We start from the raw sequence: 51,649 nt of genomic DNA, 5'->3' as shown, positions 1-51,649 counted from the left end.
AATGATCGTAAGAGTGTAAATTCGAAACGTCGACGAGGCTACAGGTATCGAAAAAGACACTGTGACGTACAATTCGAGAAGGGATCGAGAGAGAGAGGGGGTGAGAGCGAGAGAGCACGAACCGCGCAGGCGGCATCCACTGCCAGGGTCACACGGCGCTCCTCCACGAACGCTCTTGTACTCGGATGATTCTCTTCTTTGTAGCAGTCAGTGCGCTGCAAGCGCTCCGAGGACGCGCGTCGACTTTACGCTTTTCGAGGGGGAAACAATCCAGATAGATCGTCCGCGGGATGCGTAACCGTTACCTGAGACGCGTGTGGAGAACATTCGTCCGCGGTTAGACGTTTTTACCACGCGATTGGAGGTGCACCGTACGGAGGAATCGGGTACGAGCGAATTCGCGACGCGCGAGCCAAGGAAACGGAAAAACAAACGGTATCGCGACGCACGGGTTGACAACACACCGAACGATCGTTCCTCGCCAAGTGATACCGACGCAATTTTCGAGGACCGGTTCCAGCTGCCAAGAAACAGACAAGAACGACGCGCACGCACGGATAAAACTCCGACGCGAGACGTAAGCACGATCGAGGATCGCGTTGGGACGAGAAACGACCATCGGGAACGACCATCCTCCATCGCCGAAAGTTTCCAAGTTGTTGCAACGTTTCTTCGACGATCGCCGACTGTTGAAAGTACGACGCGCGTTCGAAAGAATTCCTCCCAGTGAGCTCTCCGAAACTATACGCAAAATCGTTCGCTCTTCTCCGTAATCGTCGTCGCGAGTACACCGAAGCGTTCAAAATCCACCGAATACGCTCGAAACGATTCGCCTCGCCCCGACCGCCAACTCCGACGAAAAGTTTGCGATTTAATTCGGCCCGTTCAATTTTCATAAATTACCTTAATCCCAGTTCGCGGCGCGCTTCTCGATGTACTCGTCGAAGATCCTACGGTACGGATTAGCCGAAGCATCAAAGTCCAAATCTCTTAACGAACTGTTGACCTAAAACGACGTTACGGAGAACTCGTCCGATTCTTATCTCGCTCTTTCTTCTCTCTCTCTTTATCTCTACCTATCTATCTATATCTCTCTCTCTCTCTCTCTATGAATGGTTCCTCGATCCGCGAGTCCGCGCGGCCAGAAATTCTCTCACAATAGAAATTAATTGCTAGCGTCGACGTTCTTCGATCTCGTTCCACTCGACCAGGTTCCACCGCGAATCGGTACGTTAGAATTCCTTCTCTCGACGGTTTTCGCGTTCCGGTTTTCGTCGAGACTGGTCTCCAATTAACACGAAGGAAAATACCTTTCTCTTGCCGGCGAAGCGGCCGAGTTCTCTTCAAACGTAACGTCCCGCGTTTCCGCCGCGAGCCAGACGCAAAGTCTCGAACGATCGCGAGAGACGCGCATCGACGGGACCATTCACCGTTGTTTTCGTTGATCGTTCGACAAGGAGCAGCCAATTAACGGAAACGGCGATTCGGGGGAACTTTGTCTCGGCGAAGCGGAAAATCAAATTTAAATTGCACGGCTTTGTGCGTCGCGGAATTAGCGTCGCTCGTGAAACGAAGTCGCGTTCAAATTTAAATCGCCGTCACCTCGTAAGATCGAACACTTTTCGATACCGCCTTTCGTTCCTTGTCGATTCGTCGATAATTCTGCACGGTCCGAACGAGAGAAACGTTTCACGATCGGTTTTAACCTTGCGTTTCTGACTTCGCAGAAAACGAGAATAAACCTCCGACAGACGATCGTACGCGTTCCGGTAAATAGCGTTTATCGTGCGTGAAACCAGCGCTGAAATATCGGACGAGGAGAGCCACGCTGGAACGACTTCCGAGCGGTCGATTAAACCGCGCGGAAGAACACCGACGAAAGAATTCGCGAGGAGACTTCCGAGGAAAACTGTTCGCAGCGGGGATAGAAATCGAGAAGAAGCGGCTGAGACTGGAATTTAACGGTCGATTGCACCCGGAACCAGCGGAAAAGCTTCGATTGTCCGGACGCTTCGCGAGCGAGAACCGATCCCGTGTCGTCTCGACCGGAACCGACATCGAGAGCGCACCGAAAAGCGATTCGATCTCGCGGCCCATTCATCGACGTGCAGGAAAACGGACCGGAGAACGGAAAAGACGATTCATCGGTTCCCGATACCCAGTTTTTCTCGCGTGAGCGACCGACGCACGCGTCGCGAGCGAAGAATTTCCCCGGTGCAAAGAAACGCGATCGACTTTAGCTACGAGCGATCCAGAATCTCTCGCGTCGCTCGACCGCCGTGGGAATCCTTTCGCGAGAAATTTCAACCGCGAGGAAACTCGCGATCGTCCACGGGAACGAACATCCCGCGAGGAACGATACGTCCGGAGAAATCCCAACGGCTACTTCGTTCGAAGAACGGTACCACGATCGACGCTGGAAACTCGTGTTTGTGCTCTCTGCGATCTGATTCGAGCGACAAGGATTCGTCGACGATGGTAATCGTTACGACGACCTTGGAACGGACAGACGCTGGAAGGAATCCAACTTCTCCACCGTGAAGTTTACCGAAATCGGTACTCGAGGTTTGGCGACATCCACCGCAACGGACTCGACGAGAAACGCTCGTTTATCGCGTAATCGAAGCGGTACGTGGCGGCCATTTTCGGTATTGCTCGAGAATACCAGGAAGAAGTTCCCGTAGCGGGAAGTCCGAAGCGTAAAAGGCTTTGTTTCGGAAGGACGCGTCGAAACTTGGACCGATCGTCTTTCTCGAAGGAATTGTCTCGCGACTCGAGTCGCCGTTACGCGATCCTTGAAGATCGCGAGGTACCCGTTCCACCGTAAACGATGAAATATCCGATGCCAGAAAGAGCGCAATCGCGACGAAAGCTTTCTCGAACTTGACGAAACGAAGAACATCCAGTCCCGGTGAGCTGCCCGAGGAAAATTCACGAGGAACGAGCAGAGACGAGTTTCGGTGTTTCTTCGGCCAGCGAGATCGGTTCGCGCGACTCGATCGCGTTCAACGGTGATCGTTAGTCACCGCGAGTAATTATGTCATGGTTTCCCGATATGCAGATACACGCTGCTGGAAATGCGGGCTGACGCGTCGCGAAACGCACAGGTGAGCAGGTAAACGAAACAGTACCCTTGTTCCTTTATTTTACTTTCAATGTGCCCGTTTTAATCGCATCGGACAAGAAACGCGCGACAAATACGAGATTCTCGAGTATCGTTGCCGATTATGCGCATCGACGTGTGCCCCCCACCCCCATACCTACCCATACCTCCCCGTTGACGTCATCGTTCAAACGCGTCCATTCCGTGTAACGCAGAAAACATAACTAGCGGTTATACGCGGGTCCAAATTATTTTAATTAATATTAGCGCCGATGGTGGTTCGCGCTATACTCGTTAATCAGCCTTTGCGCGGACCGTTAATAACACACGCCCTAGTCAACCGCGACTAATCCGGGCGCCTAATTCCGGGACGAACCAACGAGTAAAACTTCATCGCGACGAACGAACCAACGAACGAACGAACGAACGAACGAACGAACAATGTTCGAAACTTAATTTCCCTGGGCGATAATGTACGCGAAATTGCAAATTTGCGACACGATTGATAAAACTAACGGACAGCGTGCATCTCTCCCCGATTATGCGAAACGTGCCGGTGGATATCGTAACGCATTCGGCCGTGTACCCACCGATAATCCGTCGTAAAACAACCATCGAGTTTCATTAATTCCGCAGAATTTGCGAAACTTCGAAACCGTAAATTCGAAACGGGTTTGCGAGATCGGCCGCGCGAGCCACTATTTCGCGAAACGGGTGAAACATTACACGACTGAATTATCGGAGCACCGAAATCTCGGGAACGTTGCTCGTTCGACACGCGTGTCGGTGCATACGAGATCCTCCGATGGTTTAACGATGGAAACGATACTCGTTGCTCAACGTTGGTTACCGACATCGAAGTAACAACGTCTCTCGCGATCCGTGCGTATCAAACTATCGAACGATACTCGTACCGTAACCAGTGCCTACCGGAAACCATTTATCCCGTACGATCGATCTGGATTCCGTTCCATAATATTTCCAAACCCTGCGATCCTTTCACGCAAATAGTATTGAATTTTACAGAAGCTGGACATAAAAGGCTAGAATTGAATGTAACAGCGAATATCGTATTGGACTCGCCGTACAAGTTCTCGCGAGACAATCGTTTCGTGCACTTTGCGCGAAATGGCCACGGGCTCGGCTCGAAGGGAACTTTTTATCCGATTCGAAATATATTTCGGCGGTGGTAATGGTTCCCCGTCGAACGGGGAGGGTCGTTTCAATAATGCGGCGCGTACAAAAAGTGAAATGCAATAAAGGGGATCCGAAGTCGCGGTTTACGTAGCCATAACGTTCGGTAGATTCTCGATTTACGATCGAGATACCAGCCCCGATCGGTTTTTCTCGTGATATTTAACGCGTACGAGTAACGACCGTTGACACACGAACGGAACACGCCCATCCGACGCTTCGATCCATCGAGGGACTCGTGCTTCGACGATGACAACTAATTTACAAAGTCTAGTCCCGAGGCGTCGAAATCTCGTTAGTATGCATAACTTTCAACCGAAAAGGATTTTAATTATTTCTTCGGTGTCCTCCCCGACTCTACCGTTTCTTTCGAGGGCGAGGAAAATGGCGAGCCTCGTTCTCCAATGTCGCGCAGATGGATTTCCGGAAGTACCGGCGCGGTAACCCCTACCATGGTGTAAGAGAGCTTCGACGAATGAACAAATTGCACCCGCTGAGGCGAAATGTAACTCGATCGAGAACGCGACACCGAAATGTACCGCGCGATCCTGCCAATTGACTCGATCGCTGACGAATTAATTAACGATCGAGGGCTGGAGAAACGTTTGGCGAACGAAACGATAACTACGGCCGCGAATACAAAGACGCGTATCGGTGAATCGGTGTGATTTCAATGAGCGTAGAATCCGTTCCGCGAGCCACAGATGCAATCAAGGTTCGACGATGGCGGAGCCGCCCTTTGCGTTCAACGGCACGGAAAATCGCTTCGCTTCGAATAGCGCTGATTTATATCGAACGGCGACGAATTAAGACAACCAGTTCGAATCACCGCCAGCGGCGAGCCTCGCTTTATTCCTCGATTCGTTCGTACTCGCGTTTTCGATCGATCGAGATCTATCGAAACCGAAAAAAAAGCGAACCGATTCTCTCTCGAATTTTCGCTCATCGCGCGAAGCGACAATCCGCAAAGATCGGATGCTGCACTCGCGATAAACGATCCTCGAGAACGATCCACGTCATCGTGGACAATATGCATCGAGATTTCGAGCGTTTCCTCGCCACGGATCGCGTTTCCCGGCAATTTTCGTCCAACCGCGCGCGTTAACCCTCTCCGTGTCACCAGCGACGATGTTCCTCTCCCTTATACACGATTTGTTATTCTATGCATACCGCGTACAAAATCTCGTCGTAGTTCAATTACCGTTGGACACCTAGCGAGTTCCGTAATTCTTTTATCACCGTGTGTAGGGCTAGTGTTCGCAAAGTTGGATATTCTTGCTCGACGACCGTCCAAGAACTCTGCATATATACGAGTGTAATTAACGGGAAAGTAGGAACTGTAATTCTCACGACGATATTAATGCCATCGAGTGCCTCTCGCTGGAACCCACTTTCGCGGAGGCTAGAGAAAATCGAACTCGTGTAATTGCTAATTACACACACCCCCCCGGATCGAACGATTCCTCGATCGAAACGATCGACCGTAACGCGACACTGGATTCGTTTAACGGTTCGATTTAATCCGCAACGATGATACATCGTGGCGGCTGAAAAAGCACAACCGTTTGTTCGCGCCTACGGCAAGAAGTTCATTAATTACTCCGTGTATTAGGAACAGGTCGTTAAATGTTCGTATCGCGCGTGAATATCGAGCGGATCCGTCGCCCTTTGATCGCGCGCCGCGGTCTCGATGTATTTCCACGGGCGGTACATTTATCCTGTGTAATTTTACCGTGTGACCGTCTCGCCAACATTTAATCGCAAAGGACTACACGCTCGGAAAAACGTTTCCACGGTAAACTTTCGACGAGCGTTTTCCATCGCGTCCATTCTGTTTTCTAGTGCCGTGCACACGCGCCGCGAATCGTTACGCGAGTACAAATTTTATCTTATTACATTTTCGCGTATTGTGTCCGGATTGAGAAATATTCGCATCGATTGTTCAAGGGTCACCGCGAAAACGCGCGACCGAACGAAAGAATTTTTCGTTCTCTCGGAAAAGAACGTAACGTTGTATTATTTGTTTCCGTTTAAAAATAAATTAAACGCGTCTCTTCGACGGGAAGAGGCCGTGTCGCGGGAATTTTTCCAGAAATTGCCGCGACGAAAATAAAGAAGAAGCGAAGCGAGAACGAAAACGAAAACGAAAGTGAAAACGAACACGAAAATCCATTGTGCTCGAAACTCGCCGGAGCTCGGATGAAAAATAGATCCGACAATGATTAATAGCTTAATTATCTTTTCAATATTTTCAACTAGGATGAATCGCGAGCATCCGAACAGGGTTGTTTGATTAATGGAGCGTGTCGATGCTTCGAATGGGCGTCGAGGGATTTTTTAAGATTTCATCGGGAATCGCGTTACGAATTTCGAAAGGTTCGCGTCGCTTCTGCGCAGAAGTTCGCGTACTTCTTCCAATTCGATCGCTAATCTCCTCCACGGGATCGTGCAATTAAAATCAACTGCGTGGCACGCGAGAGTGGTAGAAAAAATTGAGCGAAAGGTCGATAAGGAGCGAATCGTGACAGGGACTCGTGGTAATGTATTCGTGTATCCGCTGGGATAGGTCACCGAAAAACATCGTCGCTGTTCGCTGAAAAACCCGCTTGGATCGCTATCCCTTCGATTTCTATGCAAATAAAATCTCGACCGGCATAATAAGAACAACCGAGAAAAAGTCAATTTCCATCGGAAATTTACACAATGAAAAAACCGTCTGAAAGGGACGTTCGATGTTTCGCATCGATCCGTCCGGTGAAAGCGCAAAGAGCGCACAATGGTGCTTACGGAGTTTCGAGATAAATGAAAAAGAAAAAAAAAAACTGACGTAGAAACGAGACGCGTTCGTTCGCGTGTTCTGTCTCGCGATACGCGTCTCCGCCGCGCGCGTATCTGATCGCGAACGGACTCGAGAAGAGAAGACAAGGGGAAATCCACGGATAGACGATAAAGGCCTAGATTATCCCGGTAAATAAGTACCTCCGATTCGAGCTCTCCCCACCGACCGTTTCAAATGATTTTTTGTCGCGAAACAGTCTCCCCCGAAATCCCGGCTTTGCGCGTCGAGGCTCGACGTAACGATCGGGATAACGCGAGCGCCACCAAGATCGCTTAAATCCGCGTCTTTACGGCCGGGCAACTCGAACAACGTTCTCTCTCCTTGCGACTGATGTGTCTCGGAGCTCGCTCGTTTCGAGAGAGCGAGCCACGATGAGAAAAAAGTGCCCTCTTTGGCTATTTCGCGCGAACCTGTCGAGAAATCGTTGAACGACCTCGTCGTAAATTCTCGTTACTCGTATTACGAAAGATGGCAGCGCCCGGTAGGGATCGTCCACGGTGAATCACGAACGATGAAATTTCGACGCGACGCGGCGAGACCAAAGTGTTCCCTACTTCCACGTATATGTACAGGGACGATCGCCACTAGAAACAATCGAACGTGCACGGTGAACTAGTCGAACCGCTCGTTGGATACGCGTTTTACTTTTCGAGAGGTATATTTACGGAGAAAACAATTTCCACGTAGCGTGACTGAAAAACCGTACCGGCCGGTCACAACGCTATTCGTTTCCAACGCACGAATTTCGATGTTTTCCCGTTGGTCCGTCGCGCGTGAAAAGCTTTCATCTACCGTCGAGTTTGCTTTCGAAAGAAATCACGATCGGATTCGGTTCGCGTCGCGGTGAACGCACGAGCGACATCTCGAACGCACGGAGAGCCTATCGTCGGCTCGGTAAAATGGTCAGCTGTTGCTTTCGTTACTGCCAACCCTCTAAAAATACGTGTAGCTTCGGGCTTCGAGCTTTGCCCCTTCTCGTTTCAACTTCTGAGTCAACTATAGGAACTCCTTGTCTAATTTTAACGCGAAACAGAGCGTCCACGCGGTACCGTGTCCCGCGAACTACGAGAACGATCGCGTAGCCTTGGACGATTGTGAAATTTGGACAGAGGCCTCGCAACGACTCGATTCCCGACGCAGCTTTCGGCGAATTAGATCCACGGACGGTCGTTCGAACGAACGGAGCCCCGATATCCCCGTAGCGATATCACGAGATTCCGTTTCGCTCGTAAACGATCGACGTACGCGATCGATGTTCGCGAGACGATGACTCGTTCGGCGATCTCGAGCGGGCATCGTCCGCGAACGAACCGAGTACGCGCGAACAACGAACCACGCTCGAGATAAGCTTCCATCCGAGACGAGACACCGTGTCCGTTAAGGGGACGAAATAGCCTCTTTCGAGAAAATCTCGGCATCTATTTCCAAAATGGGTCGTGCGTAAGTGCGGCGAGCCGAGATCTTCGTAGAATACGGCGGCGACGATGCATCGCGATGCACCGAAAATAATCCACGTGCCATCGTGCCATTTTCGCGTGCGCGCGATCGCGCCACGGATCTCTCGTTGTCGCGGTAAACGAAACGAAACCGGGAATCGATGACTGGTCGCTCGCGTCGCGGTGTAACAACGCGCGAATCGCGATTAACTTCCTTCGAGAATAAGGAAAACCACCGAACGGATCGGATATTCGACGAGCGAACGACACGAAACGGGAGGACGTTCCTTTTATCCGCGCGTAAAAATTCCATTGACTCGCTGCTCTCGAAACGGTATCCGAGGAGAGACGGGGGCAACGGGGTGAGGGACATTTGTTCGCCTTGGTACCGATAAGGAAACCTAAACGCGGATCGGGGAGACGTGCCGTCTGATCTTAAACGGCTGTTACCACTTATCGCATTCTGATCTCGTCGTGGCACGGTTACTCCACTTCCCGGGGGTAATGAAGTCGAACGACGCGGTAGCAGCTGTCTACCTCGCGTTTGGCGGTTACAACAAATGTAATTGTATTTTTGACAATGACGCGAAGCCTCGTTTCGTGCCGTCCGCTTTACCAGTCGTGCGGCAAAACTGTCGTGAAAACCTAGACGAAACGAGACGCTCGGTGGGTTTCTCGTAATCGATCGTCGGGCACCCGCAGCGTTCGCGGAGTCGATCGTTCGGGAAATAGAATACATCGTTCGCGACCCAGGATAGATTCAATCGACGGTAACCGTTCGGTGGGAATCTGGATCAGGGACTCGCACCGAGACACATCGCACCGATCTACCGCGACGTTTCCTTTTCTTTTCTTTTTTCGAGACCTTTCGTTCGCGAAATTTTGCCAAACTTTGCACGCATCGCGTTCACACCGGAACAACGATGCAAGGGTCCGCGTACAAACGAGATCGCCTACCGGGAAAAATTGACGATAGACGCCTATTTTCCAACCGCTCTCGGATCCTTGGAATCGTAAAACTCGTTACGGACGAGAGATCAGAGCGAAGTAACGAGAACGGAGCACTCTCGATCCCGGTAAACGAATAAAAGATCCGAAGAGAACGGTGGACAAAGCGATGCTCGAAAGTTTGGAGAGTTTTCTTCGGCGAACGAATCGTTCATTTTCGCGTAGGAAAAGTTACGGTCGTCGGTGACTCGTGCGGGGCTAGTTTCTGTATGCGAAATCGGTGACACGATTCTCAAGTTCCTAATAGCTGCGCAAAAGAGAAGACACACCAGATGTTGTTCACACTTGGAGGTTATTACTTATAAGTGACAGTAATACCGTCTCATTTCCTGGCTGCTCCACTTTGCGGGACCAACGAGACCGGCAGCCTCGACACAATGCGACCGATTTACCAAAGTCGATCTAACGGCGCTCCGCTTTTGTCGCGCAAAGTTTATTATTACCGGGCAAGATGAAAGATATTGCACTCGGATGCTCCGAGCTTGCGTTACAACCTGCTTTGTTCCGTATCCGCGGACGTTTACCACGATTACCGCGGTACACCTTTCGCGAGAGGTTCTCCGAGTACGTTTGACCGTTCGCGCGGGAACCGGAACGCCGGAACCGTCCGACCACCGTCACGGATTTTCGGGACGGTATTAATGTTTCAAAGGACGACGTTAATCGTTTCGGATACTCGTGGCGAACCGACTCTGCGAGTGAAGCCGACGAGCTCGCGCGATACGAAAACTCATCGAAGCGTGTACCTGCACGTTTATCGCCGCGACCGCGAAAAACGGAACGCGAGACCCAGCTACGAATTCACGGACCGGGACGATAACGCGATCCTATTTATCGGACGTTCCACTTTACCGTACGCCGCATCGTGGACGCTAATTATTATTTACGCGGATACTTCGCGCAACGATATAAATACTATCGATCTTGCGCAACCGTCGCCACCGAGCAATGAATTATCCCCGCGGCAGCTGCCATTACGTACCACGGATGCTACGAGGGGAAAGAAATTTATCTACCAAAGAGTCCCAACGAGGAAAACTTGAAATTAATGTCGCGATCGTTCCAACGAATAGCGCTTTACGGGAGGCCCGGTTAATTAAACTTTGACGGGTATACGGAGTCAGAAATTAATAAGGTGGAAGCGGAGAAGCAACGTGGTCGTCGTCGGGAAACATCGACGAACAGTTATCTCGATATATATATATATTATTATATATATTAAATTGTCGCAAACGAAAAGAAAAAACCATCGAAATCCTTCCACGCTTCTGAGCAAATACGTACAGCGGACGAACTGCCGGAAAGATAATCTCGTTGAGCTCTTAAGGCCCGTAATGTTACGTTTGTCGGGCACAGATTTCGAATATGCATTTCACGGTCGAGAAATAATTTTCCATAGAATTTTAGCCACGTTTGTACGACCGAAGTATTAAATTAACGCAACCTAACGAAACAGGGGAAGACGTTTTACGTTGGCTCTTAAAGAGTTAATGATAATTCGAGGTCGGCGTTGTCTCAACGACTTTATTAGCCGTCTTCCAGTGATTATAACTCGTTCATTAATCGCGATAACGGACTCGGTAGGCCGTCCCGACTGAAATTATCGATCTCGTTGTTGCATCAACGTCGCCGCGCCGACTCTGCGAACCCTACGCATTATTTTCATGTTTGTAAACACTTGGCGGCCACCGTTACCAATTTTCCTTCGAATCGTTTCCCAAAGTATTCGTTTTCGGCCGCCTCTTACCGCGTACGTTTTGTACGCGAAATAACGCGAGAAACCGTATCGCGTGTAGAAAAAAAATATGCCAAAAATTCCATTCGGGAGAACAGCAAAATCGGATTTTCCAGGCACGCATCGTCGCGCTCGTGAAAAAGGCAATGCCGCGAAGAATTGCTCGTTGTTAAATACAATTAACGCTTTCTTTTATTCTCGGCTAGAATTTAGATACGAGCCGATATAATTGCCCGACCCTCCCTCTATATTAACAGAGTGTTACCGTCTTTCTTTCGAAGGTAACTAACGACGCGATTACGATCGGATCGAATTAACGATTATGGACACTCCCCGGGTGGTAAATTGTGCACGAAATAGGGTCGTTTCGTTGAAACCTGCGTTAGAACCGAGGAACGACGAGTCGAGCAATGGAACCACCGACCGATTCGGTTGTACGCCACGAGTCGCCGATCCAATGACTCGTTTTCGTTAAATTGCTAATTTAAGCAACATCGTGTGCAGTCGTTAGCCTTAATCATCGTCACAGTGACGTACTCGCCGTTCCGTGTTCACGGCCATTGAGAGATCTACGCGCGACCATGATTTCACGATGGTGGAACCCGATTCGCTCTGCCCGTTCTTTGGAAAATAAAACCATTGTGCTCGATAATAAATGTTCCCGTTTCCGACGATTATTTTGGCGGATTCGAACGCGGGACCACGTCCGACGAATATTTATAGAAGATGATTTCCGCGTTATGCGCGCGAATCCTCCCCGGCACGTAAACGCTGCGTTTTGCAACAATAACGACCAACGGTTACTTAATCTATTACGAATCAAAGTATTCTGAGAAACGATTCGCGTACGCGTCTGTGGAGATTTCACGGCTAAGACCGCGCGAACGGGGAACGAAGAGGGCCACGGGAGGGCTGCGATTATCGTTGAAATATATTTCTGCGTTAATTTGCCTCGAATGGACGGGAGTCGGGTCCGAGGAACGGTATCAGAACGCGTAGCGGGAAAATTGCATACCGCCGGTCGCAATTCGAGCTGACGTCGAGCCCCATAAATCAACGCGTAAAAGTAAAACGCTGTGTAAAACTTTTCGCCCTTGCCCGCACTTTTCCACTTTTGTCGTCCTCAGGGTCGAGTATTACGCGTTTCGTTCGAAATCAGAAGCAGATTCGTAATCTAAAACCGTACGGTACAGAGCACGGTGATTAAAGCACAGTATCATCGGCTCGATTTTACCTCGTTGATGTTCCAAATATCGATTCGATTATCGACGAAATCGGAACATCGCAATATGGAAGTAACCGATAAAATTACGAATAAACGTTCGTTATTAAATTTCTACAATGACGCAACGTAGCAACGTTGTCCGAGGATCGATAAATGTCACGGATCGATATCGGGGTGAACATTTGTTTATTTCGAAACAAAGTAATTCGTCCCCAAAGAGGTTAATAATAAGCTGGCGCGTCGACGTTTCGTTAACAAGAATGGACGCATCGGGGGGACAAATTAGTTTTCGAGTTCGTTTCGAGCGACGCGAACTAACGTGTAAACCGACTGGAATCATATAGGTGCAAACATTTAAACGATTTACCACTCGAGACAATTTATCGGAGACAGGAAACAGGAAGTTCACTGCAACGAAACTTAACCGGCGACACCTGGCGCCGCGAAAGTTTAATTAGGAACGTAAACGTTGGCAATGAAAGTTTCGCGCGTTGCCGCACACTTGCGAGAAAAATAAAAACAAACTTCAATTTCCTAGAGGGCAAAACTTTCCCGATTTTCCTTCCTTTTTCGAAACCGAAGCCGGAACGTTCGTTTGCTTCCCGCCTCCGCGAACGACGGACGCTTAATCACTCGTGTTTTTTCGTCGAATATAATATTCATTGTCGCGAAATAGCCACGCAAGCTGTTCCGAAAATGTATCCCGACCGGATTCGGTTCGAATTTAAACGACACGTGACAGGTCCTATCGGAAACAACGGTACACCGATGCGTTAAATCGATATAGAATCACAGAGGGAAACCACGCGCGCTCCTGTACAAAATCGGCGACGCGGAAATTAGGAAAGGACAAATTAACGACAGCTCGAAACGTGCCAATCAACGCTCGAAAGGGCGTGCAAATGGCACGGAAGCGATCGTCCGATCGAATTTAACACCCACCATCAGCTTTCCGCGTTGTTTCGGTGTTTTAAGTTCGCGAGAATATTTCCGGCAATTAACTCCGTACATAAACGCGACAGAGAAACGTATAAATTGTAGCGCGACGCGGATACCTTTATTCGCGAACAAATTATGATATATTTCGAGATACTCGTGCTTCACTGTCGAGTTTCAGACAAACGTTCGTAAAATCTTTGACTTACGTATGTATATTCCGGATTCTCGATCCGGTCTTCGCGAAGGCCGAGCAATGGTAAACGGCAAGGTTTCCAGCTGTCGCCGTAAATCACGGTTTCGGGTTCACTCGCGACACTACACTTGCGCGTTCTAACGATACGTCCACTTTGTTTCGCGCCTTCGATTCTCGAAATTATAACGACAACGCGCCGTACAAGAGATGATAAGTCACTGATCGATAACCGTCATTGTTTACGTATAGCTTCGCCGCTCGAGTCCACTGTTTACAAAAGGAAAGTAGAGGTTAAATGTTTACATCTTACGGTACGGACGTTGTTACGTATCGGAAAGATCGACAAACTTCTCGATACCGCGACGGTATAGTCAACAATGAGCACTACGAGCGCCCTCTGCGAATACATCGCGGAGACGAAACAGTCTCGCTGACCGTCGTTTTCTAAGATCGAAAATCTTCGATTATCGAGCGATTGATCTTGAAACGTTTCTCGGACCGTGGTGAAAATATTCGATCCTTTCTGATTGTAGATTCCTGGTAAACTTCACGGAAGATTCCGAGGGAGAGAGCGAGACGTCGATTATTTCGAGATCGGACGCTGCAGATGTACATACGCGGAAGAGCATACGACAGTTTCATCGGGATCGGGCAAATTGAGATTAACTCGGTGCCGCTTGACGGAAAACCGAAGACGCGGAAAACGAGATAGCGGTTCGAAACATCGATAGGTTAAAGTGTTCGTCATGGTACCGAAACTGTTCGTCCTCGGCTTTCACAAAGTTAAAAGGTAGTGAGAGTCGAATCGAGAATCTTGAAACGCGCGAATGAAACCAAAGAGCAAAGCGACGAAGGTTAGGATCAAGGCTGCTTAAAGAAGTTCGTCCCTTCGGTGAAAAAGATTCGCGATCGGATGTACACGACCGAACCGAGATCATCGAAAAATGGTGACGTGAGATTGAAACGGGACGACGGAGGAGGTCGATGAAGAAGCAGGCGAAGAAACGAAACGAAGCCAGCCCGAAACGATGGAAACGATCTACGAAACCATCAACGGAACCAGTTACTACGATGCTGGTCAATTGTCAAAAACTTTGCCGGCCAACGAGAGCGTGGGCGGAGAACCGCTCGAATGTGGACAGGAAATCAATTCGAACGATCTCTTTGCTTTCATCATTTGCGGTGTGCTGGTGAACGTGATCGGTATTTTCGGTATATTCGGAAACGCGATCTCGATGATCATTCTCTCGAGGCCGCAAATGAAATCGTCGATCAATTACCTCCTGATTGGCCTGGCCAGATGCGACACGATGTTAATCGTTATTTCGGTAAGTTCGTTGGCTCTTAGTTTCGAGGGGGCCGCGTCTCGAGAGCCGTCATTGAACGCGCAAAACGAGCTTTCCGTGTTTGCTAATTAAAGAGCTTATTTCCGAACCGCCTTGAATCCGCACTTTTTTCAAAACTCGTCCGTTCGTAATATCGAAGGTTTCTCTACCGAAAACGAAGAGTGGTTCGCGAGAACGATACGTTAATAAATTGATCGAAATAAACGTTTCGAGGGATTCTCGTGATTTTCTCGACTTCGGGTTTATTAGGTATTTAAGACGTTTCTCGAAATAAGCTCCTTAATTGCGCTTGGAAAGAAGCTCGTCGCAGATGCTGCTAGACCGGGGAGTTGGTAGCTTCTAAAAATTTACGCGAGCACTACCGGACGTTACTTCTCCGCCCGGAAGAGTATCTTAAAAGGGTTGGTCGCTGCGGCGTCTTAAATCGCGGTAGCGTAAAACGGCAAATGAAAGATAGAAAAAAATCGTTTCGTTATCGCTTCGGCTCGGCAACTTGTACATTCTCTCGCGAATTTACAACCGACGACCGGTCCCTCGGGTGGCTCGACGAGCTCCCTCCTCCCGGATAATTTATTCTTGCGGTCGAACGTGAAAGCTCGAGGTGCTTCCAACTGGTAGCGAAACAGGCCCGAATTGAGTCGTTGCTCGACTCTGCGCACGACCGTGATTCAAACGTCGTTAACGTACAGAACGAAACGCGTCTCCGAGCAATCACGTTTCTCTGTTCGGAAACGACGAGTCCTCGAATCATCGAGGCGAACGATGAAACGCCGATCGAAACGTCAGGTTCCCGATAGAAGTGGTCGGTTATCTCGAGGAGGTAGCTGTTTACTCGCGGAAAATATCATCCCGTTCCGCGCGCGACGCGTTACGTAAACCGGTGCCGCAGTCTCGTCGCGCCGAACGAACTCCTCGAGGTCAATATCAAGATCCCCAAGTGGCGTTCGATGCGGAAACGCGAGCACCGGGGCTCGAGTATCCGTCCTAGCGGTGGTTCCGACGCGATTTGCGTATTCGAATCGAGTATCCGGCACACCGATGGAGAATGGCCAGCCTCGGCGTACTCGGAGCTGGGATTTCGACGCCGGTCGAGCCGCGACGATCGATCGCGATTTTCAATCGGGGGATACGTTTCGATCGACATCGTCCCGAGTTTCCTTCCGCGCGTCCACGCCGTGCTACGAATTCTCGTTGTTCGTTTCGTCGACCAGCGTCGATTAAACGCGTGAAAAACTTGTGGCGTTTCCAGGTATTGATTTACGGCTTACCCGCGATTTACCCGTACACCGGGCTGCTGTTCGACTACAGGTTCATCGTCTATCCGAAGATCGTCCGATTCCTGTACCCGTTGTCGTGCATCGCGCAAATAGCGACGGTGTACCTGACGCTGACGGTGACGCTGGAACGGTACATAGCGGTCTGCCATCCCCTGAGAGCGAGATCCTTCTGTACATACGGGAGAGCCCAGCTTGCAGTACTGATTATCGCGGTGTTCTCCCTTATTTACAATTTACCGAAGTGAGTCACACTGCCTACCGCTTTCACCTATACGCCGTTACGCTTAAACCCGCTCCGGAATTTATTTATAAAAAAGACATCGTTTCCCGTGCGCTGCCGGACAGATTTTGGGAGATCGACACTCACGAGGAACTCCACTGGAAGTACAACGTCACGGTGCACTGCCTCTACCCGGCGGATCTCAGAAGCAACGATCTCTACGTCACCCTCTACGTCCACTGGATGTACTTCTTCATTTGCTATTTAGTCCCGTTCCTGGCTCTGGTGATCTTCAACGCGGCCATCTATCTAAGGGTAAGAACACCACGGGATCTTCCGACACATTTTTTCCCCCCAATGTTTTTTTTCTCGCGGAGAAACCATTTCGATATTTAACGAAGGGGGTCGCTCTCCCAAGAGAACGGATCGCGTAAATAATCGCGATTCAATCCTATCGGATTGTTCGGAAACTCGTATCGTATTTTTCGGTGAAAACGAAACACGATTCTTTTAGAGCGTATAAACCTTTTATTAAATTCTGTGTTCTCCATTTTGGTAAACGAAATCACTTTCCGAACAACCTGACATAAATTATCCTCTCGAGGTTAATTCCTTGGAGAATTGCACGGGTCCTTGTACCAACTGCAAACGACGATACTGGTCGGTAAGTGATGATTTACGTCGAATGTTACAGTTTCTAACGCATTGTCCGCAATAGCGTTCGTACGGACGTCGTACGGGAGGGGTCTGGTTTACGGACGCATAGATAATTCGCTCACGTTTCACAGCTGGAATTGCCAGCGCGGAGACGGCAGCGTACACGTCTTGGAACGGGTGTCTTTTTCGTCTTTATTCTTCCGCGAAAGAAAAACGCGCGACGGTTCGTTAGATTTATACTTGTTCCCGAACGATGTAAATAGTTCCTATCGCGGTCGAAGCAATGTTTTTCTTTGTATTCTTTTTCTCTTTTTGTTTTTCCTTTGCAACGATTAAAGTATATAGCGCAATTTACGCGAGTCGCTTCGTCGACGCAACACCAATTTCGCGAATGGCTCACCGCCAAATAAATCTTTGCGCGGCTTCGTGCCCATGGATCCATCGAAGAAATAGTTTCAGAGGCGTGTAAACTCTTCCAATGTCACGAGCACGTCTATGCCGAAATTCGTTTCTCTTTCGCTCGGCCTGTCGAGAATTGGGTGCAAAAAAAGTAGAAACGATCGCGACCCAAAGATGCATCGTTTCGCGACGAAATTTTTGCATCTTCCGTACGTCCTCGACGACCTTCGACGGTCGAAAATCGAGACACTCCGATTCGCAAGAATCCCTGTATTTCGTTATCCCGATTTACGACGTCAAAGACCAAACGGAAAACTATAAAAGAAAAACGATATCGAAGCCGCGTGGACATTCTTTGCTTCTATTTCCGGTTTACGTCTTTTTCTTGCTCGAAGGTACAGAACCGATATTTCTCGTTCCTTCCTCTGGGTCCGAGCGAATCGCGTTCCACCGTGGAAATAACTTTGGGCGAGACGAAGAAATTTGACGAATTCTGTGGAAAAAAATGAAAGGAAAAAAAAAAGAGCCTCCCGCCTGCGCGTAACGCGTGTTCCTTTCGGTGCACGTCCCTGGGAGATTCCGCGTAAGTGTTTCAAAGATGGAGTGGCGGTAAAACGCGAAAGTGACGGTACCAGCGGCCAGCAATAAAGATACATCTCGCCTGGGACCACTCCTGGCGCACACTTTTTCGTCGTGTTTACTACAACCACTAAAATAATACGTGGATCATGCGACCGAGTCGAGAAAGTAAGGAAAATAACGATCTTGTCCCGGGAACAATTCCTATTTTTCACTTCTCACCGCGTCTTGGGAACCACTAATTATTTTCACGCGGTAACCCACTCGTTCTTCTTTTCGTTCAATTTTTCCTTCCACGTTTCATTTGAATTGTCGCGAACAAGAGCTATCCATTACTCTCGCAAACTTTTCGTAATTCGTTCCCGAACTGTGACGAGTTATTTTTCCAAGACGATCGGTAACGTTAAAATGTCGCGGGAAAATTGGGTCGATGCTCCCTTACGAGCATTCGACCTACTCGACGAGTAAGATACTCGATTCCGTTGAAACTCCTTACGGGAAACGGAGCAGAAATATCGTCAAAGTTAGACTCTCAGCAGGTAGGTTGTTCTTACGGGGTTGATACCGTTCTAAACGACGTATCGCGATGTTCCAGGTCAGAAAGGCGAACAGGGACCTGCAGCAGCTGTCCCGGCACCAGAGACGCGAGATCGGCTTGGCGACGATGTTACTCTGCGTGGTGATCGTTTTCCTGATTTGCAACATCCTACCGCTCGCCTCGAACATCTACGAGACCTTCCTGTACGATCCGCCGCTCTGGTTGGTCCAGACGGGCAATCTCCTCGTGACGATCAACAGCAGCATTAACTTTATCATCTATGTGATCTTTGGTAGAAAGTTCAAGAGGATATTCCTAAAGCTGTTCTGCAGTTCGAGGCTGTTCGGGCCCGGCAGGGACAGTCCAGAATTCCAGACGTACGACGAATCGATCGTCACCAACATGACCAACTTAGAACTCAGGAACTCTATCAGGCATTACCATCTGAACAGGTCGAACACCATCGGTAGAAACAATAACGTATCCAATGGTAGCACGCGGCAAAGCATGAAAACCTCGGGAAGACCCGGTAGCCCGGGGCCTTGCGTCTATTATCCCGCGAGAAGTCCCGTCAGAAGTCCCAGCCAGATGTCCAGAACGTCCAGCACCCAGAACGGATGGAGCAAAAGAGACGCGGACTCTGCCCTGTAGCGAATCTACGTAATTACGACCAGTCGAGCACACGACCCTTCGTGCACCGTACAAAGGGAAAATAAAAAAATCCTCGTTTAGATACGAGGATCGCGATCGTTCGTAATTGATTTATCCTTGGAAAACAAATTTTCTCGACACTGTTTCTCATTAACGAGCTTGAAAACTGTGTACGAACGATCGAAAATCAAAGTTCGACTTGCCTCGATATTTGTGTTTTATCTATCCGTAAACTTTTACTTCTTCGTTTACTATTTCTCGAAATCGCTCTCCGTCTCCTAATATTTACGTAAAGGAAACCTTCGACCGTAGTTAAATACCTATGATCGTGTCGTTCAACGATTGCCGAAACTCCGAGAACTCGATGCATTTTAAAATGCGTCTTGTCACTGTTTCATCGTGTATATAATATATACGAGGCATTTCAGTGTCGTAATAAATATACGTTTTTCTGTGAGTGTAAGGTCATCATTCTCCGAAGCTGAAAATGTGATAGTGATTTAGCAAGGAGATGATGAAATTTCATTAGAACGTAAAATAAGTGGAACTTTTGGTGTTATCTAAAATTTGTGATAAAGAATCGAATTGAATTATTCACAATTTATCGTTATACTATGAAACGATACAGGACGAATGATTACCTTATACGAGTAAGGAATTAATGTAAGTAGGACAATATGATTTTCGTGTAAAAATGCGTCCTTGATATTATAATACATCGTATTCTTAGCGAATTGTAAATACTATCTGCAAACTATACGACTTTCATATGTTATTGTGTCCGACGACCAAACTTTCCCTCGATGTACGAATAGCTATATCCGTGGCATCGATTTCCTTTTTGGAAACAAAAAAAAAGAGAAAAAAAAACTATGGAAAAGAGAAGTGACCAAAAAACATAGATTTCCTGTTATTTTTAGACTTTTAAGGACACCGAAATTCGTTTGCAAACGAAAATACAAACGCGAATACAGTATTATTAAGTCTTCTTAGTGCTCCCTACAATGATCGGGTAAGTGCGAATAACAATTCGTTTTCGCATTTAAAAATTATAAAAAAACCGTCGAGGTAAATGTTTTCGAAATATTTACGTATGTGTATGCCTGGTCGGGGTCATTAAGCCACGCGAAACAATTCTGTTAATCGTAACACTTATTATTCTGAAATATTAAGGTGTACCGTGCAGATAAGAAAAACAATTTCTTTTTGTAATAACACGCTGTTTTGTCCTGAGAAATAAATACGCAGTACATTTCATTGGTATTTTCCACATCATTTGAAATATTTACATTTCATACCTGTTTCATGCTATACGAAATAACATTTTTATACTCGAAAGAACCCACGCTATTTATCTGTAATATGAGAAACGGAAATACGTTGAATCTTCTGGTTCTTCTGGATTTACACCATGGTATTTCAGAAATAAATACAAACTTGTACCTGAAGCCATTTACTAAGTAGATCTGTTATCTAGTATTTCTTTTGTATTATTTCTCGTAAGCGTAAACTTCGGTACTTTCGTTAAATTGTAGACATCTTGTTTATAAACAAATATTTGTTAAGTATTTATCGTTTCACGCTATGTACCGAAGAAGCACGTCAATACTTGACAGTAAAAAATAAACGTCTCAAATATCGCGCATACATCAAATAAATTGTAAATATCAAAATTTAAAATATTCCACACTAATTTTTGGTAGACACTAAATTATACCGTAAGCAAATCTTTTAAATAATAGAATGGAAAGAAATTCCATTCCGCATGAATATCAAAATTTAGAATTAAACAGAGGGAAAAGAAACGCTCTCGTAGATATATGAAAAAAAAATTACATGAACTATACGAATATATATTATATTCTAGTCATGAAATTTCTATTGAAATGTAATTATATTGGCAATCTTTGTAATGACATTTGTATATATACATATATATAAATAGTCAATACAAAACACATCGTAAAAATAAAATCTGTGAATTATTGTACCATTTTGTTCAGTCTATGTTGGTGTTCCTAATTTCTCTATATTTTTCATTTCTAAAGAAACGGGTAATTAAATCACAATTCCTGAGAATTCCTAAAAACAATACTTTATACATTTATTTACTTTATAAAAAACATAATGTATCTTCTCTCAAGTTAATGCCAACTTCTTGTAGGCTATGTGCAATTATTAATTTTAATTGTACTATTTCTTTAATGGTAATTCTTCAATTTGAAGAATTGAAAATTCTTTGGTATTTTCAGAAGTTACCGTTACCATTATATTTTTCGAAAAGTCTACTCAAAATTTGAAATTAGAAACATACATTCGAAAACAAATAAGATTTATCATAACAGACTCGATTTCTCAAAAAATTCTCAAGAAGAAACACTAGTTTATGTTAACTGCGATGACTGACATTTGAAAGATTATTAACAAAATAAACTTTCGTTTATATTACTTCGTTACATTTTATATTAATTACAAATATTATACAACCTAAAATATACATATACTCTGTTAACGCAAAGTTGTGTATTACGCTTACAACTTATTTAATTTGTCGCTTGTACACTTTCTGTTACACGCAAAATAAATCTGCAATAAATGGTATATAGAACAGCGCCATAGCAACAAAAGTATTGCAAGTTCTTGCACAATCTGATGTGCAATAATCATAAAAATAAAATATGAAAATATTAGTAACCAACGATTTAGGAAAAATTTGTTTTTTCTTTATTTCAAACAGAACAATACGCTATTACTCTTATTACATAATACGCTCAACTAGCTTTCATCTTCGAATTAGTTTGCAGCCTTTTTCTTCGGTTTTAAATAGAAGTAGAGAGCTATGAGAGCTATCGCCGCATAAGTTGTTTTAGCTACCTATAAAAAGAAACAACATATTTAAAACAATTTAACAGTTGCGACAAAACCTTCGAATTTCTTAGATAATAATTGAGTAACATCGCAACGTGAATAGACTTTGAGGTTACTTACATTTGCTCGACCACGATCCGTAACACTGTTGTAGTATTTTGAAAATCCGGTCAAATTTTTTTCCGGTGAATCTTCGCCAGCCATTGTTTTTCACAAACAAGTCAACTTCGTTCTAAGATGCAAGCACTAAACCGAGAGAATGTCACCCATCAAATGTAACTGAACACAGCTCGATCCCGATTTTATCAAACGAGTTACGATAAACCAACGCCAGATGGGTGTATTCTACATCCGGCGATATGCGCAAGTTTAATCGAAACCTTTTCAAACGATTTTCGTGCGAATCCTATTATTATTTTTTACTTAACTAAGTTATATGTGTTAATACCGAAATTAATGGTTGAGATTTTATAATTTGTTATGAGATACAAAATTATGTATTTTTAATGTTATATGCCGGTGTAAGGTCGATTGTATTAAAAAAAAATTGAATTGTTTCAAATATTTAGACAATAGAGAAAGAAATTTAAAAAACAGAGTTTAAAAAAAATATCAATTTAATACTTTTATACAAATATAGTATTAATGTTATACATGTTAAGAAGAAAAATAAAATCAAGAATAAAACTTAATGAAATATTTGTTTCATAAAATTGAAATGAATATAATCGGTATATCTTAACAATTCGATACAATACTTCTTCGGTGTTGTAAAACGAAAAAGACATTTTATGTACTATTTTTTTACGACATTATTAAACCATAAATAAACAATATCAAAATAATTGTGTTAATAATTAATATAAATATCTCTCATAACAAGGAACATGTAACCAACAATTCATAATTGTTCTCCACTTTCGATATAATACTTGAACTTTCCATATGCAAATACGACCAACTAAAAGAAAATAAATTATAATATTATGTAAGAATAATGTGGAGAGTATTATATGTTAGGGTATTGTAACAAAATCATAGTAATACTTACCAAAATTTCATGTATAAAATCAGTTGAAAATACTTTGTTCATAGCATTAGGTACATCCTCTTGAGAAATAGTATTCACTTTATTCAACAATTCAAATACTGAGTTTATTGATATTAACCGAAGACTATTAATATTATACATTATGTCTTGTGTGGCCTTTAATAAGGTACTAAAATAAAGTAATATACTCGTTGGATTATCTAAGGAAAGTAAAAAAGTTATTTCTAACAAATTTGTAATGTTTACCTGTACATTCCTATATATTTTATTGAGTATTGACTTTTGTCAATTTCATTAAACGGTACATATATGTCAAGTACATATAAGAAATTTAACATGCATGAAAATGTTTGAAATTCTGTAAATGTAAGAAATTCATCCACTAATAACCATCCTTCTCCTTGATGGTGAAATATGTGAATTGCTTGCTTAGGTAATTCTACAAAAAGGGAACAATTATACAAAAATAAAATATAGTATTAATTAACTAATGAGTTTTTGTAGAACATACCAATTAATTGGAAAAATATTTTGCACTTTGGAGATAAATGTTTCGAATATGTACAGTTTTTATCAACATGTATGAATTCCTTAGAAATAGGTGATTTCCAAATATTTCTTAACTTGCTCTCTTTTGCATATAAATTCTCTCCTCCTGTATGACCCATGATAGCTTGAGTTTCTACAGTATCTTTCATAGTTGTGTTTTCCATACAATTCTGGCATTGATTTTTACTGCATGTAATTTCTACATCCTTATTTTTCTTAAATGGAGAATATACTTTATCACAATGTTCAACTTGAATATTAGGCTTGTCTTCAACCGATTTGATCCACATGTTTGCAGATGTATCGCACAATTCATTTAAATTTTGACTCAATGATTGTTGACTACAATCTACTTCAATAGTTGGTTGTTCTAACGATGATAATGTGAATGAAGTATGTAAGGTAGATGGACTAGTTAAGTATCCCTCATCGATGTTTGTATTATCTTGTTCTTGTGATACTGATGGCAAGAAATTATTAAACGGTAACCATGATGAAGGTGTAGAATTACTTATATTATCATCTTTACTTAGATTATTGCAACTAGAAACTTCTTTTGATGCAGAAAAGATATTACCACACATAAGTGAAGATTGATTAAAATTATAGGTCTTGTTTGTATCAAATTCCTTTCGTTCATTTATTTTGTCAACAGACTGTACATTTTGATCAATGAAACATTTATTTGATGACGGAAAACGGGAGACTGGAACAGGTGTATTTTCTTTATGCTTTTGGTCTATAACATGTTCTTGTGAATTAATTCTAAGATATGAAGGAGTGTATGCAAATGTATCATAATTGCAATTATCTGATATCAGGGTGCTTTCATTATCTATTTCTACAGGTTTTTTCGTTCCTTTTACCTCATTAGTATTGTGTATCACAGATGGATTGTTGATAATAACTTTGGACATATTATTAGTAACATTATCCACAGTCCAAGTATAATCAGTGGAAATAGATTTTACATCTAATGCGGACAAACTATTATTAGTATTGTTTGCATTATTGGAACTGTCAGTACAAAAATATTTGTAATCATTGTACGATATGTCTTTACATAAGTTCTCTGGAATATCATGGCTTATGCTTTTGACATTGGAACTGTCTTTTTCATAACTGACCAGATCATGTTTGGTGTCTAATAATTGATTTTTGTGCAAAACAGACACCCTGTCATCAGAACTTAAATAGGTTTCTTCTTGCGAATCTAATATTCGTAGTTTATTTATTAAACTAAGCCTAAAAGGATTAGTTTCTTTTAAAAGTGTTTCACTATTTATAGATTTTTCCGACATTGTAACCATTGAAACATCAATGTTTGTATCATTCAAAAAATCGTTTTCATTATCCGAGTTAAATTTCGGATCAATATTTTCAAATCCCGGAGGAATTTTGTTCTTTGATATTCGTTTATTTGCCATAGATTGACTAGTTGCATTCCAACTATTGTCTGTAGAGATAAAAAAGTTAGAATATAATGAATTTAAGTTTTTAATTGAATTTTGGATATCATTATTTTGAAGATAATCAATGTAATTACTTGAATTAAGTTTTTCATTATTAGAGAAAATGTGCAATGATTGTTTATGATCTGATATAGTAGGTGCAGAATTTTTAATTGGATAACTATTATTCATAAAGTTACCATTCATAACAGTACTTTTTGTATCAGTGTAACTATTTGTGGTTGAAGATAAAGCAACTGGACATGTATTTGAAGTGTTTACAGTTATAAAACTTGCCGATGTTGGCATATCTTTATTAGTATGTAGAAACGTATTATCCGTTACGTTTAGAACATTTTTATCTTTTGCTGGATTGTCAACTATATCCATATTAGAATTCTTCATTATTTTATTAAAAAGTACATTAAATGTTGCAGTTATTTGCATTTGTAATTTTAAGTTTTCATTCCACAACTGCAAGAATTTTTCTGGAGTTAAATCAGGTTTAATCTGATTATCATCTTGTAAGAACGGATTTGTATTAGGGTTTTTAGAGGTAAATATAGTATATGATGAATCATTTTCAGGAGTTTGAGTTTGTAAATTTTCTTCTTTGATAGTTGTCAATTTTTGTAATTCATCAGATAAAGCAAATTCAGAAGAAAATATTAATGGCTTATCACCTAAGATACTTTGAGGTGATATCAAAGGCATATTTATAGATTTTTTTTCTGTATTTGTTTTAGTATTAAATACACTAATCTCTGCCTCGTAGCATTGTTCTGGTGAAAATAATAAATTTTCCTCTACATAGAGCATCAAATTGTTCATATCAACTTTATCACCCTATTGAAAAGAAAAAAAGCAAAGAAAAAGATCAAATAAAGTGATATTTGATGAAGCACATTTGTGTGTGTGTGTGTATGTAACGTTTAAGTGCTACGTGAAATGTATCAGTTTGGGAAAAATGATCACTTTATGAGATCGTTATATGTACTGTAAAAATATTGGTGCAGAGTAAAATGTACACAGTTGATTTCTTTATCACAATATTTTTATTACAAAAATAAAAAACACAGTATACATAAATATTATGATAACATAAAGGTCGTATTTTTCCCAAAGGTATGAAAAATAATAATTTTATAAAAATAGAGTATTCTCTCTATGAAATTTAACTTTGGTCTACTCGATGAGTGCTAAATACTCTCCCAATTCCATTCTTGTCGCAGCAAAGACAAGGATGAGATGAAACGAGAGTAGATCAGAGGCACTGAAAGTGAATGAAGAATGGTACGAGACAGACAAACCATTGATACTTTGTTTTGTTCCATCTTTTGACGCCTGATACTACAATGTCTGTCTCGTTCCTCGCTCGCTTTTAGTCGCCCCGCTCTTATTCCATCTCGCTAGGTAAGAAAGAACCGAGAAACGATTGCTTCTCTGCAGCAAATTGTATCCCTTCTACACTATACTAGATTGTTCAATAAGTTTTGTCGTTCGAGAAAATTTATTGAACAACCTATTATACCAGTGCCAATCCTGGGTTGTCTGATCTCATCAAGGAAATTCTATATAGTATTTAAGACTTGGTAATTGCAATAAATAAAAAATCTGTACAAAGCAGCACTGTTCAACTGAGATGACAGTTTAATTTGTACATGATATTCGAAAAATGAAAAATAGATAAACTGTAGTATAAATTAGCTATAATATAACATTGAAATTCTTCAGGATATAATCGTGACTATTATATAAAGACTCTTGGTGAAATAAGTATGAGGGTTCAAAATACTTTCATTACTGTTATGAGCAGACAAGATTTTCATATATAGTATCAAACAATGTTTGAATTTAAGTTTTTTAAATTCTACAGTCTCTTCAAACTACATACTCTTGTTTATTCTTCAACTCTATCATTTTCCAATAATGCGTCTCTTTTCATCATTTCTACTAATGTTCTCACTTTTCTTTATGGTTTCCAAGGAACTAAAATTGCACTTGATATAAAATTGTACTTATTGTTTGTTTATACATTTATTTTAGGATTAATCACAGACACTAGAGTTTTAATAGATTCATCATGTTAATCCATTAAATTTTCAGATTCAGTACTTGAATATTCTATATCATTCACGATTCTATCGGTTAAATGTACATCTTCACAAATGTTACTTTCTTGCTTCTGAGGATTGTCTAAAACATTAATATTCTCAGTTGGATATGAATCCTTTACTTCTATTATTTTTAGGCATGCATCGGGTTCATAGACCAACTCATTTTGAATATTCTTGTTAAAAGGACAATGAATTCTTAGCAAATTATACATATCAGCATTTGACACATGTGCATCCCATTTTTCTTCATCATTTTTTAAATCAATATCATTAAAAACTTGTATGCTGGATGTTTCGCTTATTGTATCAGGCATTGATAATTCAGTTACTGGTACCAGTTCTGTTGATATTGTTTCTTTGATCAATAATGGATTTTCTGTTCGTTCAAATTTTTTCACTGATTCTACTTCTAATATTGATTTTTGTAGCAATGGTGGTTTTTCTGTATTTACTAATTTTTCAATCGAAACTGGTTCTCTTCTTAATTGCGGCGTTAATACTGGTTGAACTACTATTGGTTCTTCTGTCAATATTGATATTTTTGGTAATGTTGATCCTTCTCTCAATACTAGTTTGTTATGTGATTCATTTCCATTAGTCAAACATTTGGATGATTTCATTGCGTTTAAATTTATATTTTCTGTTTCAACAGAATGTAGAAAATCTTTAACGTTAATTTTCGAATTAGATTCATGTAATATACTCTGTTCAACATTTACATCATTTTCATACTTGTCCGCTTTATTCTTCTCATTGCAATTGCCGACATTTTTCCGATATGGTGTAGATATTTCTGAGACACTTAGATCGTCGGAATCTAAATCCGAAGTATTGCTTGATGTCTGCTGTGTCATACATAATATTTGCAACAACTTATTGTTAGGAATATATGGTTTCATATATAGAGAATTATTCTCAAATTGAGATGTATCATCTATAGAATCTACAGAATTTCTTAGAGAGTTTTTAGTATAAAATATATCACAATCAGTTGAAGAATTTGAATTATCAAGAATTAGACTGTTATTCCCCTCTGAAGAGCTTGTGAATTGTGGTTTATTTACATTTTTAGATATGTCTTTTGGTGATTCTACATTTTCTATGGACAATTTCTTTTTTGTTAACGTGCCTACTATTTTTTCAGGAATAGCAATTATTTTTTCTGGTGTTCTACTCGCTGTACGTTTTCGTATGTCTCTCAATATTAATGAAGATGCGTTTTCCGATTTATTAATATTTCCAGTCTGTGACCAACATATATCTTCATCATTTACAGCAAAATGGACACTGTTATAAACTGCATTTAAAAAACAACCTTGAACTAATGGTACATCATCTCGTTTTTTTAACACTGATTTTTGAATTATTTCCATTACGTTTTGCTGTGGTACATACTGTTTCTTTTGCACTACATTGTTCTGAGTAATAGACCAATCTATACATTTAAACTCATACTGTCCATTAGATGCATTAGTAAAATTTTCCATACAGCTTTCATTTTCTGGATCTTGTATATAAAAATGATGAGCATATTCTTTAGGAATATTGGTATACTTTTCTAAAATATTATATTTTTTATTCGATACTTTGTTAATTCTTTTGTCCTTTAAAGATGAAACAGAAGTGGAAATATCAAATTTATTATAATTAGATTCTATATGATTAGAAGATTCTTCGTGTGAATTTTGTTTGCTTTTTCTATTTGATACTGAACTAGAACTTACAGCTTTATTGTCTTCCACATTACCATTAGATTCTTTGTTACTATTATTATTACTAGAATGAGAAATCTGCCGAAGATTGGATATCTTTTCATACAATGCCTTTAAATTTCTAAGTTGTTTTTCTTTATAATTCAGTGTGCAAGTGCTTGTTTTTTTAATGGAAGAACCATTTTTAAGACAATCATGAGATCTAAGAAGTTGTGATTGTTTATTCACTTTTTGATATGGTATTGCATTAGAGGCATTGTATGATGACTCTAAATCAACACTCAAGTCATACAGTGCTACTTTATGTTTAGAATAGTTTTTAGAAAATATTGATTTAGTATATTCTATTGGTTTTACTGATTTGAGAGTTTCCGTTATTTTAGAATTCTGTTTAGTACGTTCTTGACATTCTAAATAATAATGAAATGCAAAGTTTCGAAGTTTCATACAAACCATTTTTCCATGCTGTGCTAGTTTCTGCTCAACTAACCAATCATTAATATGTACATCTTCCTCTTCTATTGTGTCAGTTAAAGTCACCATCATTGAATTGTCCTATATTGAAAAACAGCAATTAGCAATAAACTAATAATTCCTTTAAACATATAACTACCTTTAATAAATATAATTATTTAATAAAGATAGTTACAGCATATAGGAACATGTTCTATTTTTACCTCTGTATTAATTGATGCTATTGTTGCGATCAGAGGTATCTGTGATGTCCTTATAGCAAAATGATGTGTAGCACTGGATGTCCATTTGAATGCTTTGTATGGCCTGGTATTAATTAAACCGCATGGTATGGCTTGTGCTGGTAGAGTAGAAAACCTTCTATGCAAATAGTGTATTGCTTCTGGAGGATATGTCTTTAATGTACCATAATCATAAAACATCACCTGTAGCAAATAATTATTACTAAGAGTCACTATTATATTAATCTATAATCCATATGATTTGTATCATTCTTGTATACCTACAGTAACTTGTAAGTCAGGTTTAACTGTCTTTATTATACCCCTGTGCCATATTTTATTGTACATACATGCACAATTTAAGCCCTTTTCTAGTACAACTGGTGGCATCGCATATTCTTGATGTTTTGCCATATAAAAATTGCTGTAATACATAATCATCATTTCACAATCTATCATTTAACTACATTACATATTGCAAATGTTTACTTTCATTGTACGCACTGTAATTCATCCATAAATAATTTAAATGTTTTTTGCTTTCTACGGAGCTGTATCCAAAAGAATGATGGAGTGAATACTTCTACAACAATAATTTCTATATAAGGCTTCTCATCATTTACTAAATGTGCGACATCCAATTGACCTACACTTTCTCCAATTGTAACTATACCATTTGGTATTATTTTCTTACATGTATCAAGTGACTACAAATTTATAAATATTAAACTTGCATACATATGTACTAAATCTATTAAGTTTGATTTAAACAAGGACTATTTACCAATGATGTTGGAAGTGGTTCTTCCTCGTCATCTGTTACATAAATATGATGTAATTGTGCAAGATTAACTTTGTGTTTTTCCTTCGATTTATTTGAAGGTATTTCCATTTTAGCAAAATATAGCATGAAATCCCCTGAATCATAAGGTTGAACACAATGAAAAATTTCAGGTAAATGCGATGCAAACTCTCTAACACTGTTAAAACCAAGTTCTGTGTAATTCAAGGGAAATCCATATTCTTCCAAATATTTTTGTGGAAGATCAGCACACCAAATTCCATCAGTGTTATTCTGAATAAGTTTTTCTAAACGAAATTGAATTCTTTGGTTTATAAGCATTTCAACTTTTTTGCTATTCAAAGAATTTCCTGTTTCTATATTATTATTAAATTCTTCTTGAATTTCAGTTTTAACATTCCAATTATAATTCTGCAAATTAGATAAATTATTTTGATCAATTTGTTTCTTTGAAACATGCTCCACAGTTGAAACACAGTTATTTTCTGTGATTTCATCTTGGCACTTAAATACATTTTCTTTAATAAAACTAAATGTAGGTTTAGTTTTCACATTTGTATCAAACGATAAAGGTACAAATTTAAAATCATCTTCATTATAATCTGACAAATCGTTCATATTTTCATTTCCACTTGCAGTCACTATGAGTGATTCAGAATCAAAATTTGTTGACTTCTTTTGAATTGGAAAAACCTTAGTTCGTGTTTGATAAATCTTGTGTGATAATTCATGTAATTGTTCTTCCATATCGCTCATTAAAATATTTACAGAAGGCATTAGTGACTGTACATAGTTAAATAGGTAATCCTTGCTTATACCATTTGGATAATCATTAACCAACCTGACTATCTTGATTAATATCTCAGCAGGTATATAAATCCTTTGAGGAGCAGTAGGTGGATAATATTGATTTGGTTTATATAATTTTCTTCTAACTATATGTTTTTTATCTTTCTGATTAGCTACTAATTTACTCACGTGTTTAGACTTATCAGATGGAATACCTTTTACATAAGGTACGTTATCCCTATATTCTATTTGAACATACTTTGACATACTTTGTAAAAAATTTAAAAAGGTGAGATATCCTAAATCCCTCCAAGGTATAGCTTTGCCCTCTGTTTCATAATAATCTTTAGTCAATTCAGATAATGTACATTCTCTTTTTCGTGAAAACAATAGCGCTAATACTGTTTTCTCAATGTCCTCACGGTTCTGTGAATTCATTTGCATTTTTAATAAGATCCAATTTACTTAATCTGAGTTATGCGTTTCCGCGCTTATATTGACTTTTATTTCCTTCGTGCGAATAGGGATATAATAGCGTTTTTTAAAAACGCTAAAAATATAATATAATTTTCAATGAACTTTAAAAACTGAAAAATAAGTGACACATTGAAATTTATTATTAGAATTTTTTTGAGTAACTTAACGTTATTAATTGATATACAAACCTGCTGCGTTAATAAATTTAAAGTAACTTTAAAAATTTTATACTGTTATATTCTTTCAACACTATATTGAAGTATAAATTTAGATTATACAGTACAAAATATTAAATCACCATGTGGCAGAATAATGCGTTGCTACATAAAAACTAACCTAATCATAGATTGAGTATGCCATATTCTGGGAAATTTAAAACTCTTTATGGTTTAAATTTAAACAAATAGTTCCGGCACAAACTATCAAATTAATTGTAACACGATATTACAATCGATAATTAAAATTAGATGAATACTTGTTAATTATATATTTATATTATATATAAGTAGAAATATCCACATATGAAATGTAATATCTGGTTTAGTAAAACAGAAATAATGAAAGAGACGCAATTCGAAATATGTAGTATTTGATTGATTGATAATATATCAGATATATGTATGCGTAAAATAATAAGATTATAAGAAACATATCATTGCAAAATACTAAACTGAAGTTCATATTTGAAATTGATAATATAATGCTAATGCTGGTACTCTTTAAATGTAAATGTATAATCAACATTTAATAATAGAATTCTTGAACACTCATAATCAACAATTTTACAATTTTATTCATTTACATTCGTAATCAACAATCCAAGTGACTATAATAATTTCAGTAAGGATAAAATTATTCTCGTATCTAAATTCTTACATTTTTTACAACAAATTACATGAGAGATATAAAATCACAAATATTATTTAGTAACTCAAAAGCAACTAAATAAATAATTTTTGAATTATTATTGTGGGTGAATGAACGAATTTTATTATTATTATTACTGTTATTATTATTATTTTTTTAAAAATGACGAAAGAGAAAGTATCACGAAGAGATAAAGTAGAGGAGTGTGTCGCATAGAAAAAGGAACGAGTGTTCTGCGACCGAACGTAATGCCTTTGGCTGATCATTTTTCAGATTTATCTAGAATTCGAAATAAATTACATTGATTGCGACACGATTATTGTTGAATTATATTTAGATCGTCGTTAAGAGAAATTTAAGCAAACGAGAGTGGATAGTATGTCATAATTGAGGGGTTACAGTAGTGTCCAAACACATGATCACAAATTTTTCCGTTTATGTGACCACCAATTCTCAGAACTGTTGACTCAAGGCAAACCTCGGCGTTATTTGTGATCTTAATCTATATGACTCGACTGATATTGAATTACTAAAGAAATTTTTTTTAATTATTTTTTATTATATTATATCTAAAATAATTTTAATTGAATTATTAAGATTCGTGCGATTAAAATGATACAAATACTACTATATTTACAATAACTTTTGTATTAATTTTCCTTAAGCATACCTTATAATTAATCCTAACTAAACAAATAATATTTAAATAAACAACTGAAAGGTTTAGACATAAATAATATAATGTATATGTACATCTTAAATTAGACTTTATAATAATAAATAATGACATATACTACAACGATAATAATATTGATAGGTAATGTTGCATAAAAAGTGAAGGAGAAGTGTGAAAGCAGATTTTAAAATAAAAATAAAGTTCTATTTTGAATGGTAATAAGTTCTATTAGAATTTTCGTAGGAAATTTAATATATTCGGGTTATTTATTAACATATTTTTCAAAATTATAAAACATATTATCTATTTTTTCTTCTTCTAGACACTTCTTTTATCAGATTCTACATCTCCCGTTTCATCTGCTAATTTTTTTGACATTTTCTCTTTCATACTCTTAATTCTTCTTTTCTAGATATTTCATTTTGATTTACATTTTCTTGATCTATCTGGTCTCTGAATTCACAATTTCGTAGATTCGTGTCAAGATTTTCGGGTAAATTTTGATATTTCAAAAGTTTTCCCCATGTATTTCTAACGTTTTCAGATGTTATATCATTCCACGATTTTGCAATTGAAACCAATACAGTTTTTAATGTCATATTTTGCATAAAATTCTTTAACACTACCACGATGTTCTAATAGTCTTCTCAAAAATTGAAAAGAAACAGTGAAATACTTACAAAATAAGCAAATAAATATATCCGAATTATATCGCGGTTGATATTTTAATCAGAAACAGTTATAAATAAGTTATCAAAAATTGTATAAAAAAAAAGATCAAAGACAAATTTTTTTTTTCGTTTCATTCCAATACGTTTCATATTATACTACCTCGGCAACCAAGCATCGCATCAATTTTTTGAATACACCTTTATGGATATTTGGCCAAATACGGTCTCGATCGATGGGACTGTACTGTACTTGAACACTACTGTACTTGGTAAAGGGTTGAAAAGTGAGCTTGAAAGTGAGAGAGATCAGAACAGAGTTGTAGGAACGAAGCGCGTGTATTAGTATATGGGTGGTGCAGCTTTGATGGAATAACGCGAACGGTCAACATTATAGGACGGTCATTCAACCAGTCGATGGATGACAGTCCACCGAGGGTCTTCCACAATACGTTGCCTCGTTCGAAGCCTTACAATATCATAAGATCGTTTAAATAAGCGTAAAGTTACTTTTATTGGTTGTGTGGTATCGATAAATTTACGTGTGGAATCTGCCCTCTGTCGCCATAAAAGATGGCACCGTCGTGTTTTGAAGTGATTCTCGTTGGTTTCATACTTGTGTTACCGTTCTTATACGAAATGAGTAGGACCTTTCGATACTATTTCAAGTTCCTCATCTACTATGGATGCGTAATGGTCAATTCAATTACTTTGCTCCCGATTATGCTGTTACGTCCGTGGAACGTGAAGAATTTTATGTTAGTAATTACAACGAATTTTGTGAACCGAATGTCTATTATTTTATTGTTTTTCTAGGCTTAGTTTTATTCTTTCTTTCATCAACAATGTTTTCTTATTTATTATTTTGCTTGGAGAGGTGCATTTTGAACAAATTTATTGAACAATGGAGGTGTAGTGTTCCAACAGCAACTTCACACAGTAGTGGCGGTGATTGGATAGAGTGGTGGTTTGAATAACTTCCGTCATTCACTCTATTAATATTACGCACGTTATTAATTTATGTAAATTATAAAATTTGTCCCTTTTATTCAAATTTGATTTCGATGATAGTGATTGTAACGATACTTGAATTTTAATGTAATGTGTAATTGTCGGGCATTCAATTTACATATTAATATTAATTACATACTTTACAGTATCCCGCGTAGCTACTTTACCTATAGAGTATTCCTAATACGAAATTCAAATGAAAATAGGCAAAATTTTATTTGACTAAGATGAAAGAAAGAAATTTGATGTGTTGTCAATTGAATAATTAAATTTTTATTTAGGCATTGTGAAATATATAAGTTGATTAATGAAAAAAGTTATTTATTTTTTATTTATTATTCGAAATTTTTATCTGGATAAAAATTCGATCCCTTTTTGTGTTTAGTTAAACGATTATATTTCCATGTCAAAATTTAAAGAGTTAAAATATTAAAAGTAGAACGTATAAGCAAAACATAATACAAATATCCACAAGTAATTAATTTTTATAATTGACAATCATCGTAATAAATATTAAATTTAACTTTTTAATTTTCTAACATGATCAATGTTCTTACTTTTGATTTTAGATGAAAGTAATGTGTTATTTTCATAAGCATTGTTGTGTTTTCTAAATTTAAAATTAATTTGTCTTTTACTTATATTGGATTCATGATCTGCATTTTGTTTATTGAAGTATTATACAGAATATATTTTTAGATTAGCATCGTCTGTGTGCTCCTGTTTTACCAACCTCCTGGGAGTACGTTGGGAACTAAGGGGAAGAGAACATCTAGAACAAGACAGAGCATGCATAATAGTAGCGAATCATCAGAGTTCTTTAGATGTAATGGGGATGTTTCAAATATGGCCAATAATGGATAAGTGCACAGTTGTAGGAAAAAAGGAGCTTTTTTATGTGTGGCCTTTTGGATTAGCCGCTTGGCTTTGTGGATTAATATTTATAGATAGAATGAATTCAGAGAAGGCCCGCCATTGTATCAACACTGCCACAAATCATATTAAAGATAAAAAGGTAATTTTTATTTTTTATTTTTTATTTTATATATTCATTGTAATGACATCGAAGTATTTCTTCACAATATACATTCATTTTTATGTTTTTTTCCTAGATTAAACTGTGGATATTCCCTGAAGGCACCAGACACAATACTGGTCAAATTCATCCTTTTAAAAAGGGTGCCTTTCATGTTGCTATTAGTTCTCAATTACCTATATTACCAGTCATATTTTCTTCTTACTATTTCCTGTCTTTTAAAGAAAAAAGGTTTGATTCTGGTAAGTCTTACACATACTTATTTAAGTATAAGAATTAACATATAACTTCAAATACATACATTTCTCATTTAAAGGTCGAGTTGTTATAACAGCATTACCACCGATATCAACAGAAGGCTTAAATACAGATGATATTGGACATTTAATGCAAAAAACACAAAACGTTATGACGGAAGTTTTTCAAACAACTAGTCATGAAGTACAACTTTCAAGTACTTCTACTATTTCCTAGAGTAAAACAATCATTCCATGATAATTTGGATAACTACTTTATCATTCAAAACACAATAGCAGCTAAGTCACAGCTTGGAAACTAAAGACTATTTTTCTATTTTTTGTGTTCCATTATTCTAATAATTGTGATTGTTTTAATATTTTATTAAGTATTCAATGCATGTGCAAAATATATGCATTTAATACCTGATAAATTTTGTATAACAAACATTTTCTCTTAGTGTTCAGTTATTAGATTTAAAGACTCGAATCGGAAATTACAATTTTTCGGGTGCTGATAATACTCTTACTTGATTTTACATATTTAATATTAAGTAGTAATTTTATTATGTTTAAAGTATATTTTAATTCTTCTTACTTTAAAAATAAATATGAGAATCATTATATTATGGAACACCTTTTATAGGGATAAAGATTTTTAGGATCAAATGGTAATTTTAATCGTATCTTAAGTTGTATATATTGTTATTCTAAATGTATTTGAGAAATTTTTAAAAATATTAATGTTCATATATAAGCAGCAATCATTTGGATATTAAGCTTAAAGAAAGAATCTATGAATAGCTTGACTGATTTATTTCATTTACATTTTGTATATTTTCACACATCTATTACATCTACTTATTCATACATATTAATACTCAAATTAACAAATTTTAGTTCAAAATTTTATATTATTTTAATGTATCAATATTTTCATTTCTTTATATTTCCATATTTTTTGTTAAACTAAGTGTTTTTATATTATCTCAAATTTTTAAAAGTTTGAATGTCTTGTAAATTATACAAATAAAAATATATTTTATGTAATGTAAAAACGAATAACAATGAAACAAAATTACTAATACAATATTGAAAACATTTTTACATTTTCTGCTCTATTAATACAATTCATATACCACGACAAAATTCTTATTTGACATTCAATATCATTCTAAGGATGAATTATATTAATGTCATGTCAAATTGGGACACTAACATTGGTTGCATAGTTTCTTCAGAATTAACTAATAACTAGTTAAATTAAGAAAAGATTAATAACATTGGAAATACTCAGAAGAATAAATTAATTTTATTAGATTTTGTAGTATTATATTGAAAGAATTACATAAAACGTTGTCTACAGATTTATATCATTATGGTCTCATTCTTAAGGACATAAACATTTAGACACTCCAACAAAGATATTGCTCAAAAAGATTAGGCATTAAAAAAATGAATATCTACCTTATAATATTTAAGGACCAGAAAAACATTAATAATTGCAAATACTAGTGAAATTTAGTGAAAATTAAATTCTGTACTTAATACTTTAGTGAAAATTAAATTTTGTACACAATATTTTACATGCGTTATTTTTTAAAGTAGGCCAGAAATGTTATACACAAAAGTTTGTCAGTAAAGGTAAAACTCAAAATTCAATTACTTTGTAGAAAGCGTTTCAGAAATTGTAAATAAATCGAAAGATTCACATCACTTTTAACACTTCGACTTTCGCTCTTCGACGTTGAAGTATCGATTGAACACATTTTATAATCTGACTGCACCTCAATTGTAGAAATTTCTGGAGACTTCAAAAATCTTCCATGAATTTCGGTAACGAGATTTTTCCACCTTCAACAAAGTTATTATATTTAAAAGAAAATAATATTTCATTAAAAAAACTATTTGATGTCCCTTGAATTTTATTTTAGCGTGTAATAAATAAAATAAACCATTAGTCGCATGGTTATACAGTTGCTTTCTAGTAAAATGCGATAGATTTAATAAATTTAGTTTATTGAAACGAGTTGATTGTTCTTTTTCACATTGTTGGCGAATGTTTGCATTTCTTGTATTTTTCATAGTAGGTGATAATATTCATTGACAAATCATCATTCGAATAGTATAATTTATAGTACACCGATAAGATATAGAATTATATACATATAAAAAAGGTAAAATGTTCAAACTTTAGTAATGCAAGCCTGGTTTTTTTGACCAATTTATGCACAATAAAAGTGGAAGTAATGTAATGGAATGAATAATATTCTGCTGCAATTATATCATTATTGCAATGACACTACCAATGTTCGATAATTATTATTATGTATTTAAGAAATATCATGAGAAATTTAAGGAGCTATAATTATTGCAATACGATGATGGAAATCTATTATTTGTCTTCAAAATTAAACTGTTAATCAAATTAATCGTTTTTGTATATTTTTGATTATAATTATAAATAATGATGCACACCAGGAAAACAGTTTATCACTGTGTGATTGGGTAATGAAAGAAGATTGTATGTTTTAAAACTGTATTTTTTTTTAATTTGATACATACATTAGACAGTAGTATTTATAAAAGAATCTTTTGACAATACTATAATCAATAAAAGTAAAATAAATTGCAGTCAATTAAAATTAACATTCTTTCACTCGTTTTGTAACACATTTTATTAAGAATCTATGTATTTGTTTAACAATTAGTTATTTCTTTTTATTATAGTACTTACAATATACAAGCGAAAAAAGAACATATTCGAAACACTATGAACTGGACATTTGTAAATCTAGGTTTCTTTTATTCAGAGCGTAAACTAAGTTTATTTTTTACAATTACTTCTCTATAAGAATCTTTAGACTAACAAATTTAATGCACACATAAACATGAAATTAGTTTTACAATGTAGTTGCATTTTTCTCTTGATTCTCTGTCCATACTTTGGCTATTGTCTTTTTTAGTTCGTCATCTCCTTCTTGATACATTTTTTTCATTAAATTCATTATATTGCCACCAATATCAGAATTATAATTTGTATTTGACAATCGGACGGCTTTCGATTCCTCGATTTGTTTTTCAACTTCTGTCATACGTAACCATGTTTGTGCAATTTTCTTGGTAAGAGACACAATAATCATGTCTGTTTTTACTTTGATACTACTCTTACTTACATCGATATCTTCGCATAGATTATTAATCGTTAAACTGTAATTTTTGTCATCCAATCCACAGACATGGAGATCTATCGATTTTTCTGTGAAGTTACAAGTCACAGCTTCTTTGTCCAATTGATGTACATCTTTCAATGTAATATACAACTTTACCATTGAATTTGTTTGATCCCAACCATAGTTATTTAACTTTATTTCATAGCGTTTATTAACAGAATGAGATTCTGCATTAGTTGATTTTGTAGATGTCGATGCTTTCTCTTCAATTAATTTTGTTAACTCTGTTTGTAATTTTCTAATTTCAAGACTAAGTACATCTTTGGTTCTCTGTCGAGCTGTTTGCTGCAGTAATTTCTGAAATTCCTCGATATCCAATTTTAACTATAATAGAGAAACATGATGTAGGTTTAAAATGAAGCAAATGTCTTTCGCACATTCTTATTTAAAATAGTCATTACTTTAAATTAAAATAATTTGTTGCCAAAATTTTAAACAATTTACATTGTCTCAATGATATTTACATATCAGTATTTAATACTATTTAAGCACATGCAACGTTTATTTGACAAAAGATATAATTATATTTTCGTATTCGTTAAAAATAAGAAAATAACAGATCGAATAAGAAAGTTTTTGCATACCTCGCCAATTTTTGTCGACATCGTTATTTTTTAAAGTAAGCCAGAAATGTTATACACAAAAATTTGTCAGTAACGGCAAAACTCAAAATTCAATTACTTAATTTATTGAAATGAATTGATTGTTATTTTTCGTATTTTTGGCAAATTGTTGTATTTCTTATATTTTTCGTAGTAGCTAATAATATTCACTGACAAATCATCATTCGAATGGTATAGCTATTTCCATAGACGAGATGTACAATAGACGTTTGATTTTACGAGAGTAGTGTTACACGATCTGAAATACCGACCAAAATAATGTCGGCTCTGAAATAACGTCGATTCTAGAAACAATATTGATCCGATACACAAATGATATTCAGGAACGAGTTTTCTGCGTGCACTACCTTTATTGAGTTGGGCAATTTGGTCGAATATTGTTCCTAGAATCGCCGTCCGTCAATAGAGGACGCTCCATTAGACTGATACATACGAGGCCGGTATTTCACATCGTGTGACATTACTCTTGTACGAATAAACATCTACTATACACCTCGTTTGGGTACGTATTAAAGAAATCTTCATTTCTTAGCAGTCATTAGATAAACTATTTGGTGTATGTTTGAATCGTGATTGATTTAAAATTGGACGGAACTGTTTTGGCAATGTCATCTGTCCTTTTCTAATAATTATTTTCAATAAATAAAATGGATAACTGTAATTCGACAGATGCATTACAACCGGAAAAACTGTCGTACGAAGAAAATATTGTTTATAAACGTAGGTCCTCGGTTTTTCAAAACCGCGTAAGTTTATTCGACGAACATGAAGGTTAGTTACATCTTTTATTTTGTTTTGTAAATTATTTAAAAAAATATGTTAGTTCAGTGAGGTTTGTTATATTGATAAAAAGGAGCAGGAACATTTTAATTTATTGTTTAAATTATTGTAAGGTTATATTTTCATTGAGTGATCTTTTTTAAATTAAAGGTACACAATGTATAGAGAGTGAAAAGTCTATGAACAATCATGATGCGAGAGAATGTATATCCAGTCTGCCGCAAGAAGAAAATTTTGATTTGGTCGAGTATATAAATAGCCTTGTTAATGAGAGGAAAGAATGGATCTTAACATCAAGACAAAGAAAGAACGAATGCAGATGTCTTTCGAAGCAAAAGTTACACATAGAGAATCAAGGACAACCCTTAGATTTAAATATTTTGTCAGAATCTGAAAAGGCCTTTGTTACAGCTTGCCCAAACTATCGACGTATCTGTAAAACTAACAATAAATTAACAGATGCTGCGGTAAAAGTTTCTGCGTTAAATCAAGTGGTATATAAATTAAACGAAAGATTTATTTTACAAATGGAAAAAAGATTGAGCATACTTACGGATAAAGTTATTAAAACATCGGAGTTATAAAATTATAAATATCTTAGTATAAGCAAAATAATCTTTAAGGTAAAATTAATTTTCGATATTATAGAAAGTTACTACTTTTTATTATAACGCATAATAAAATAAATATATTTACACATAATGAAAAGAAGAAATGTTCGATTTGTAGAAAATTAATTTATGTTTTACGCATATGTAAATTAAAATAAATTACAGGACAAAGTAAGTACACGGTGTACTTTTCGCATATCGAAATAAAATTATTTTTCTTCGGTTCGAAAGATTCGTAATGTTACCATTAAAACGATAATCAAATTATATTCGTATCGAAACAAATATTTGTTTCAATTCTGATCGCGTCGAAGAATTAACGTTTTAAATAATTTAAAATGGAACACAGAAACCAATAGAGTTGTCATCTGTGCAAGTGAAAACTTTTGCGTCTTGTAGCTTTTCTTTCCTTTTGCGATAAGTATTCTTTTCTCGACGTACTACTGTGTAATTCAAGTATGTGATTTATTTTCCTAACAATCTCTTCGGCAGTTAACGTATCAGCCTCGAATTCGTGATTTTTGAATTGTCCAGACGATACTGCAAATCGATGGTATTTTAAGACCATAGGACGATAATTTTTTCGAGTATACCAAATAAATAAAGTAATACGAAACAAACCTAAAATATTTTCGGAAGAAGAAGAATTTGGTGTATAAACTAATGTAAAAATTGTCTTCGATCCCTTTGTTTCCGTTACTTCGCACCAGGCAATATTATCTATTTGATAACTAACAGCTCGTTGTCTGTTCCAAAAACGGCCAGCACCTTTTCCAGTTATTATCGGATTGATTTCGATCTTTTCACCCGATATTCCTATGTAAATTTCAGTCTTTGTTCTGACTTTGTTAATTATGTATACCCTGTACAAGTTATATTCCCATTAATTAGAAACTATTCTCTAAAATCAGCGATATAAATAGAACGAAAAAACCTGTATGATTGGTACAACGGGGCTTCCATGGCAGTAGTATGGCCTTCCATTTTTGCTAAATCCTCGGCAACATCTTCTTGTTCGTTAATTTGACCTTCCAAAAAATCTTCAATAGTTTTTATTTCCACACACGTGATCATATTGTGTCGCGCTTTGATATTGTGTCGTGCTCTATCGCTGGGTTTCATTTCCGTTAAACCTAACGTAGTGAATTCAAATTTTGAAATTGTTTCTCTCGGATCTAAGCAGGGTAAATCCCAATCGACTTCTCCGTCGTCTTCGGTGAAGTACAATCCGTACTTGGTAACATCTTCCCTGAAAACAGGTTGTTTTATAGTATAAAATCGTACGAATAAAAATGATTAGGTTTTAAGGAATTTGTACTTTAAAGGATGATTCGGATGTTCGGTCGCGTATTTGTAACAAATTAAACCAATGAAATCCAATACTTTTGCAGTAGCGATTACTGCTATTTGAAGGGGATACATTCTGTCTTCTTTGGGTAACATACACATAAAAATTCTATACTTCCTGATAGGAATATCTACTTGTGCCTGCAATAAATTTGACATAAACGGCAGGGTCGACCAGAAATTTCATTATAAGTTTAGAAAATTGATCGATACGTACGCTACCGTCGAATTTGGCATATTCTACGAACAAATTCTGTGGTATATTTGGACATTTTTGAAGTTGTTCGGATAAAAGAGAGTATCCTTTAGGGTGAGCGTTCTTTTTACGAAAATCTTTTCTTTGAAATAATTCCGACTGTTGACTAAGAGATACAACAGGATTATTCTTCCATTTTACGTTCACTTTGGCAGCTTTCTTTCTTTCAAGGTCCATTTCCTCTAATCGTTTAGCAATGTTCGAACGTTCTCTATGACCGTATTCCATATCTATAACAACGACGAAATCACAAGTCTTGTAAAACGATTCTTTTTCTTCGTAAACGCAAGAGCGAACGAGATTGTTTTTCAGTTGAAAAAAAGGGTGTTTCTTGGAAAGAAAGTTACCCATTTGTACGTCATACGATTCTACAAGAGCATCTAGATCTTCGTCGTCGCTCTCTTCCATGCCAGGATAACACTGCAGCGTTCCATTCGATTTCAGTTGTTTGGGAATATCTTCTCCGGCCATCGTCACTTCGCACAAACCTTAAAACGATATAGAAGAAAATTGACAAACACAATGCGCGATATATTTTTTAAAACGCGTCGAATGGAATAATAAGTATACGAATAATGTATTAAAAAAGTTAGTTATAGTTAACCTAAGTAGAATTTACGATTTACCTGTGTTGTCGGTCAATAAAAAACTATCTCGGATGTGCGATAGGAGCCAATGCTCGTTGTCATAAAACGCCATCTTTTTAATTCAAATATTTTAAAGCATAAAAAATTGTTTTCAAAATTCGTTGACAATCGTCTAGACGAAGTTTTCAGCCTTGCGTAGGTAGCATTGTACGGCCGAATGCGAGAATGGGTCGTTTCGGCGCGTTGTCGATAGATGGCAACACGGTTTCCTTTACAAAAACAATGGATATCAATCCTCGCGGAAAACGCGAACGCAGTCCTAATCGGCAGACCACCCGTGATGCGTACTAATATCGACTTTCAGGGGTTTCTTTCGATAACTTTTGCACCGGTAGATCGAACGTATTCGATTTTCAGCACTGTAATATTCGTATCGTTGTTTCGTATTCTTCGATCGTAGAATAAAAAATGTTGGTAAACTGTGTACGCGTTATCGGTAGGTGTATCTGTACAGACGTAACGAAACACGTGCTCCAGGTATTTCGAAAATAATTTCCATCGAAAAGGAACGTTCGCGTAAGAAAGTTTCGTTGCACGTTTTCGATTTATTCGTCGAAAAGGAATCTTTCTTCGGGTAATACGAACAATCGAGTCGAAGGGAAAACGCGGAGGAAGTAATTTCAAGGAACGGAGGAACGAAGGAACGGCGCGCACTCTTGATTTTGGACTAGAAACCGGAATGGAGTATTCAGCCTGAGGTTAGAGAAGGAGGTATATAACAAGAACGAACGCATCGGGCAAAAGAAAGAGCGCGGTCCGGACGAGTAAAAAGAGAAGCGTGCCAGAGGAGAAATGAAAAAAACGGAGAAAATGAAGCCACGAATTAAACGGCGAGCCGGTGGCTCTGCGTCTACGAAATGTTCGACTATTCGAAAACGCGAACAAAAAAGCCTCGGCCAGTGATTCTTCCTCTTCCGTGGGACACGTGCCAACTGCTACGACACCCGCTTTAGTTTCGCTTCAGCGAGACAACGTAATCTCTCCGGAAGTAGCGAGACGCTCGAAACGCGTTCAGGTAAGACTCGTTCGGTAAAATAACTTTTTTCCTAAACGATTTCGATTTACGATAAAAAGAAAGTACATATATATTACACGTTTCGTTAAACTCGGATTCGACTCGATGCGCAACTGGTAAACGGAGAAAAAGTTTTCGGCTCTCGTTCGAAGAGTCGTAACGACAATCGTTTCGTTGTTCGCGCGAGCTTGTTCGCGGCTATCGAGTCGAAGGATCAACGCGTATTCGATTTTCGCGACGATTAACGTCGACGATCCCTACGGCGAGAAACATTTCCCAAACACAACGGACCGAGCGTGTTCGCGCGCGTGGTACGATCGCCCGCGCGAGGTGGCAATCTTGCCGTGTTTACCGTGTTAATGGAAAACCTTATTTTCCAACGGAATGAAAACGAAACAGCGATCGCGATCGTCGACGCGAACAAACTTTTCATTATTTATGAACCAAGCCGAGAGGCTGCCTCGATAAGGATCTGCATTTCATCGATACCCCGGTTCGAGATGACTCGGGAGACGGCTGGAGACCTTCGCAGGGAGTATCCGCGAAGAACAACAACACTCGTTATTAAATTTGAAAGGAACACCCAGCCGTGGTTCCGTGTGCGTCCCGTAGTTTCAAATATCGCTCCTTCGTATTCCGTTCACGTTCCGTCGCGCCCGAGGAGCCTCGAACGATGTTAGAAAAAGCAAATGGCAACGCGGTAAACCCTTACCATTTACTCTCCGGTCTTGGTAGCGTTCAAGCGGAACCGCGAGCATGAATTTTGCGCCAGAGCGTTCGCGCGATCGCGCGATCGCCTACCGATCGAGCAGATTACGTTTCTCGTACCCGGATTCTTTCTTCGAATCCACGCTCCGAGATTTATCACCGTTACTCTTATTATTACCATTCTTATTATTATCGTTATTATTGTTGTTCCGTGCGATATGTTGGTGACGAGTGGTGTACATATATATATATATATATATATATATATATTATATGTCGTAGTGTTGTTATTGTAGTTGCAGTATTATTAGTATTAGACGTGGTATTCTTTTCACTAAAGATAGATCGATTAGGTATAAAACAAAATTAACCGTGTTAGTGCTCTCGGCACACGTCTTTACCATTATCGTCGCCTACATATTATATGTCGTAGTGTTGTTATTGTAGTCGCAGTATTATTAGTATTAGACGTGGTATTCTTTTCACTAAAGATAGATCGATTAGGTATAAAACAAAATTAACCGTGTTAGTGCTCTCGGGACACGTATTTACCATTATCGTCGCGTACGTTTTTACAAGTCTCTCGTCATATCGCGTCTTTCCAACTCTCCTCTCTCACTCGTACCGTCCTTGCGTCTTTACCAGTCTCTTCTCGTACCCATACCGTTCCCAAACGCGTTCCTTTCGTACCCTGTATCTTTACGCGCATTCGTTCTTGTTGGAACGAATGCAACAACGATCTTAAGGGTGCCAGATGTCGATGTCAGTTTTAAGAACTGTCTCCGTATCGGCGCGGAAGGATCGTCCGCCACGCGGTCAACGGTTCGGCCGCTTTTCCTTTTGGTTTTTCTTTTCAGTCGAGTTCCAAGTCCAGAATCAGAAAGACCACACGACACTGTCGTCGTTCACATCAAGACACATCACTGTATACGCATTTCTTCGAACTTTATATTCTTATATATACGATAACTGTACTACTAGATACGCGAGATCCCTGCATATTGTAATAAACTAGATATTATAATCCGAACTTTACAACAGTTCCCTTTCGTTCTAATCCTCGATTCCTCTCGCTTCGGACATCTGGTCACATTCGACCATCGTTCGTCTTTACCAAACGCTCTTCGTTTTCTCCGGAGCGCACGCATTTCCTTTCGTTCTCGTGCATTTCCATTCACGGTCGTCTCGCACGACTCCCCGTAAAGGGTCGCTCCTGCCCTTTGAGAAACCTGGGGACAAATCGGCGCCAAGCGTTCACCTCAACGCAGGTCCACTCGCGCGCAATGTATCTTCCAGGGCTGCGCTCGAACCAGGTCCAAGTGGGCACGGAAGATCCGATATCGCGTTATCGTAATCGTTATCGCTTTTACCATTATCGGAGGATCGGTAAATTTAGAAACAGAAGAGACCGTTCGTAGATCGCTGCGCGATCGCGTCGTCCTGCTGTATTATTTTTCTTCGCGTTGTACGATCGTTTACAAGTTGGTACGCGCGATCTTTGTATCCAGACACCGGTTCTGTACGTTCGTTGCCGATTTCGGACACACGCTGCCCATTTCCGTTACGAGAATTCTCGTACCGTACTCTCCGCGTTCGTCCAGATCGGGAGGCTTCCAATTTTATGAATTTCGGGGGACGTTTCTCTCTCTTCCTCTCTCTTTCGCTCGACGTTCCGTTTAATTACTCCGGCTCGCGCGCAGTATTCCGCGTATTTATTTACGGCCGAGAACCACTGTTTCGCAGTGGGTTAGGCGCACCGACGAGCGCAGCGCGCGTACACACAGAAGCGCGTTAACCACCGTATCCGGGATCCGTCTAGCGGATCTCGGCGCGCGATGCTGGAAACGGACTCCCAAAGTAATACGAAGAACCTCCTCGTTGTCGTCGCGGTCCTCTCGTCGACGTCCTCGACGTCCTCGACGTCCTCGACGTCGCCGTCGTGGAAACTCGCCGCGTATACCGTAATAACCGGGTTACAACTACAAAGCCGACAATTAACCGTGCCGGCGGACCGGGCGGCCATTCGTCATCCTCCGCGTTACCGTCGCCCGGAAAATATCACCGAGATTTTCACCGTGAAATATTACGTCGGGATTAACGCGATAACTCTTTGAAGGGCGGTGATCAGTCCGGCTAAACGCTTGAAATACGAGCCTACGAGCGAGGACCGAGCCTCGATAGTTGCGGAGAAAACGACGCCCCGAGAAGCGCAAACATCCAGCCAGAAACGACGTTACGCGCGCGCGATACCGATCGAAATGTCCCAAAGATCCGAACGCGAACGAACAAACGAGAAATACTATCGAATTCGTTGAAACGGTCTCTTCTCGCATTTTACGCGCACAGTTGCGCGCGAAACGAAAACTATGCGCAATAATTTCCAACCTCGAGTTCGTTTACGGTAATTTCGTCTCGCGTTCGCCGCGACACCGTTCTTACTCGTCGGCGCGTCGCGGTCGCAACGAAACCCTCGAATCATCGGACCGATCGAAGCCCGTAACGGCCACGAACCTTCACCGCCGAAAGATTCGCCGCGCGCAAACGATCCCGGAAGAGATATCGAATTTAAGTAGTTCCAGGATGTTCCGACGGCCGATAAATCCGTTTGAAATTAACGCGCGGCAGATGGAGAGAAGAAATGCCTCGGTTGGAATCCCACGAATCTCGAACAGCGTTAATCCTCGACCACGGTGTACCCTACGCGCCGTTTCGAGCCGCGAGAAACTCGGAGAACTCCTCCGCCATTTTGGATCCGATATTATCATAAGCCGGGGTAAGGGGAGTTGGATTTTGGAATTCGTTTGCTGGGAATCGACGATTCGGATCGGTCGCTACGAGCGTAGACGAACGCGAACCGATACGCCGCAAGTTCAGAGGGGAGCCCGAGTATCTTCGACGAGGTTACGAATTTTACGCGCGATCGATAATTCCTCCGGCCGGTTCGATGAAATCGGCGCGTAAAGCTACCCGGGCGGTAATCTTGGCTTTTTACGCGTTTTTCCGTTCGGAGAAAAGGGGGACTCGTACGGACCCCGTGGAAACGTAATCCCCCTCGAGCCGCGGCGAGTTTACGGACCGGCGAACGAAAGAGCCACTTATGAGAAACCGTTTCTCGCTGATCGCGACGAACCAACGGGAAGACCGGATCGCGTTTTATTAAGCGTTTCTATATTTACGGTTATCGCGGTTACGCGGCGAGTAACCGAGATCTCGAGCTCTCCTTCTCGCTTCTTCTTTCGGCGTTACCGTCAGCTAACGCTCCACCCGAGGCTAACGAGGGATGGAACGTTCCTCGGAAGGACGAGGAATGCTCGCTAAAAGGAACGCAGCGAAAGGGGAAGATGATTAAAGGAGCTCCAGGGGAAGAGGTGTCGGAAGTCCAACAACGAGAACGAAGACACGGGAGAACCTCCTGCGTTTTAGAATTTCCTTTTCAGGGAGCGTGCTGAACGAGAGAAAAAAGGGGGAGGAAAGAAAAACAGGGAACGAGATTTTTCTTTTCCCGCGCGCGTAATATTAAACTGACGGAAAATGTACCACGCGATGCGTTTCATCGAAGGAAACGATCAGAGGAAAACGGCGCGTTGCTTTCCGATAACCAGTGGGTAATCCTCGTGGAGCAACGATTCCCAAACAAGAATACGAAAGCCGAATTACCGTATCGAACACAATTTTCGAAAAACTAAGGATTTTTTATAACAGTGAGGTACATCATGAACAGTACAAACTTTACGAAAGTTCTAATTGATCCTCAAAAATGGAGGAAAGTTTCTCGAATATAGTGTCGTGTCATTTATTAATGCTTTTGGTCCTAGATAGTTATAAATTAACGTCAAAGTTTAAAAAAGTACCAATGTCTGTAGTTTCCTTGCACCATTTTTGAATTTTTACAAGTTCTTCATCTAGGAGGATAGCTCTACTCAGGATTGAATTCTATAGACATTTCCAAAGAAGAAACTTCCGACAGAAGTGTCGGAACTCGGCTTACATTTCGAGCAAGCCGAGAAAATATTAGTAGCTACGCACACATTATCTAAATAGTGATTAACTTTATTTCTTAATACTTCAGGGTTATGGTTTCTTTCTTACATTTTTGTGGATACCTGAAAGTATAATGTAGTTCTGAATAAATTTCAATCGTCAGAAATTTTATGAATATGATATTCTAAATTCGCAGCCAATTAGCTCGGTAGTACCCGCGACGAAGAATTATTATTGTTCGTCGCGAGTAATACCGATTACCAGGTCTCACCACGTGGAGGTTGCTGCGAGCGGAGACCCGGAGGGAGATAGATGGATTCAAAGTTCCATCGATCTCACTCGATACGCAGTACAAACGAAATTACCAAACCATGGAGATCGAAGGAATCAAAGTTCCGTCGATCCCCTGGTTCAGTTCTGCCGAGCAATTACATTATGGAAAAATGAGGCAAAATTGGGAAAGACGCGACGCGAACCGTGCAGTTGGTCCTACTAGGTCTATCCCGTATCTCCTCGGTGGACCCGATTCGAGAGGAAACGAACGACGCCGTCCACTCCCCTAGAGGAGTGCCCCGTTTCTCCATCTTTACGACGAGAGGGTCTTATTTTGGAGGCTTTCGCAGGGACCGGCAAAAATGCCTGCTCCTGTGCTCGCAACATGCCCCCCCTGGAAGCGGACACACCGGAGGAGACGGCGATAGACCGTTCGGACCACCTACACGGAGGAACGAGGAAGCGAGCAAAATTAAGCTAAAAATAGGATAATTGCTTGGCAGATCACAGCCTTAAAACTAACTTATTCTAACTGCAGAGATAGAAGGAATCAATGTTCCTTCGATCTCCTCGTTTAATTCTGCCGAGCAATTACATTATGGTAAGATGCGGCAAAATTGGGAAACACGCGACGCGAACCGTAGAGTTGCTCCTACTAGGTCGGTCCCGTTTCCCCTCAGTGGGCCAGATTCTCAAGGAAATGCGCGACGCCGTCCACTCCGCTAGCGGAGTGCCCCGTTTCTCCCAACTCCGCAGCCAGGAGCCACGCAGAGCGTGGACCTGACTCACGGAGGATGACGAAGAGAGGGTCTTATGATGGATCAAGGGCTTCCGCAGGGACCGGTGCGAACACCTGCCCCTGTGTTCGCAGCATGTTCTCTCTCAAAGCGGACGCACCAGAAGAAACGAGGATCGAGCGTTCGGTCCACCTCCACGGCCGGTCACTTGCTTATGCAACAAGCAGAGGTGGCCGGACTGAGAAACGAGCAAGCGAGCAAAAAGAAGCTAAAGATTGGATAATTGCTCGGCAGATCACAGATATTCGTACATGGTGGCCTTAAAACTAACTTAGTCTAAGCTGCGATGAGAGTGTCTTCATTCTTTCTTATTCTTTCTTCTTTTTTCGTTCGCTGATGTGTCTAGCTGAGTGAAAGGAATTGAAAATTGACAAAAAAAAAAAAAATAAGCATGGAAAAACAAGTACGAATTAAAATTAATGAGTTAGTACAAAAGAAAGAAGTAAATATGTAAAAAAAAAAAAAAAGAGAAAAAAAAATTAGTTGGTGGTCAGTGCCGGTCACCAAGAGGGCAATCAATGTCCATGGCTGTCCGCGGAGGGTCCAGGTACCTAAAATGGAGATGTCCGTCCACCTCGGAGGCTCCACCTGGAATGAAATTTTTGGCTACCGAGGGGGGGTATATATGCCTCATTCAAGGTGACTTACCGTTACTTCGATTGTCTTTGTTCGATTTAATCGAATATTTCGGGAAATTGACGGCTTTTTAACCATTATTTATACCAGGACATTGTTAATAATTGTTTAAACTATGATACTACGACGGTTGTTAACAATTATGATAAATAAACATCAAGATATTGCGAAATCTACGAAGACGAACGGTTTCGGTGAATGTTTATTCATTTCCGCGATTGTTACTAACATTTACGCATGTTCCCAATATTGATCGAACAGTGTGCATCTTATTTATGCATTACACATGATTAAGTAACTTATAGAAATTGATTTTGATCGAGATTCGAAGTAAAAACTGTTTCCTAAAGTTTTAAAGCATGGAAAGTAATAATTGTTTATTTGGTACATTAATTTAA

The 51,649-nt window shown here is 39.3% G+C and overlaps 7 protein-coding genes across 16 annotated transcripts; 3 read left to right on the top strand and 4 right to left on the bottom strand.

The window, feature by feature from the left end:
- Window positions 1–218: 218 nt before the first annotated feature.
- On the top strand, window positions 219–21,372 carry Fmrfar (FMRFamide Receptor). Of its 7 annotated transcripts, none has more exons than XM_076327789.1 (6): window positions 219–3,107; window positions 14,206–15,000; window positions 16,268–16,536; window positions 16,641–16,830; window positions 18,746–18,891; window positions 18,985–21,372. In XM_076327789.1, the coding sequence occupies exons 2-6, from the start codon at window positions 14,701–14,703 to the stop codon at window positions 19,337–19,339; spliced, it is 1,260 nt and encodes a 419-aa protein (XP_076183904.1). In that variant the 5' UTR covers window positions 219–3,107; window positions 14,206–14,700; the 3' UTR covers window positions 19,340–21,372. The 7 variants fall into 7 exon arrangements, with proteins under 7 accessions (XP_076183904.1, XP_076183901.1, XP_076183899.1 ...); XM_076327786.1 differs by having other exon boundaries at window positions 219–577; window positions 1,728–3,107; window positions 18,746–21,364; XM_076327784.1 differs by having other exon boundaries at window positions 219–695; window positions 1,728–3,107; window positions 18,746–21,364.
- A 668-nt stretch (window positions 21,373–22,040) lies between these two features.
- On the bottom strand, window positions 22,041–22,519 carry LOC143155265 (ATP synthase F(0) complex subunit k, mitochondrial). Its single transcript, XM_076327790.1, has 2 exons — window positions 22,328–22,519; window positions 22,041–22,213 (listed from the first exon to the last, which is right to left on the bottom strand). The coding sequence occupies exons 1-2, from the start codon at window positions 22,409–22,411 to the stop codon at window positions 22,133–22,135; spliced, it is 165 nt and encodes a 54-aa protein (XP_076183905.1). The 5' UTR covers window positions 22,412–22,519; the 3' UTR covers window positions 22,041–22,132.
- A 425-nt stretch (window positions 22,520–22,944) lies between these two features.
- Window positions 22,945–32,171, bottom strand: LOC143155002 (uncharacterized). 3 transcript variants are annotated; one of them, XM_076327190.1, is made up of 11 exons: window positions 32,039–32,171; window positions 30,567–31,960; window positions 30,287–30,489; window positions 30,068–30,206; window positions 29,765–29,986; window positions 29,541–29,642; window positions 25,354–26,104; window positions 23,770–25,263; window positions 23,505–23,697; window positions 23,259–23,427; window positions 22,945–23,168 (listed from the first exon to the last, which is right to left on the bottom strand). In XM_076327190.1, exons 2-11 carry the CDS (start codon window positions 31,815–31,817, stop codon window positions 23,109–23,111), a joined length of 4,584 nt encoding a protein of 1,527 aa, XP_076183305.1. In that variant the 5' UTR covers window positions 31,818–31,960; window positions 32,039–32,171; the 3' UTR covers window positions 22,945–23,108. The 3 variants fall into 3 exon arrangements, with proteins under 3 accessions (XP_076183305.1, XP_076183304.1, XP_076183306.1); XM_076327189.1 differs by having other exon boundaries at window positions 23,770–26,104; XM_076327191.1 differs by having other exon boundaries at window positions 23,770–25,732.
- Window positions 32,172–34,391: 2,220 nt separating this feature from the next.
- On the top strand, window positions 34,392–40,886 carry Agpat1 (1-Acylglycerol-3-phosphate O-acyltransferase 1). The gene is made up of 5 exons (XM_076327194.1): window positions 34,392–34,819; window positions 35,772–36,087; window positions 36,185–36,350; window positions 36,425–36,583; window positions 40,870–40,886. Exons 1-4 carry the CDS (start codon window positions 34,635–34,637, stop codon window positions 36,580–36,582), a joined length of 825 nt encoding a protein of 274 aa, XP_076183309.1. The 5' UTR covers window positions 34,392–34,634; the 3' UTR covers window position 36,583; window positions 40,870–40,886.
- On the bottom strand, window positions 39,005–40,555 carry LOC143155005 (calcyclin-binding protein). Its single transcript, XM_076327195.1, has 2 exons — window positions 40,162–40,555; window positions 39,005–39,901 (listed from the first exon to the last, which is right to left on the bottom strand). The coding sequence occupies exons 1-2, from the start codon at window positions 40,180–40,182 to the stop codon at window positions 39,248–39,250; spliced, it is 675 nt and encodes a 224-aa protein (XP_076183310.1). The 5' UTR covers window positions 40,183–40,555; the 3' UTR covers window positions 39,005–39,247.
- On the top strand, window positions 40,710–42,197 carry LOC143155006 (uncharacterized). Its single transcript, XM_076327196.1, has 2 exons — window positions 40,710–40,971; window positions 41,131–42,197. The coding sequence occupies exons 1-2, from the start codon at window positions 40,848–40,850 to the stop codon at window positions 41,562–41,564; spliced, it is 558 nt and encodes a 185-aa protein (XP_076183311.1). The 5' UTR covers window positions 40,710–40,847; the 3' UTR covers window positions 41,565–42,197.
- Sin1 (SAPK-interacting protein 1) lies at window positions 41,524–43,983 on the bottom strand. Of its 2 annotated transcripts, XM_076327193.1 has the most exons (7): window positions 43,821–43,983; window positions 43,542–43,682; window positions 43,156–43,424; window positions 42,910–43,079; window positions 42,526–42,840; window positions 42,213–42,454; window positions 41,545–42,131 (listed from the first exon to the last, which is right to left on the bottom strand). In XM_076327193.1, the coding sequence occupies exons 1-7, from the start codon at window positions 43,891–43,893 to the stop codon at window positions 41,956–41,958; spliced, it is 1,386 nt and encodes a 461-aa protein (XP_076183308.1). In that variant the 5' UTR covers window positions 43,894–43,983; the 3' UTR covers window positions 41,545–41,955. The 2 variants fall into 2 exon arrangements, with proteins under 2 accessions (XP_076183307.1, XP_076183308.1); XM_076327192.1 differs by having other exon boundaries at window positions 41,524–42,454.
- Between the last annotated feature and the right edge of the window lie 7,666 nt (window positions 43,984–51,649).

The sequence above is a fragment of the Ptiloglossa arizonensis genome, chromosome 2 (genome assembly GCF_051014685.1).
Source record: "Ptiloglossa arizonensis isolate GNS036 chromosome 2, iyPtiAriz1_principal, whole genome shotgun sequence".
Classification (NCBI taxonomy): domain Eukaryota; kingdom Metazoa; phylum Arthropoda; class Insecta; order Hymenoptera; family Colletidae; genus Ptiloglossa; species Ptiloglossa arizonensis.
The sequence above is the reverse complement of the archived record's forward strand: the minus strand, read 5'-3'. Positions and strand labels throughout refer to the sequence as shown.

What these genes read in the sequence shown, in the direction of transcription:
- Sin1 (XM_076327192.1), bottom strand. Translation starts at nt 43,893, where the DNA reads ATGGCGTTTTATGACAACGAGCATTGGCTCCTATCGCACATCCGAGAT. An exon ending in CATCCGAATCATCCTTTAAA is followed by an intron (nt 42,841 to 42,909) that starts GTACAAATTCCT and finishes ACCTGTTTTCAG; the next exon opens with GGAAGATGTTACCAAGTACG. An exon ending in CCGTTGTACCAATCATACAG is followed by an intron (nt 42,455 to 42,525) that starts GTTTTTTCGTTC and finishes TAACTTGTACAG; the next exon opens with GGTATACATAATTAACAAAG.
- LOC143155265 (XM_076327790.1), bottom strand. Translation starts at nt 22,411, where the DNA reads ATGGCTGGCGAAGATTCACCGGAAAAAAATTTGACCGGATTTTCAAAA. An exon ending in CGGATCGTGGTCGAGCAAAT is followed by an intron (nt 22,214 to 22,327) that starts GTAAGTAACCTC and finishes TTCTTTTTATAG; the next exon opens with GTAGCTAAAACAACTTATGC.
- LOC143155002 (XM_076327189.1), bottom strand. Translation starts at nt 31,817, where the DNA reads ATGCAAATGAATTCACAGAACCGTGAGGACATTGAGAAAACAGTATTA. An exon ending in TTATTTATGGATGAATTACA is followed by an intron (nt 30,207 to 30,286) that starts GTGCGTACAATG and finishes TATGTATTACAG; the next exon opens with CAATTTTTATATGGCAAAAC. An exon ending in AATATTTTTCCAATTAATTG is followed by an intron (nt 23,698 to 23,769) that starts GTATGTTCTACA and finishes CCCTTTTTGTAG; the next exon opens with AATTACCTAAGCAAGCAATT.
- LOC143155006 (XM_076327196.1), top strand. Translation starts at nt 40,848, where the DNA reads ATGGATAACTGTAATTCGACAGATGCATTACAACCGGAAAAACTGTCG. An exon ending in TTTATTCGACGAACATGAAG is followed by an intron (nt 40,972 to 41,130) that starts GTTAGTTACATC and finishes TTTAAATTAAAG; the next exon opens with GTACACAATGTATAGAGAGT.
- Agpat1 (XM_076327194.1), top strand. Translation starts at nt 34,635, where the DNA reads ATGGCACCGTCGTGTTTTGAAGTGATTCTCGTTGGTTTCATACTTGTG. An exon ending in TGGAACGTGAAGAATTTTAT is followed by an intron (nt 34,820 to 35,771) that starts GTTAGTAATTAC and finishes ATATATTTTTAG; the next exon opens with ATTAGCATCGTCTGTGTGCT. An exon ending in ATCATATTAAAGATAAAAAG is followed by an intron (nt 36,088 to 36,184) that starts GTAATTTTTATT and finishes TTTTTTTCCTAG; the next exon opens with ATTAAACTGTGGATATTCCC.
- LOC143155005 (XM_076327195.1), bottom strand. Translation starts at nt 40,182, where the DNA reads ATGTCGACAAAAATTGGCGAG. An exon ending in TGTCGACAAAAATTGGCGAG is followed by an intron (nt 39,902 to 40,161) that starts GTATGCAAAAAC and finishes TCTCTATTATAG; the next exon opens with TTAAAATTGGATATCGAGGA.
- Fmrfar (XM_076327788.1), top strand. Translation starts at nt 14,701, where the DNA reads ATGGAAACGATCTACGAAACCATCAACGGAACCAGTTACTACGATGCT. An exon ending in CGATGTTAATCGTTATTTCG is followed by an intron (nt 15,001 to 16,267) that starts GTAAGTTCGTTG and finishes TGGCGTTTCCAG; the next exon opens with GTATTGATTTACGGCTTACC. An exon ending in ACGCGGCCATCTATCTAAGG is followed by an intron (nt 16,831 to 18,745) that starts GTAAGAACACCA and finishes GCGATGTTCCAG; the next exon opens with GTCAGAAAGGCGAACAGGGA.